Here is a 69,400-nt window from a genome sequence, read left to right as displayed (position 1 = left end):
CAGTTTGTTGAATGAGGAGTTGAGAAGAAAGAGTTCAGCAACATCTCAGAATGATTCACAGTCACTTATCTCAGAGAACAGAGGAAGGTCAAAGTCCAGAAGCAGTTCACGTATGGGTAGGAGCAAGTCAAGATCAAGAAAAGATATTGTTTGCTATAACTGTGGTGAGAAAGGACATTACAAGAACCAATGTAAGCAACCTAAGAAGAACAAGAAAAAGGGAAAAGAAGTGGAGTCTACAGAATCAAAGGATAATACTACAGCTACAGTGCAGGGTGGTGATTATTTGATTTTGTCTCCTTCTGATGATATTTTTTCTTGTGTGTGTCAGGATCTTGAGTGGGTAATTGACACAGGTGCTTCTTATCATGCTACACCTCGGAGGGAGTTTTTTGCTACATACAGATCTGGAAACTTTGGTGTTGTCAAGATGGGCAACTATGGCACAGCAGACATCATTGGCATGGGTGATATCCATTTAAAGACCAACCTTGGCTGCAAGTTGGTACTTAAGGATGTGAGACATGTGGTTGACTTGAGGCTGAATTTAATTTCAGTTGGAAGACTAGATGATGAAGACTATGAAAGCAGATTTCACAGAGGGCAATGGAAACTCAGTAAGGGTTCTCTTGTTATAGCTAATGGAAAGAAATGTCATACTTTGTACAGGTTGCAGGTTAAAGCTTATGGTGAGCAGTTAAATGCTACAGAGAAAGACTTCAGTATGGAGTTGTGGCATAGGCGATTGGGACACATGAGCGAGAAGGGGCTGTAAACTCTTTCCAAGATAGAGGTATTACCAGATCTCAGAGGTATACATCTGAACCCTTGTATTGATTGTTTAGCTGGTAAACAACATAGAGTTTCATTTGCTAGTGCTGCTTTGTCTAGAAAAATGCATGCCTTAGACCGTGTTTATACAGATGTATGTGGTCCTTTGAGGACAAAAACTCCTGGTGGATCTGTTGATGTTCTTGGTATAAGTGGTGCACTTTATTTTGTCACTTTTATAGATGATTTTTCTAGGAAAGTTTGGGCCTATGCTTTGAAGACCAAAGATCAGGTTATTAATGTCTTTAAAGAGTTTCATGCCAGGGTTGAAAGGGAGACAGAAAGGAAATTGAAATGCATAAGATCAGATAATGGTGGTGAGTATACAGGATTGTTTAATGACTATTGCAGGTCACATGGAATCCAACATGAGATGACAGTTCCTGGTATACCTCAGCATAATGCAATTGCAGAGAGGATGAACCGCACCATCATGGAAAAGATCAGATGTATGCTTTCACAGGCCAAGCTACCCAAAAGGTTTTGGGATGAGGCTTTGAGGACTGCAGTTGATGTGATCAACTTATCACCATGTACAGCCCTAGATGGTGATGTTGCAGAGCATGTATGGTCAGGGAAAGATGTTTCCTACAGGCATTTGAAAGTGTTTGGTTGTCGTGCATTTGCACATGTTCCAGATAATGAGAGGTCCAAGCTGGATGGTAAGTCTAAAGAATGTATTTTTCTTGGTTACTCACATGATCAGTTTGGTTACAGGCTTTGGGATCCAGAAAAGCAGAAGGTGTTCAGGAGCAGAGATGTGATCTTCTTTGAGGATCAAACCTTTGAGGATTTGAAGAAGAAGGCACCAGCCAAGACTTCTGCAGAAGGATTAGCAGATTGTGACCCAGTTACTCCTCCAGTATATCAGGGTGATGGGGGAGATATGCAGGAAGATGGTGTAGAACCTGATATTGATCTACCTGTAGGACATGTTGAGCAAGAAGAAGTAGGAGAGCAAGTTCCCGCAGAACCTCAGTTGAGAAGATCTTCTAGACAATGTCAACCTTCCAGAAGATACTCTACAGATGAGTATGTGATGCTTACTGATGCAGGTGAACCAGAGAGTTACCAGGAAGCAGTTGAGAGTGAGCAGAAAGAGAAGTGGTTAGCTGCTATGCAGGAAGAGATGGATGCTCTTCAGAAGAACCACACTTATGATTTGGTGCTGCTACCAAATGGAATGAAGGCCTTGAAGAACAAGTGGGTTTTTAGGTTGAAGACTCAAGAATATTGTTCTCAACCAAAGTACAAAGCTAGATTGGTTGTGAAAGGCTTTGGTCAAAAGAAAGGTATTGACTTTGAAGAGATATTTTCTCCTGTTGTTAAAATGTCTTCTATTCGTGTTGCTCTTGGTATTGCTGCTAGCCAGGACTTGGAGGTTGAGCAGTTAGATGTGAAGACAGCTTTCCTTCATGGTGATTTGGAGGAGGAAATTTATATGGAGCAACCAGAAGGCTTCAAAGTCAAAGGTAAAGATAATTTTGTCTGCAAGTTGAAGAAGAGCTTGTATGGGCTAAAGCAAGCTCCAAGACAGTGGTACAGAAAGTTTGATTCATTTATGACAGAAAATGGATACAAAAGAACGGCTTCAGATCATTGTGTGTACATCAAATGGTTTGGTGAGGATTTTATTATTCTCTTACTTTATGTTGATGACATGCTTATTCTTGGGAAAGATATGTCTAAAATTGACAGGTTGAAGAAGGAAATGAGTGAGTCTTTTGCAATGAAGGACATGGGGCCAGCAAAGCAAATACTAGGCATGCAGATTTCTCGTGACAGGAAAAACAAGAAGATTTGGTTGTCACAGGAGAAATACATCGAGAAGGTATTGGAAAGATTCAGTATGAGCAATGCTAAGCCAGTTGGTTCTCCTCTTGCAGGTCACTTCAAGTTGTGCTCAGAACAGAGTCCGTCAAGTGATGAGGAGAAGGAGAAAATGCAAAAGGTTCCTTATGCTTCAGCAGTTGGAAGTTTAATGTATGCAATGGTATGTACGAGGCCGGACATCGCATATGCAGTGGGTGTTACTAGCAGATTTCTTACTAATCCAGGCAAAGAGCACTGGGCAGCAGTGAAGTGGATTTTTAGATATCTCAGAGGGAGCTCTAAGGTTTGTTTAAGCTTTGGAGGTGGACCACCTGTGTTGACAGGTTACACAAATGCAGATATGGCCAGAGATATAGATACGAGGAAGTCTACTTCAGGTTATGTACTTACTTTTGCAGGGGGAGCTGTGTCATGGCAATCCAGGTTACAAAGGTGTATTGCTCTCTCCACCACAGAAGCAGAATATATTACTGCTATAGAGGTATGCAAAGAAATGTTATGGATGAAAGAATTCTTACAAGAATTGGGGCTGAAACAGGAAAATTATGTGGTGCATTGTGACAGCCAGAGTGCCATCCATTTGTGTAAGAACCCAATGTTTCATTCCAAGTCAAAGCATATAGATGTCAGATACCACTGGATTCGAAATGTATTTGAAGAGAAGCAGTTGCAGCTTCAGAAAATTCATACAGATGACAACGGAGCAGACATGTTGACGAAGACCTTACCAAAAGAAAGACAGGAGATATGCCGACAGTTGGTCGGCATGGCTTCACATTGAGGAGTCATGGGACAGCCTCCCTTATGGGCTGAAGGGGGAGGTTGTTGGGCTGATGGCCCATATTCAGCCCATGTGGGCTTTATCAGCCCATAGCTCATACCCTCTCTTAACCTAACCCTAATTAAGATTAGGGGGGTGTGGTGGCTGCGTTTTAGAGGCAGATTAAGGCTATAAAAAGGCGGCAACAAGGCAGATCTTTGAGGCCACGGGATTCCAAAGAGAAGAAGGAGATCAAGGCAGAAAAGGAAGAGAAAGAAAGGGAAGAAGACAAGGACAACGCAGAGAGACTGTTCACAATCATCTAGTAGTGTTCTCATCTCAGGTTAGATCAAATCTACAGTAGACTCTTGCTGTGATTACTTGGGGAGGTTTTAGATATTGTGGGCAGTGACGTGATCCTTGTATCCCAGTTATTCTCTTGTGGTTGTTGCTAGGGTTTTGGGCAAGAGATTGAGATTTGTATATTCATTATTCTCATAGTGGATTATCTCTAGTTTGCCCCGTGGTTTTTACCCTTCACATTGAAGGGGTTTTCCACGTATATCTTGGTGTTCTGTTTGATTGTGTTTCCATTTTATTCCGCTGCGTATTTTGGTCTTCTAGTATTTGTTCCTATACAAAGGTTATTCCTCTTTTTATCCCCATCAGAGCCGGTCTTCTTGTAGCAAACGCCGCAACAAAGTGAGGTCTCCCGCATAAGCTGCTTACTCTAGTCTCGGATCCATGCTTAGTTACACACACACACACTCTCTCTCTCTCGATTTGGTCACAAACAACTCGAAGTTAGGAAGCCTATATATAGGCTAAAAATCTCTAACGATTCCTCTGGACTTGCATCCCATTAGTCTGTGTTAGTTTGGCAAGTCACATAGTCCCACATCGAGAAAATCAGATTTGTTGTCTTGTTTTGAAACTATAAATAAGGGTCTGGGCTTTGAAGTCAGAAGTACCACAGGAAGCACAAGAGGCACCACAAGAAAACGTGCTTACGGTTTGGATTTTTCTTGTTTAGTAAGCTGAAGGTGTTTTATGGCCTAGGAACATCTTCCTAAGGCATTTGTATGTGTCCCTCTTTTATAGTTGTAATTTGCTCCTCTTTCGTCCGTGGATGTAGGTCAATTGACCGAACCACGTATATCTGGTGTTCTTGTCTCGCTTTTATTCTTTCCGTTTTATTGTCGCAAACGATGACAATAACAAAGATTGTTGTCGAGAAATTCGACAGAAATGTCAACTTCGACATGTGGCAACTCAAGATGGAGGCCATTTTAGTTCAAGACGGAGTTGATTTGGCACTTCAGGGTGCTGAGAACATTCCAGATGGTACGTCAAAGGAAGATCTTGCGGGTATGGATAAGAAGGCCCGATCCAGCATCATTCTAAATCTCTCTGACTAGGTTTTACGGGAGGTAGCTACGGAGACTACGGCTAAGAGCATGTGGGACAAGCTGAAAGCCTTGTACATGAAGAAGACAGTGGAGAATCGTCTCTACTTGAAGTAGAGTCTATATATGCTTCGGATGACTGAAGGTACATCTATACTCTCACATCTTGATAAATTTGGTTCTTTGGTTATGGATTTGGAGAATATAGATGCAAAAATTAATGATGAGGATAAGGCTTTGTTACTCTTGTGTTCTCTTCCCCAATCTTTTAAGCATTTCCGTGATACTTTGATTTATGGAAAAGAAACAGTTTTGTATCAAGAAATTAAATCTGCACTGAAATCTAAGGAGCAGATAGACAGGAATATCACTGGGAAAAGTAGAGAGAATCAGGTTAAGGGTCTAGTTGTTAGGGGGAGAATGGATAAAAGAGAATTTGACAATAGTAGATCTAAATCCAGACATAGAAATTTGGAATGCAGATATTGTCATAAAATGGGACATATTAAATCTGATTGCTTTAAATTGAAAAATAAATTAAAGCAAAAGGGAAAACTTGTTGAGAAAACTATTGAGTCCACTGAAGTTAGTGTAGCAACTGATGAGAATGTTGGAAATATTTTTTCTGCTATTGATGACAGGACGATGTCTAAAAATGAATGGATTTTAGATTCGGGTTGTTCTTATCACATGTGTCCCAATAGGGATTTGTTTTCCATATATGAATCTTGTAATGGTGGAATTGTTTTGATGGACAATAATGCCGCATGTGATGTTGTTGGTAGAGGCACAATCCGAATTAAAATGCATGATGGTATTGTGAGGACGCTCACTAATGTTAGACATATTCCTGATTTAAAAAAGAATCTTATCTCTTTAGACACCCTAGAGGCCCTTGGGTGTAAATACACAGCTGAATGTGGAGTTATGAAAGTTTCTAGAAATGCTCTTGTTGTTATGAAAGCTTGTAGGTCTGGTAGCTTGTATATTCTGTAGGGAACTATTATCACAGGTTCGGTTGCAGTTTCGTCATCATCATTGTCTGATTCTGACATCACCAAATTATGGCATATGCGTTTGGGTCATATGAGCGAAAAAGGTTTGAGCATATTGAGCAAAAGAGGTCTACTTTGCGGACAGAGTACTGGACCACTTGATTTTTGTGAACACTGCACTTTTGGAAAGCAGAAAAGAGTCAGCTTCACTTCTCCGGCAGTTCACAAAACGAAAGTTACTCTTGACTATATTCATTCAGACCTTTGGGGTCCAGCTTATGTTCAGTCTAAGGGTGGTGCTAGGTATATGTTGACTTTCATTGACGATTATTCCAGGAAAGTTTGGGTTTATTTTTTGAAGCATTAAAGTGATGTTTTTCTAACCTTTAAGCAATGGAAGGCTTTAATTGAGAAGCAAACAGGTAAACAGATTAAGCGGCTTCGAACAGATAATGGCATGGAATTTTGTGAAGTGACTTTGAAGAATTCAGCAAAAATGAAGGAATCGTTCGGCATCGCACTATTAGGATGACGCCTCAACAAAATGGTGTAGCCGAACGTATGAACAGAACACTCTTGGAGAGAGCAAGGTGTATGATTTCAAATGCAGGGTTGACAAAAGACTTTTGGGCATAGGCGATTAATATGGCATGTTACGTTGTCAACCGCGCTCCTTCTACAACACTTGACTTTAAAACTCCGGAGGAAGTTTGGCCAGGTACTCCTGCTGATTACTCTGATTTTAAAATTTTTGGGTGTCCAGCATACATGCATTTAAATGAAGGAAAATTAGAGCCTCGAGCTAAAAAATGTATTTTCCTTGGGTATGCTTCTGGGGTGAAAGGATACAGATTATGGTGTTCTGATCCCAAATCCCCAAAATTTGTAATCAGTAGAGATGTTACTTTTGATGAATTGTCTATGTTATCTTCTAAAGAGGATTCTACTAGTTGTACAAATGATAGTGCGCAAAAGCAGGTGGAGCTTAAGATTAGTAGTTCAGATTCCTTTAAGTCGAACTCTTCTACTCAAAGAATGCTAGTAGGTGGTCCCGAGTCTACTGACACAGATGATCCAGAGGAAGAGCAATATTCCATAGCCAAGGATAGACCACGGAGAGATATTCGACCACCACAAAGATATGCAAATTTGGTTGCATATGTTTTGTCTGTTGCAGAAGAGACAAGTGAAGTTGGTGAGCCTACTTCCTACTCATATGCATTTTCTTGTGATAATTCCGCTAAGTGGTTGATTATGATGAATGAAGAAATTGAGTCTCTCCATCGGAATAGAACTTGGGATCTTGTGAAGCCGCCTTCGGATAAGAAAATTATTGGATGCAAATGGGATACTATTGCTGAGGGAAAGGTCCTTGTTCAGAAAATTCATACGAAAGACAATCCAGCTGATATGCTTACGAAGCCTGTTCCAGTTTACAAGTTCAAGCAGTGCTTGGACTTGGTTGGTGTTCATTGTTGGTGATTGCCCGTTGGGGCTTTTATGAAAAAGGTGGAGCAAGTTTTGTTGGGACATGCCAAGGTAGAGATTTGTTAGTTTGGCAAGTCCCATAGTCCCACATCGGGAAAATCAGACTTGTTGTCTCGTTTTGGAACTATAAATAAGGGTCTGGGCTTTGAAGTCAGAAGTACCACAGGCAGCACAAGAGGCACCACAAGAAAACGTGCTTACGGTTTGGGTTTTTCTTGTTTAGTAAGCTGAAGGTGTTTTATGGCCTAGGAACATCTTCCTAAGGCATTTGTAAGTGTCCCTCTTTTATAGTAGTAATTCGCTCCTCTTTCGTCCGTGGATGTAGGTCAATTGACCGAACCACGTATATCTGGTGTTCTGGTGTTCTTGTCTCGTTTTATTCTTTCCGTTTTATTGTCTTGTTGGATTGTCAAAATTACCTTGTGGTAAATTTCCTGGGGCTAGCTCTAACAGTCTGGACTTGGTAGAATACTTTTTCTCAGCTTGCTTTCTCGTTCGCCGAAACTATCGAGAGAATGAAGTGAAGGTGGACAGTCGATGTGCGGTCTTTGTGTTTGAGAATGTTGATGAAACATGATGGACTTATGATATAGCTTTTCCTAACTTTTCTTCACGTAGAAAATGACAGACACGGCCTGTCTACTATCTGATACGATCGATCCATATGACGATGTGTCCCCTAATATCCACCTACAGAAACCCGAGTAAAGGTCAGGACAAAATTAATAAATTATATAAGTCTATCGGATTAAGTAAGATACATTATAGTATTTAATTATAATTATAGATCAATAAAAAGTTTTGATTAGTCCAAAATTTCTTAGGAGATTATTTTGATGAGAGGGATTCTTCTAATTACAATAATTTCTTCCTAAAACCTATCTTCACTTAAAATTTTAATCGGTAAATGAGTGGGAGATGCCACAAACGACGAGGAGCTATCAAGGCAAGCAGATTTAGTGGATGGAAATCATACATATGAAGGGTTAACTAACATTGATTTGATCTGTTGCACAGAACGCTTAGTTCGATTGGAATTCTGCCACTTGTACCATCCAAATATTCACAATAAATGAAAGATTTCGACTGCTAATGTATTGATAAACATTGCTTCAGCGGATCCTTGAAATGGAGACGTCCTGTGTATTGATAAACTAGTTGGAAAGTGATGATGGAGCGAGCCATTTCGGCTTGTCCCAAAGCGTGGATGACTTTTTTTTTCTTTTGAAAAGTAAAGAAGATTATATTAGAATGGTCATGAGCTACGAGTCTCGCTGTTAGGGTTGAAGAAGTTGATAAGCCGGACAGGACACCAAGGTGATGTTAGGTTAACGTGTTCAGCATGCAGTCTCGTAAGCACGGCAGTTGACGTCTGCAAAAACATCCAATTTTTCTCCGAACAATTGCGCACGCTGTTGCTATCCCACTCGCCGTTCGGCTTTCGTCTCCCTCGCTGCGTTTACACCGCATCGATTCCTTGGGATAAGATGTTTAAACGGGACTGCAGTGGCCACTGTGAGCTCGATGACCCAGTCGTCTCTTTGGCGTCTGGTGAGGACAGGCGCGACAAGAAGAAACCTCGCCTCCCGAACCAGGAGGAACTGCTCCAACCACATGCTTACATGTATATGTGTTCTTGCGTCGAGTTATCTGCAAGCACATCTGGAGACTAATTGAGCATGGATCCGAGACTAGAGGAAGCAGCTTATGCGAGAGACCTCACTTTGCTGCGGCGTTTGTAGAAAATTCAATTGTTCAATTGTTGACCAGCAAACTTGGAAATCAAATTTCTTCTCAATGAACATTATCATTAAATGAGGATTACAAAAATTGCAAGTCAACGTCAATCCTAACATACTTTTTTTTTGTTTTGCAAAAAGGAAAAAAAAAATTTATTAGATAGCATAGGGTACAAAAATCACCTAAAAATAGTAATTAGATGCACTCTAGCGTAGTTCGCTAGTCAGTTGGCTCCTCTATTATATTTATGATATACATTTGTGATCAAGAAAGAGTGAAAATATCTTAACAATAGCATAATCTCATTAGTTCTATCAAAGTCGAGATGTACCACTTAGTATGTCGACGAGGCACTTAGAATCAATTTCGACATGAATACAATTAATATTATCTGATAAGACTTTAGAGAGGCTATGATGAATAGTTGTTACTTCTAACAATTAAAACTCCGGATGAAGTTTGGTCAGGTACTCCTGCTGATTACTCTGATTTTAAAATTTTTGGGTGTCCAGCATACATGCATGTAAATGAAGGAAAATTAAAGCATCGAGCTAAAAAATGTATTTTCCTTGGGTATGCTTCTGGGGTGAAAGGATACAAATTATGGTGTTCTGATCCCAAATCCCCAAAATTTGTAATCAGTAGAGATGTTACTTTTGATGAATTGTTTATGTTATCTTCTAAAGAGGATTCTACTAGTTGTACAAATGATAGTGCGCAGAAGCAGGTGGAGCTTGAGATTAGTAGTTCAGATTCCTTTAAGTCGAACTCTTCTACTCAAAGAATGCTAGTAGGTGGTCCCGAGTCTACTGACACAGATGATCCAGAGGAAGAGCAATATTCCATAGCCAAGGATAAACCATGAAGAGATATTCGACCACCACAAAGATATGCAAATTTGGTTGCATATGTTTTGTCTGTTACAAATTTGGTGAGTCTACTTCCTACTCAGATGCAGTTTCTTGTGATAATTCCGCTAAGTGGTTGATTGCTCACTACTTGTTGCTTCTGCCTAATCTACGATTTACTACAAATTGCTTACTAACACAAAAGTTAATGTCCACAAATCTAAAATTTTCTTCCCTAAGCACACCTCTCCTACTACTACTCGAAGGACAATTTGCAATCGATTTCAAATCTAGAAGAATAAATTTTCCTTCAAATACTTTGGCAACTTGATTGCTCCCCGTCATATTTCGATTTCGAGCATAATAGTGTCACTAAACCTATCACCAACAAGTTGGGTCCTGATAGCACAGGTTTTCCATCCACTAAATCTAATTGTCGTTTTCCATCCGGTTGGGATTGATGGTCTCGTTTATGGCATCTCCCACTTATTTACTGAATCAAATTTTTTTAAACAAAAATTATTGCACCGTCGCCTTTCAACCTCGGACAGACTTGTCGCACTTGATATCTCTAACTCTAATTTGTACTATCTTTGTCTTATTACGGATGAGACTTTTCTCTGTCTCTTCTTCTATAATTGTTTTTCTTTGGAAAGATATCAAAACCAAACTTTTCCTAGCTCTATGAAGATTCAAATCTTGACTTTAAAGCCTCCACTCTAAGAGCCTTGATTCTAGTGGATTTGGAGGGCCAGGAATGATTTGGATCTTTAAGTAACTCAAAACTCCTTTCAATAATCTATCTTAGAATGATTTCTTTTATTTTTTATTATGAGGAGGCTAATTCTCTTGAAGTCTCTATGAAAAGATCTCGCTTAGAGATTTTTTAGATTAGGCCTCAATCTAAATGGCTAAAATTAAACTGCGATAGCTCTTTCAATCAATACTAGTGGTGTCTCTTTTGCTAGTTGTAGATATTGGAGGAGATGGAGCATTCTCTTATTAGAAACAATGACTATTCATCATAGCCTCTCTAAAGTCTTATCGGATGATATTAATTGTATTCATGTCGAAATTGATTCTAAGTGCCTTGTCGACATCCTAAGTGGTACATCTCGACTTTGATAGAACTAATGAGATTTTGCTATTCTTAAGATGTTTTTCACTCTTTCTTGATCACACATGTATATCATGAATATAATAGAGGAGCCAACTGACTAGCGAACTACTACGTTAGAGTGCATTTAATTACTATTTTTAGGTGAGGAGAGTGGCTCTCAGAACTTTTCTTTTCCTGATTATTATCTCAAATCTTTAAGGTGACTTTTGTACCCTATGCTATCTAATAAATAATTTTTTTCCTTCTTGCAAAACAAAAAAAGTATGTCAGGATTGACGTTGACTTGCAATTTTTGTAATCCTCATTTAATGATAATGTTCATTGAGAAGAAATTTGATTTCCAAGTTTGCTGGTCAACAATTGAACAATTGAATTTTATACAAACGCCGCAGCAAAGTGAGGTCTCTCGCATAAGCTGCTTCCTCTAGTCTCGGATCCATGCTCAATTAGTCTCCAGATGTGCTTGCAGATAACTCGACGCAATAACACATATACATGTAAGCATGTGGTTGGAGCAGTTCCTCCTGGTTCGGGAGGCGAGGTTTCTTCTTGTCGAGCCTGTCCTCACCAGACGCCAAAGAGACGACTGGGTCATCGAGCTCACAGTGGCCACTGCAGTCCCGTTTAAACATCTTATCCCAAGGAATCGATGCGGTGTAAACGCAGCGAGGGAGACGAAAGCCGGACGGCGAGTGGGATAGCAACAGCGTGCGCAATTGTTCGGAGAAAAATTGGATGTTTTTGCAGAAGGCAACATTTCATCAGATTGGATGCCGTGCTTACGAGGCTGCATGCTGAACGCGTTAACCTAACATCACCTTGGTGTCCTGTCCGGTAGGACTCCGTCCGGCCGATCAACTTCTTCAACCCAAACAGCGAGACCAATGGCTATCATCTCTTGAATCCAGCGAACACTAGTGCTAATTTCAAACGTGTATTTTAGACTTTTGTAGCTCCCTAATCCGGATCTCATTAATAGTTCTAGGATGTAACTTCACCTTTTTCAGTAGTTTCAATGAAAGAAAGAAAGGAGAAGGAATTGGCGTTGACTTGGATTTATATTTCTTGTAATCCTCATTTAATGATGATGTTACTTGGGAAGAAAACTTGATTTCCAAGTTTTCTAGGTCAACAAGCAAATGACTCCAATTGGGCCAACACCGTGACCCCCGAGTTCGATATATCATATCCCATAGCTCATCGATAGTCGGACGATACACAGAATCATATTTAGCATTCATAGTGATATCAATCTAATAATTGTCTTATTCCATCATAAAAAGGTCCTCTATGTGCATTCTTAGAGAATTTTTGACTAAATATACTTGACTAAACCATCCAAACTTGACTAAGTTCATACCAGAGGAACCTTGTCGAGTATGTCCCAACGTAATATTTTATAATACCTTGGATTCAATCCCCCGGCTTTCCAACACTTGAACTTGGGATGAACTTAAAAATGGATTACGATTAGATTCGAATCTCATTCACACGTCAGACAATCAAACTCCGACTTAAATATATCCAACCAACATGCATCGTTCTTTCTTGTCCAGCTGAAAAAATCATTCGATTGCCCACTTCAGGAAATTAACATTGTTTGACTCTTACCAATGGTCACACGATCGATATGCACAGAGGTTCATAATACCCCTTAAAAGAGCCATTCGGTTTGAAAAGGCATATTGCTCGATCGATTAAGTGTATTGTAGTGGTGCAACTCTTTGAGTACATAAGCCACTAAAAAGCTTCCGTTCTTTTAAGTTGCATATTTATTTGTGTTACGTGAACGTTTAATTCCAAATACGAACAAATCCTCAAAGGAAATTGCAGTGCTGTTATACACTCAGTCAGCAGAAAGATTTTTCTCTAAATGTGTGCTTTCTAATTTTTTTTTGTTTTGTGTTAAGTCCTTTCCTAATAGTTTGTGTGGTCATCAATTAAATTTTTGAAGATGGTGCGAGAGTAGACTATGAGTTTGAATCATATATTTATATATTTTTTTAATATTTAATTAAAAATTATTCGTACAATCACTATTTTTCATTTATGTTTGTATTCATACATATGGGACATACATATATTCGTATTTCATTCATACATCAAAATTAAATCGTTTTGCTTATGAGAGGAGATATTTAAAGTATATATTGTGTTTTTTTTCTTCTAACTATGTAAATTCTTAAGATCTTTGATCATCCAATTCAGTGTTTAAGAATATTATATCGGTATATTGTGTAGTATTTCAAATTTAATCTGAGGTTCTAATTATAAATGTAAAGATTACCGGAATTAAAATATAAAAAGTAAAAAAAAAAAAAACAAAGGCTAAGTGGGAGCTGTGGGAGATAAAGAAAGAACACAGAGGTAAGGAAGAAAAGAAGAAAAAGAGAAGGGTGAAGAAGAAAGAAATAGGAGAAAGAAAGATGGAAACGGAAACAGAGAAGAACAAAAGAAGAAGAGAGGAAGAAAATAAGAGGAGGGAGAAGGAAAGAGAAAGAGAGGGAGGATCCTGTTTAAGGAGAGAGAGAGAGAGAGGCCATAGATCAAAGCTAAGAAAAAGGCTCCTTCTACCCATCCACGTTGAAATAGATTTTTTCTTATTTGATTGGTAGAATTTATCTTTTTCATTCCACGTTGAAATATAATTTTTCTTATTTGATTGGTAGAGCACGAATTCATAGATTATAGAAATACACAACCATTTCTATTTACGATGAGAATTTACGTATAATATAGGAAAAAGCATCAAAGAAAAACTGATGAGTTCTTTTTGAGAGAGGATAGGGAGGCATCAGCTATGAGAACCTAAACGAGAGAATGAAAGAAAGAAAAGAAGAAGAACAACAACAAAAGGGAAGGAAGGAAAAAAAATAAAATTTAAAAAAAATCAAGGACTCAGTTTGATATCAGATGAGTTCAGATGACTACAGAAAATATTATATTAAGTATGATTTTGAAATCTCTTATATTCTTATTAATTATATTTGTGTATTGAATTATAGATCGATACATCCTGATGTACTACGTTAACTAAATATTTATGTTGTGAAGGAAATAAAAGGAGAAAAATTATTATATTAAAAAAAAAGGAGAAAAAAAGGGAAATTTGAGAGCTATATGTTTGTATAAGAACATGGCTATCAAAGTGAGTATCTGATGATTCCGTCTAGTTTGTTTTGAAAAGTGTTAATGCATTTGTTTGAAATTGATAAAACACATATGATTTACCAGATTTATAAATCTTTATTATTTAAAAGTATAAAAAAAAATTAGATGTTTACAATTTGGAAAAGTATATGGTTTGAATATTTATTTATTATTTTATAAGCATTTTAAAGTTATCTTATCAGAATTTATACAAAAATATATGTTTAACATTATATTTAAAAATGATTAAAGTATATATAATTATTATCGGTTTCAAATGATATATAATTATATCAGTCTTGAAATGAGATACAAAAAGAGACATGTCGAAACCCATAATTTGGTAAACAGTAATTGATATATTATTTTCTTATATGATCAGTATGAGTATGATATGAAACCTATCAATCCGGGTTATATATTAGAATATATTTCAAAGACTAGATTCTTTTGCATCTTGATACAAGGAGATATGCGTTACCTACACATTAAGTGTTAAACATGATTCACGGTTTTATCACAGTAATATAATGTTATCATAGCCATTGATATTATTACGATTTGTATTTTAACATTTACATTCTAACTATATTTATATTTATGAACCCCTAGTTATATTTATATGAATGGTAATTATAATGTCTTATGTTATTGTATGTGACACTAGTTATATTTATGCTTTTATTTTGAAAATATTATTGGCAAGCCATGAATTTAAAATGAATATAAACTGATGTTTTGTAAATTTTGTATAAATACCAAGGAAGACTTGGTATTTATGTATATTTCAAAAGCATATATCGAAAGCATAAAGAATTTATGTATTTCTCAATTTTTAGAGGTGTAATTTATTATATGATTATTTCTTAATTTTTCAGAGTTACGCAAAAGAAGGATGATGGATTGAATTATGTGATTAAATTATTAAATAGTTATAAAATGTCCTATGGATAGATTAGCTATGAATTAAATTATATAATAAATATCCCATGGGTGATTAATTATGAACTAGATTATGCAATAATTATACTCTAAAAGTTTGCATTCCTGCAGACAAACCTTTAATCTTCTCCGGCCACTTTAATGCATGAGTTAGTATTTGGTTTTAGACAGGAAGAGTAATTCAATGTTGCTCTCTTGTTCTTCCTTTCATCTTCTTCTCTCCATACAATTACAATTACTTTATTCATGTACATCATGCATCTCTAATTTATTTATATATAGGAGTCAGATGATAGTCCTAAATCTATTTCCTTGTGAACACCTTGTGAAAAGAAGAAGACATTTAAATCTATTTCCTCTAAATGGGATCAGGAATACCTACCTAGAGGTGTTTTCTGGCCACAGCAAGGTGCAGGATGGTGTTGCCCTTCGCATCTCCAAAGTTGAGTAGCTCATCGTTCTCATCCGTTCTGTTCAGCAAGAACTGCACTGTCTAGAAGCTGTTTGATTTCACAGCAAGATGAAGGATGGAGTCACCTTGCGATGTCACAGCTCGATCGGACTCCGGGCACGCATCCGGTAACACTGTCAACACATCAAGCCTGCCTTGTAAGGCTTGCAGTGTGGGCGGGCATGAAGCCGTCGTTGTCGGTTCTCCAAGCAGAGATTGGCAGCGTCTTGCGTACTGCAGCAACTCTTTAACCACGGATTCATCAATCCATGCTAATTAAATGATTACTCTATGAATCCGGGAGAAATAGAGAAGAAAAAAATAAACTAAAATCATGATGCATATAAATAAACCATATTAAATTATGTGTTCCATATTATATATATAATATGTAAATATTCCTACATTCTAAACCTAAAACTGTGATGATTGATGGCTAGGAAATGAGTACTGTCGATAACGGTGCGGTCCTATTTGCGACTCAACCATGCATCACGATTCCGATTCCAAACTTACACTTGTATTGCGGTACGACCATGGCATGACGTCGTCCAGGAAAAGGGGTGAGTTAGGTATGATGTTGCTGCACTCGTCCTCTCACCACGTCATGATATCGTACGTACGTGATGATACATGGATAGCATCATGTATTGCGCCATTGCCATTTTGCCGATGAAGCCGGTACACACGTCTTTTGGACTCATGTGGAATCTTCATGATGAGTGTTGACCCGATTGATTCTGATAGATGGTGACACTGGGAGTATATAAAGTTTTGATTTTTTCTTTTATTTCTCAATCTTAATATCCATGAACCTTCGATTTAATATCAAAATGATGAGATTGATTATTGATTATATCAAAGTGGATAAGGTGGAGTGTTTGATTCGATTCATAAAATTATGTGCAACATAAGTATAGGCACATAGTTGTTAATAATTGATAATTCTATACATTAAATCCTTGTTATCTTTTATGCACCATTTAATATTATGTCGGTTCTAATTGATTCTGTTAGTTTGGCAAGTCCTATAGTCCAACATCGGAAAAATCAGACTTATTGTCTCGTCTTGGAACTATAAATAAGGGCCTGAGCTTTGAAGTCAGATGTACCACAGGCAGCACAAGAGGCACCACAAAAAAACCTGTTTACGGTTTGAGTTTTTCTTGTTTAGTAAGCTGAAGGTATTTTATGGCCTAGAAACATCTTCCTAAGGCATTTGTAAGTGTTCCTCTTAGTAATTTGCTCTCTTTCATCCGTGGATATAGGTCAATTGATCGAACCACGTATATCTGAAAATTATCTTGTGGTAAATTTCCTGAGGTTAGCTCTTACATATTCAAGTCTGGATAATGATTCAGATATTTAAGATTTTATAAATATATTAGTGCATCATTGTACTATTGATAAGTTTTAGATCTGCTGAATCTAGTGTTTTTAAATAAATACATCATTAATATGTAAGAGATATAATGTTCCACAAAACTCTCATAAATCATCTGTAACAACAAAACCAAAGTTAATAATGATTAAAGCAAATTACATTCTGAAAATAAGATAAAGTAACTTTAAAAGATGATAAAGGATAAACCATATAAGAATAATGATAGGTCATATTATTCTATTATTGACCTATTTACTATATAAATAAACACTAAATAATTTACAAAAGAAAATACTCCTGAAAGAATTATTATCAACACGCCCACCACAATCTTCGTGCGGATGGCAACGGCCCTTGTGGGGCCTCCGTGGCTTTCTCCTTCTCCATCTTTCTTCTTCCAGCATCCACCTTTGCGCAACAAGAACCTGATCGCTCGAAAGCACACCCAAACCATGAAGAGACTGAGGATTCCGAACCAACTCATGAGAAGGATGACAGTGGAGAGCTGATAGGAAAACATTCGCACAATGGCGATCGAGAATGCTACTGCCGTCGAGAACACCGCCAGCCATAGAATCCACTTTAGGATTCCCGTCACAATTTTCTGCTGTCTTGGCACACAACAAATCAACAAAAGAATGATGCTCAAGGACGCAAACAACCCGAACATGTCGAACAGTAGGAATAACTTGACTGCCTCCCTTTCACTTGAACTCCCATCATCTTTCTGCTTAACCCCATCAGGGGGGTTCAGCCCAGCTTCGAATGTGATGGTGGCGATCAACGTCGCCACCACCATTAGTGTTGCTGGTTTGTTGTTGTACCTTTCTTTAGATTCAGACCATACTTTTCGGGGGCTTCAGTCATCCTTAGAAGGTCGAGCCTGGCGTCGGAAGGGGTGCCAACGATTTGGTCGGCTTCTGTGTGACGCGACAGTGGCAGAGGCTCTGGCATCGCTCGGTGACGATTTCGGCTGAGTCTTCCCTTCTTCTGCGGCGGTTCTTCCACCTGCTGCCCGAATCAGTTCTCCCAACAATAGATCTCCATGTTGGCAGGGTGAATCCAATAGCATATCAAGGACGGTGTCGCCTCTCATGTTTGTGGCGTTAACTTCGATACCTCGCCTTCCCAGAAGCAACTTCACGGTCTGCATTCAATCGTATTACCAGAGTTATGAACAGGAAGTTCATCGGTATTACCACTTGCCTTTTTTTTGAATGAAATGCAAAGAGTATTTATCTTTTGTTGTGGGAAAGCTCTCATATCAGGAGGTGCAGAAATGAATAAAGACCTGGTGAAAAGAAGAAGACAAATTCATTTCCTCTAATTGGGATCAGGAATACCTACCTGGAGCTGTTTCCTGGCCACAGCAAGGTGCAGGACGGTGTTGCCTTTCGCATCTCCGGAGTTGAGCAGCTCATCGTTTTCACCAGTTCTGTTCAGCAAGAACTGCACGGTCTCGAAGCTGTTTGATTTCACAGTAAGATGAAGGATGGAATCACCCTGCGATGTCACAGCTCGCGCGGACTCCGGGCACGCATCCAGTAACACAGTCAACACATCAAGCCTGCCTCGTAAGGCTGCAGTGTGGGCGGGCATGAAGCCATCGTTGTCTGTCACCAAGTAGAGTCTGGCAGCGGCTGCGTACTGCAGCAGCTCTTTCACCACAGGTAAGTGGCCTTGGGCAGCGGCCAGGTGCAAGGCGGAATGGCCTTCGCGGTTGCGGCCATGCGCGAGCTCCGGGTTTACGGTGAGGATCTCCCGGACCAGGTCGGAGTGGCCGAGCGATGCAGCGATGTGGAGGGGGCTGTCCGACAGGTGAGCCGCGGCGATGGCTTGCCTGTGGAGCAGGAGCCGGTCTTCTTGTAGCAAACGCCGCAACAAAGTGAGGTCTCCCGCATAAGCTGCTTCCTCTAGTCTCGGATCCATGCTGCGTTACTCTCGTTCTCTCTCTCTCTCTCTCGATTTGGTCACAAACAACTCGACGTTAGGACGCCTATATATAGGCTAAAAATCTCTAACGATTCCTCCCGCTCGGTCTTCTTGGTCCTGTCTCCATCAAGACGCCGGCCTTGTTGACCAAGTCGTCTCCAAAACGTAAGCTGCTTCTTCTCGTCTTGCATCCCATTGGTCTGGACTTCGCAGAATACTTTTGCACAGCTTGCTTTCTCGTTCGCCGAAACTACCTAGAGAATGAAGCGAGACTGGGACAGTCGATGTGCGGTATTTGTGTTTGAGAATGTTGACGAAACATGATGGACTTATGATATAGCTTTTCCTAACTTTTCTTCTAATTACAATAATATCTTCCTAAAACCTATCTTCACTTAAATTTTTAATTAGTTTCAGCGAAACAGACCTCATCAACACCCTATATTTCCATCTGGCTGATGATACATCAGGAGGGAGGGAGGGAGGGATGGATGAATGAAAACAAGCTTGCAGACAAATCGATATGGAGGCTTGTGATTGGAGCAGTTCCTCCTTCTTGTACAGCCTGTCCTCACCAGACGCCAAAGAGACGACTTGGTCATCGAGCTCACAGTGGCCACTGCAGTCCCGTTTAAATAACTTATCCCAAGGAATCGATGCGTTGCAAACGCAGCGAGGGAGACGAAAGCCGAACGGCGAGTGGGATAGCAACAGCGTGCGCAATTGTTCGGATAAAAATTGGATGGATGTTTTTGCCGAAGTCATCATTTCATCGGATTGGATTGCGGTGCTCACGGGACTGCATGCTGAACGCTTTAACGTAACATCACCTTGGTGTCCTGTCCGGCTGATCAACTTCTTCAACCCTAACAGCGAGACTCGTGGGTCTCCACACCATTATCCCGGTCGTCGGTTTCCTTCAAGTTGTCCGGTTTAAATATTTTGATCGCTTTCTCGATCTTGTCGCTTACGAGCATGCTAATTTTTTTTGGATAAATAATCACCTTTTTTTGTTCTCGTCTTCGTTGGACGACTTTGACCTCTTCGGATTTTGCAGCTTTAGCTGATCTAATATAATCTTCTTTACTTTTCAAAAGAAGAAAAAAAAATCATCCACGCTTCGGGACAAGCCGACATGGCTCCATCATCCCTTTCCAAGTAGTTTCAGCGAAAGAAAGATGGGAGCGGAACAAAAAATCTACACAGGACGTCTCCATTTCAATGATCCGCTGAAGAAATGTTTATCGATATATTAGCAGTCGAAATCTTTCATTTATTGTGAATATTTGGATTGTCCCTTGTCACATTTCGATTTCTAGTATAAATAGTATCATTCAACCGATTACCAGCAAGTTTGGTAAATGGCAAGGCTCCCTTCTATCACAAGCTGGTTGTGTCACCTTGATTAATTTGTACTTAAACTCCATCCCTATACACTCCTTAAGTGTCTCCTTCTACTGTTATTAATAAAATCTCTTCATTAACCCACATATTCCTTTGGTCCAACTATGACAACTCTATAAAGGTCTCTTTACTTGCTTTCTTGGGACACCATCACTTTGCCTAAGTTCATCAGTGGCTTGGGCATTAAGGACATGCAACATAACCAAATATGCATTGCATGTCAAAAGAATTTTTTTATCTTCCTAATAGTGCTGATATCGTTTGGGCCAAGGTTGCTTATGGTAAGTATGGCACTATCGAATCTTAGAGTGCCTCTTCCCCTTTCAACTCCAGTTGGTGTTGGAAGCTATTGGGAAGAAACCTGTTAATGCGGAATAATTCTTTCCCTCTTTGTGTATCAAAATAGGTTCCTCATCTAAATACCAACTTGATATCCAAATGAAAATATCAATCAGCACAGCATAAACAATAGAGCAATAAATCAATCACACAGTGAGACCAAATCTTTTTAACGTGGAAAACCCAATGTGGGAAAAACCACGGGACCGTAGTCCACCTCAAACTTCCACTATCAATAATGATGATAACAGGTTTACAGTAGGTCTTCTCTAGAATAACTAGAGGATCAGAATAACATCAAGAACATAGAATCTTGGCTCAAGAATACCATATCTTCATCACATAGGTGAATCTCCTCCAAAGAGAATTCTAGGTCTCACAGAGTGGATATCGCAGGAAAATACCTTAGAGAGGGTAAACCGCAGATCAACACCGTTAGGATTGTAGAGTTTGCTGCAAGGATTCTCCACATAAAATTTGGGTCGAAACTGACAACGTTTGGCCACCGATCGTCAAGCAGAAAACTCAGAAACCTTACTTTCTCTCTCTATTTCTCTCTCCACGTCGTCGTTGTTCACTGTGCACGTACGCTGCACCCTGCACGCTGCACGCTGCACGCTGCACGCTGCACGCTGCACCCTGCTCTGCATTTTCTCTGCATGCCCTAATTTGCCTTACTTCACCTTAATTAGTGATTTGGGCTCAATAGGCCCAATTTGTCCAAGCCCACATATGGGCTGGACCCAACAATTCTCCCCCTCCAGCTCATATGGTGGGCTGTACCAAGCCCGCTCTTCGCCTACATGCTTCAAGCTTCTCCTTAGGCAAAGACTTTGTCAACATATCTGAACCATTCTCACTGGTATGTACTTTTTCCAACTGTAATTCTTTCATCTCAAGCACATCACGAACCCAGTGATATCTCACATCAATATGCTTGGATCTAGAATGGTATGTTGAATTCTTGGAGAGGTGAATGGCGCTCTGACTATCACAGTAAACAGTATATACTTCCTGTTTCAAGCCCAATTCCTGTAGAAACTTTTTCATCCATAAAGTTTCCTTACAGGCTTCAGTAACTGCTATGTATTCTGCTTCTGTGGTTGATAGAGCAACACACTTCTGTAACTTAGACTGCCAAGAGACTGCTCCTCCTGCAAATGTCATCAAGAATCCCGAAGTGGACTTCCTGGAATCAGTATCACCTGCCATGTCTGCATCTGTGTACCCTTCTAACACAGGTTCATCACTGCCAAAACATAAACACAACCTGGAAGTACCTCTTAGATATCTTAATATCCATTTCACTGCTGCCCAATGTTCCTTTCCAGGATTTGAGAGAAATCGGCTAACAACTCCAACTGCATGAGCTATATCTGGCCTAGTACAAACCATAGCATACATCAAACTGCCTACTGCAGATGAGTAAGGCACTCTGGATATTTCTTCTTTTTCTTTCTCACTTGTAGGACATTGTTTTGAACTCAGCTTGAAATGACCTGCAAGTGGAGAACAAACTGCTTTGGCTTTACTCATGTTGAATCTTTCAAGAACCTTTTCAATGTAAGTCTCCTGAGATAGCCAAATCTTCCTTTTCTTCCTATCACGAAGAATCTTCATGCCAAGTATTTGTCTCACCGATCCCAAGTCTTTCATCGCAAAAGACTTACTTAGCTCTCTTTTCAGCTTTTCAATTTTTCCAACATCATGGCCAACAATCAACATATAGCAGTAAAATAATAAAATCATCATCTGAAAATTTCTTCATAAACACACAATGATCAGATGTGGTTCTATCATACCCTTGGCTCATCATAAAGGAATCAAACTTCTTGTACCACTGTCTAGGTGCCTGTTTGAGTCCATATAAGCTTTTCCTAAGCTTACATACCAGATTTTCTTTTCCCTTGACTTTGAAACCTTCTGGTTGCTCCATGTAAATTTCTTCTTCTAAGTCACCATGAAGAAATGCTGTTTTTACATCAAGTTGCTCAACTTCTAAATTCAAGCGGGCAGCCAAACCAAGAACAACTCGGATAGAGGACATTTTCACAACCGGAGAAAATATTTCTTCAAAGTCAATACCTTTCTTCTGACTGAAACCTTTCACAACTAGTTGTACCTTGTATCTCTGTTGTGAGCTATTGCTTTCAGTCTTCAATTTGTAAACCCACTTATTCTTGAGAGCTTTCTTCTCTTTAGGCAACTTTACCAAGTCATAGGTGTGGTTCTCAAGCAAGGATATCATCTCTTCTTGCATGGCATTAACCCACTCATTCTTATTCTCATGTAGAATAGCTTCTTGGTAAGTTTCTGGCTCTCCCCCGTCAGTAAGCATAACATACTCATGTGGAGGATATCTGGTAGAGGGTTGTCGCTCTCTAGTGGATCTTCTTAATGGAATCTCAACTGGTGGTGGAGGTGCCTGTTCAGTTGGTTCAGCATCATCAACTGTAGGTGTATCATCACTGGTATTCTCACCACTATCTTCCTGTTCATCTCCCCCATGATCATCATGAACTACAGGTGAAGGAACTGGACCCAAACTCCAAGGAATATAAACAGAGGTTTCTGGCTTCTCAACATTATCACCATCATCAAACAATTGGTCTTCAAGAAACACAACATCTCTGCTTCTAATAATCTTCTTGTTCACTGGATCCCATAATCTGTACCCAAACTCTTCATGACCATATCCCAAGAAGATACATGCTTTTGCCTTATTATCAAGCTTGGACCTCTCATCTTTGGGAATATGAACAAATGCTTTACACCCAAAGACTCTCAAATGATTATAAGATATATCTTTTCCTCTCCATACTCTCTCTGGAACATCACCTAGCAGAGGAACTGATGGAGAAAGATTTATCAGATCAACTGTAGTTCTCATAGCCTCCCCCCAAAATGACTTTGGTAACTTGGCATGGGAAAGCATACACCTAATCCTTTCTTCAATGGTTCTGTTCATCCTTTCTGCCACACCGTTCTGCTGAGGAGTTTTAGGAACTGTTTTCTCAAGCCTGATACCATGGAACCTGCAATAATTCTCAAAAGGACCCCTGTACTCGCCACCATTATCTGATCGAACACACTTTAGCTTTCTGCCAGTTTCCCTTTCAACATTGACATGAAACTCCTTGAAAACATCGAGTACCTGGTCTTTAGATTTTAAAGCAAAAGCCCAAACTTTTCTAGAATGGTCATCAATAAAAGTAACAAAATAAAGAGCACCTCCAAGAGTTCTAGTTTGCATAGTACAAACATCAGTATGAACTAAATCAATAACATCAGATCTTCTAGATGATGGATATGTCTGAAATGCAACTCTATGTGTTTTTCCAGCTAAGCAATGATCACAAGATTTAAGAGATGTACCTTGCAACTCTGGTAAGAACTGCTTTCTAGCAAGAGTTTGAAGTCCCTTCTCGCTGATATGTCCAAGCCTCTTATGCCAAAGATCTATACTTTCACCTTTTCGAATTGCATTAATCTCTCATTTGTGTAGCTTAGCTTTCATGACATAAAAAGAGTTAATCTTCTTTCCTTTTGCCACAATTAGAGAACCTTTAGTGAGTTTCCATTTACTTTCACCAAAATAATGTGCAAAGCCCTCATCATCAAGTCTACCTGTAGATATCAAGTTAAGACGAATATCTGGAACATGCCTTACATCTTTGAGTATCAATTTGCTCCCAATACTGGTCTCCAAGCAAATATCTCCAATACCCACAATCTTAGATGTACCATTGTTTCCCATTCTGACATTACCAAAATCACCAACAGTGTAAGATCTAAAGAAATCACCATGAGAAGTAACATGAAATGAAGCACCAGAGTCAATTACCCAATTACTATCCTGAGCTACAAGGCTAACACAACCTTCATCACAGACAATAGTGATATTACCTTCAGCAGCAACTGTATTGGTCTCTTTCTCATTTTTCTTCATTTCATTCTGTTCTCGCTTCCAAAACCTACACTCTTTCTTCATGTGACCTGGTCTGTTACAGTGAAAACATTTGATATCTCTTCTAGACTTGGATCTTCCTCTATAACCATATGGATTTCTACTATGACTTCTTCCACGTCTTTCTTGTTTTTCAGTAACAAATGCACCATAAGAAGATTCACCCTGTTCTTTCCTTCTTGCATCTTCATTTAGCAAACTGTCTTTAACCATATCTATGGTTAGAGTCCCCTCTGGCGTGGAGTTACAAATAGTCACCACATACGTTTCCCAACTTTCTGGTAAAGAGCTGAGAAGTAATAATCCCTGCATCTCATCATCTATATTCATTTTCATAGCAACCAACTTGTTTGCAAGACTCTGAAATAGGCTTATGTGCTCAATAATGTTACCACCATCTTTATACTTCAAATTTACAAGCCTTCTGAGGAGAGAAATTCTATTTCCCACTGTCTTTTTCGCAAAAAGATTTTCTAACCTTTGCCAAACAACATCAGCTCTGGTTTCATCTGAAATATGCTCATGCAAGTTTATATCCATCCATCTTCTAATATAGGCAATAGCTTTTCTATGTTGAACTTCCCATTCTTCATCGTCCATAATAGAAGGTTTATCTTTAACCTTGATAGGCTTATACAAATCTTTGCAATAGAGCAAATCTTCCATTAGACGCCTCCAAGTGGAATAATTTGATGAGTTCAATTTAATCATACCATCTGACTGCTCCATTTCAATCACACAAGAAAACTAGCACCAAACAACCTGATGCTCTGATATCACTTGTTGGGAAGAAACCTGTTAATGCGGAATAATTCTTTCCCTCTTTGTGTATCAAAATAGGTTCCTCATCTAAATACCAACTTGATATCCAAATGAAAATATCAATCAGCACAGCATAAACAATAGAGCAATAAATCAATCACACAGTGAGACCAAATCTTTTTAACGTGGAAAACCCAATGTGGGAAAAACCACGGGACCGTAGTCCACCTCAAACTTCCACTATCAATAATGATGATAACAGGTTTACAGTAGGTCTTCTCTAGAATAACTAGAGGATCAGAATAACATCAAGAACATAGATCTTGGCTCAAGAATACCATATCTTCATCACATACGTGAATCTCCTCCAAAGAGAATTCTAGGTCTCACAGAGTGGATATCGCAGGAAAATACCTTAGAGAGGGTAAACCGCAGATCAACACCGTTAGGATTGTAGAGTTTGCTGCAAGGATTCTCCACATAAAATTTGGGTCGAAACTGACAACGTTTGGCCACTGATCGTTAAGCAGAAAACTCAGAAACCTTACTTTCTCTCTGCACGTCGTCGTTGTTCACTGTGCACGTACGCTGCACCCTGCACGCTGCACGCTGCACGCTGCACCCTGCTCTGCATTTTCTCTGCATGCCCTAATTTGTCTTACTTCACCTTAATTAGTGATTTGGGCTCAATAGGCCCAATTTGTCCAAGCCCACATATGGGCTGGACCCAACAGAAGCTATTTGTGCTCGCTATGGATTTCTTGAAATTTGAGTTTTGCAAATTTATGGGAGATGGCTATTCTATCAATATGCTCCGTGATTGCTTTCAAACCAGTATTTCAAAAAAATAGATGTATTTGTTCCTAATGTGAAGGATTCTTTTCTCTTAATTAATGGATGTTGGAATTCGAATTTATTCTACTCTTGGTTTAGTACCTCTCTTGTTGACATCTTCTAGTCTTATAAAGATGATTTTTTATTTCTAATAGCACAAGTTTTTCATCCACTAAATCTATTTATCTTTTGATTCTCAACACAGACTTACTCTTCTCCGGTGGGGATTGGTGGTGTCATTTGTGATATCTCCTAGTGATTCACTGAATCAAAACTTTTTCCTGAAAATTGTTGCTTCACCACTTTCCCACAGAAAGACTTGTCACACTTGGTTTCTCTACCTCCAATTTGTATATTTTCTGCCTTGCTAACAATAAGACTTTTGTCTATCTTTTTTTCTCTTGTCTTATAGTTGTTTTTCTTTGGAAAGCTATCAAAATCAAACTTCTCTTCCTCTTTTCCTCCTTCAAATTGGATCTTTTAGCAACTCAAAGCTTCTTCTAATACTATCTTTGTTAGGATAATTTATTATTATTATTATAGGATCATTCTAAAGTTTCTATGAAACGATCTCTTGAACTAGGCCTCAATCTTGGTGGCTAAAATTGAACTGTGGTAACTCTTTCAATCAATATGTTAAGGAGGGTACTAGTTTTTGGCATTTTAATACTAGTGGTGTCCTTTTTGCTAGTTGCATATATTCATCGTAGCCTCTCTAAAATCTTATTCGATGTTTCAGTAGTATTCATATTGAAATTGATTTGAAGTGCTTTGTGGACATCCTAAGTGGCACATCCCAATTTCCTTTAAGCATCCTCCCTTTATCGTTAAGACGTTTTAACTCTTTCTTGATATCATAAATGTAACAGAGTTGCCAATTGGCTAGCAAACTATGCTAAAGTGCATCTAACTACTATTTTAAGGAGAGGAGTACCGAAGAAACGAGAGAACGAAGAAAAACACATTTCAATTAGTATCATATGAAGTCTATTTATACATGGTGAAAGATAAGATTTCTTTAACTGAGCAGAGAGATTGCCTCATACAGTTGAGGAAATCTTATCTGCTATGCAGTTGAGGAAATCTTTCTATTATCAGAGGAAATCTCTCTGTTATCATGCCCCCGCAAGATCGAGCTCCTGTCAAGGATACTTGGTTGATCAGCCATATGGACATGAGAGACACAAAGTTGATGTCTGACAACTTGATCTCGCACGAAGTAAAAGTCAATGACAATGTGTTTCATGCGTGAGTGGAACACTGGATTGACACATAAGTAGGTAGCTCCAACATTGTCACAATATATTGTAGGAGTATGGGTAGAACTAACTTTGAGTTTCTTAAGGAGATTTTTGACCCAATTGAGTTCAGCAGCAGAGGTAGCAATAGCACGATATTCAGCTTCAGTTGTAGACTGGGTTATTATCTTTTGCTTCTTAGAACTCCAACTGATTGGATTAGATCCAAGAAAAATCACATATCCTGACGTGGAGGTTCTATCATCAAAGTTTCCCGCCCAATCAGCATCAGCAAAGGCGTGAAGATGAAGTTGAGTGGTTTTGTGGGGAAAGAGACCATGATTAAGGGTCCTTTTAAGATACCGTAAAATTTGTTTAACCGCAGACCAATGCATAGCAGAAGGCTGGTGCATGTATTGAGATAATTTATTGACTGCAAATGAGATATCTGGACGGGTGAGAGCCAAGTACTGTAAGGAGCCAAGTACTTGTCGGTATCGAGTTGAGTCCGTGGTAGGATTGCCATCACATAATTTGAGTGATTCACTAGTAGAGAGAGGAGTAGCAACTTCTTTCGCATCCTACATATTTGTCTTTGATAATAAGTCTTGATTATACTTTCTCTGTGAAAGGAGGAGACCTGAGGATGTAAATATTACTTCCATTCCCAGAAAGTAGCTCAAGAGTCCTAAATCTTTGAGGGAGAATCGATCAGCCAATTGCTTTAAAAATGTCTGAATCTCCAAGGGATCATTGTTTGTAACAATAATATCATCTACATATACTAGAAGATATATTGTATTTCCATGTTGTTGTCGTAGGAATAAAGAGGTATCAGCTTGGAGTTAATGAAGCCAATTGATATCAGAAATGATCCAAGTTCAGTATACCAAGCTCGTGGAGCTTGACGGAGTCCATAAATGACTTTTTGTAATTTGTAGACATGTCTTGGATACTGGTGATAAACAAAACCAGGGGGTTGCTGCATAAAGACATCTTCAGTTAAAGTCCCCTGTAAAAAGGCTATTAATCTATCTATAAACATAAATTATTTATCACTAGTTATCACCTTCAGTTATTATTATTATTATTATTATTATTATTATTATTATTATTATTATTATTATAATATAATCTAATTATTTATAATTTATTGATAATACAAGGCTATTAATCTATCTATAAACATAAATTTTATTTTTTAAATTTCTTCCTATATAAATAGAGAAAAATAAATGAATAAACATTATGATAATCTAGTTAATGATCAAATCTAATTATACAATCAACACTATTTCTGATATGAGAGGCATGACATGTAGGCAATCACCTATACATCACTCCCATCAAGCCAATACTCTACTCCCATTTGGTTGATATGTCTTGAGGGATTTGACCTTATTAGGTTAGTAGCCTGACAAGATTTTTTATATGTGTGGGCTTGAACCATATAATCGATATATCGATTCGGTCCCATAAGATCAGTTATATAGCATTGATCGAAAGGCTGATTCAATGAATTATTACTTCATGCTCTTGAGTTCGATGCATGTTACCATAACTTATTAATAGATGATACGTATGACTGTTCTAGGTAATCATTATGATCTAATTCCTTGGTTATCTATCACATTATAAAAAGACCCTCTAGTCTATACATGGGGGCTTATGGCTCAAGATAATTGATTACTTTTATTAACCCTAAGTATCAAAGGAGTCTTACTGGGGACTTCCTGACTTAATCTTCTGTAAGGTCTTGATCTCAATTAGAATGGACTTAAAAGTGATCTTTATTAGCTTTGGATCCCATCCACGTATTAGCCAATCGATCGAACATGTGTCATCCTTTATGTGATCAAGATGCAAAAATTGTTGGCTAAGGGTTCAAACAAATATTTCTTCCTAATTTTTTTTATTATATATATGTCAGTTTTTCCTTCACCGAAATAAATTTCCTAATAAGTCACTAATATGTGTGAGATGTAGCGTTCCACAAAATTTGTATAAATCATCTGTGAGAACAAAACAAAAGTTAATAAAGACTAAAGTTACATATTTACTATATACTGTGTAAAAAAATGGAAAACACACTAAAATGAACTTCCATTAATTTTTATATAGATGATGACGTACAGGAACAAGTTTACAGAAAAGCAAATTACATTCTGAAAATAAGATAAAGTAACTTTAAAAGATGATAAAGGATAAACCATATAAGAATAATGATAGATCATATTATTCTATTATTTGACCTATTTGCTACATAAACAAACACTAAATAATTTACAATAAGAACTACTCCAAAAATAATTATTATCAACACGCCCACCACAATCTTCGCGCCGATGGCAACGGCCCTTCTGGGGCCTCCGTGGCTTCCTCCTTCTCCATCTTTCTTCTTCCAGCATCCACCTTTGCGCAACAACCACCTGATCGCTCTAATGCACACCCAAACCATGAAGAGACTGAGGATTCCCAACCAACTCATGAGAAGGATGACAGTGTCGAGCTGATAGGGAAGTATTCGCATAATGGCGGTCGAGAATGCTAATGGCGTCGAGAACACCGCCAGCCATAGAAACCACTTTAGGGTTCCCGTCACCATTTTAGTCTGTGTGGGCACACAACATATCAACAAGAGGTTGATGCTCAAGGATGCAAACAACGCGAACAAGTCGAACAGCAGGAATAACTTGAGACCATCTTTTAGAACTGCCTCCCCTTCACTTGAACTCCCATCAAAATTGACTTCTGCATTCGGGGGAGTCGGCCCACCATCATCTTTCTGCTTAGACCCACCAGGGGGGGTCAGCCCAGCTTGGAATGTGATGGTGGCGATCAACGTCGCCACCAACATTAGTGTTTCTGGTTTGTTGTTGTACCTTTCTTTAGGTTCAGACCATACTTTTCGGGGGCTGCGGTCATCCTTAGAAGGTCGAGCCTGGCGTCGGAAGGGGTTCCAACGATTTGGTCGGCTTCTGTGTGACGCGACAGTGGCAGAGGCTCTGGCATCACTCGGTGACGATTTCGGCTGAGTCTTCCCTTCTTCTGCGGCGGTTCTTCCACCTGCTGCCCGAATCAGTTCTCCCAACAATAGATCTCCATGTTGGCAGGGTGAATCCAGTAGCATATCGAGGACGGTGTCGCCTCTCATGTTTGTGGCGTTAACTTCGATACCTCGCCTTCCCAGAAGCAACTTCACGGTCTGCATTCATTCGAGCTATGTGTCAGAATTAACGTGGCACACATGACTTTTGATTCTTATGATATTAAATGATCGTATCTATTAACGATAAAAGATGTAATTCTCGGATAGACGTGTCTTCCTAATGAATAGATATTAATTTCAAATTAATATTTTGACGAAAGACATCTTTTGTCCCTGTAAATTTGGAACATGATCCTCTCTCCATCCTTAGATCATATTTTCATCGATAGCATATGTCAAAACAATGGAAACTAGAATTATGTCAAGGTATTTTTTTTTCAATTAAAGTTGATTAAAAAAAACACTAAATCTAAAAATCATGAGATTTATGTCGTGCACAATGATGTTTTAATTGTGCAAGAATTAAACTCTTTAGATATGGTATCAGAGTCATGATTTAATATTTATAACTTTTATTTTTGAATTTGTTTATCTTATTATCGTATCAAATTATGTTTTTATTATTTAATATTTATAATCTAAGAGGTATAGATTTTATTCCCAGAATTGTAAAATAAGTGAGAGTGGTGAATCACGAAATATAATTATTTAAAAAATTCAAATAGAGGTAGCTTTACTAGTAACTTCAATGTTGTTGTTCCCCAAACTGTTAAACAATTCGATAATGTTCAAGAGCAATAAATAAATAAATGATCAATCATTCCAATAAATATCAATCAATCTATAATTAGTGAATCACAAAAAATAACATTAAGAATATCTCAAAGATAAAGGAGATCTATTATTTCTAATAATTATGACTTAGTGATATTTGATGGTCCAGTTTTATTTTCATAGGCCATTGAAACTATAATTTCTATAAAGATAGGTTAATGCAAAAATTAAAATATATGAATGAAAATCAAGTTTGAGACCTTTGATGAATTACCTTAAGGATGTAAAAAAGGTCGATTATTAATAGGCCTTTAATATCAAATATTACTTGAATGATAATATCAATAGACACATGATCATGGTCAGATTTGGTGCTAAAGGTTTCACTCAAAGAGAGAGCATTGATTATAAAAGATTTTTTATTTATTCTTCAGAAAAGATTTTTTCAGAATTTTTACGATCTTAGTAGCTCGTTATAACTTAGAGTTATACAAAATAGATATGAAAAACACATGATATATAAACTTAAGAAATCAATATATAAATTTATACAAACTTCTCGATAGTGATATCTTAAGTTTAATGATACATAAAATCCTTTACATTTATGCAAATACTGTTGATCTATGTACATATATGAAGGTTGGCAGGAGCAAGTTTATATTTTGGATTGTAAATGTTGATGATATTTTGCTTGCTACTAATAATCTTAGTTTATTATATGAAATAAAAAATATCTTTCTAAAAACTTTGAATTAAAAAAATATGAGAGAGGCAACCCATGTATGTGATAGGAATTAAAATATTTTAAGATCAATCATAAGGATTGTTAGGATTATCTCATAAAAAATATATTAATAAAATTTTTAAAAAGTAAAAAAAAATTATTTAGGAGGTATTATTCCAATTTGGAAAGGGGGTAAATTTATCTTATGCAATGTTCAAAGAATGAATTGGAACAAATGAAAAGAATTCCTTATGTATCTATCGTGGAAAGTTAAATGCATGCCTAAATTTGTATTAGGTCATACATTAGTTTTGCTATTGAAATATTGGGCAGATATCAAAGTAATTCTAGATTTGACTATTAAAAAGCTATAAAGAAAGTTATAAGATATTTATGAGGAATGAAGGATTATATACTCGCCCATAGGAGATCAAATAATCTCGAAGTAATTGGATGTTTAGATTCAGATTTTGCTAGATGTGTTGATATAAAAAAATAACACTTGACCATTTGTTCCTTTTAGTTGAGGAGCAATTTTGTGGATGAGGGCAAAGCAGTCCATCATTGCTACATTCATCATAGAAGTTTAGTTTGTGACATGTTTTAAGGCTACAATTCAAAAGCTCAAATCTCGTTTTCATGATTTACTCTTTAAAAAAATTTAGAACTTTATTATGATAATTTTGTAATAGTATTCTTCTTTAAAAGTGAGTGCTATAAAGGTGATAAATATATGAAAATGGAATATTTAGCGGTGAAAAAAGAAAGTTTAGAAATAAATAATATTAATTGAATATATTAGCATTGTCCTTATGATTAGAGATCCATTAACAAAAGGATTATCACCCAAGATATTTATTGAACATGTTAAAAGAATAAGCACTATTAGACATCATTATTAATATTATGTCATATTCATAAATAATTATTTAATATGATATTTTCATCGAGAACTTATTTCAAATAAAGGGGGTAATGGAGAAAAACCAGAATTCTGTTTATCTAAGTTATTTTTTAGGAGATTTAAATTTCTAAAATTATTAAATCTAAATATTATGAGATTTATGTTGTACTATGATGATGTTTTATTTGTGTCTGAATTTAATTTGAACATGTAGCTCCTTACTATTTCCATTTGCTTTTCGTGAATGAAATGCAAAATACTTGTATCTTTTTGCTATGACAAGGCTGTGTCTCAAGATGTACGGGACGCATAAAAACCTTGTGAAGAAGAAGAAGACATTTAAATCTATTTCCTCTAATCGGGATCAGGAATACCTACCTGGAGCTGTTTTCTGGCCACAGCAAGGTGCAGGACGGTGTTGCCTTTCGCATCTCCAGAGTTGAGTAGCTCATCGTTCTCATCCGTTCTGTTCAGCAACAACTGCACGGTCTCGAAGCTGTTTGATTTCACAGTAAGATGAAGGATGGAGTCACCTTGCGATGTCACAGCTCGCGCGGACTCCGGGCACGCATCCAGTAACACAGTCAATACATCAAGCCTGCCTCGTAAGGCTGCATTGTGGGCCGGCATTAAGCCATCGTTGTCGGTCGCCAAGCAGAGATTGGCAGCGGCTGCGTACTGCAGCAGCTCGTTCACCACGGATAAGTGGCCTTGGGCAGCGGCCAGGTGCAAGGCGGAAAGGCCTTCGCTGTTGCGGCCATGCGCGAGCTCCGGGTTTACGGCGCACCAGGTCGGAGTGGCCGAGCGATGCAGCGATGTGGAGGGGGCTGTCCGACAGGTGAGCCGCGGCGATGGCTTGCCTGTGGAGCAGGAGCCGGTCTTCTTGTAGCAAACGCCGCAACAAAGTGAGGTCTCCCGCATAAGCTGCTTCCTCTAGTCTCGGATCCATGCTTAGTTACACACACTCTCTCTCTCTCTCTCTCGATTTGGTCACAAACAACTCGAAGTTAGGACGCCTATATATAGGCTAAAAATCTCTAACGATTCCTCCCGTTCGGTCTTCTTGTTCCTGTCTACATCAAGACGCCGGCCTTGTTGAAGAAGTCGTCTCCAAAACGTAAGTTGCTTCCTCTGGACTTGCACCCCATTAGTCTGGACTTGGTAGAATACTTTTTCTCAGCTTGCTTTCTCGTTCGCCGAAACTATCTAGAGAATGAAGTGAAGGTGGGACAGTCGATGTGCGGTATTTGTGTTTGAGAATGTTGATGAAACATGATGGACTTATGATATAGCTTTTCCTAACTTTTCTTTACGTAGAAAATGACAGACACGACCTGTCTGCTATCTGATACATATGAATGGTTAACTAACATTGATTTGATCTCTTACACAGAATGCTTAATTCCATTGGAATTCTGCCACTTGTACCATCCAAATAAATATTCACAATAAATGAAAGATTTCGACTGCTAATATATTGATAAACATTGCTTCAGCGGATCCTTGAAATGGAGACGTCCTGTGCAGATTTTTTGTTCCCACTCCCATTTTTCTTTCGCTGAAACTAGTTGGAAAGTGATGATGGAGCGAGCCATGTCGGCTTGTCCCAAAGCGTGGATGATTTTTTTTTGTTCTTTTGAAAAGTAAAGAAGATTATATTAGATCAGCTAAAGCTGCAAAATCGGAAGAGGTCAAAGTCGTCCAACGAAGACGAGAAAAAAAAAAAAGGTGATTATTCATCCAAAAAAAATTAGCATCGTCATGAGCTACGAGATCGAGAAAGCGATCAAAATATCGCACGCTGTTGCTATCCCACTCGCCGTTCGGCTTTCGTCTCCCTCGCTGCGTTTGCACCGCATCGATTTCATGGGATAAGATGCTTCAAAGGGACTGCAGTGGCCACTGTGAGCTCGATGACCCAGTCGTCTCTTTGGCGTCTGGTGGAGAGGCTCAACAAGAAGGAGGAACTGCTCCAATCACAAGCCTAAAATGGACTGCAGTGGCCACTGTGAGCTCGATGACCCAGTCGTCTCTTTGGCGTCTGGTGGAGAGGCTCAACAAGAAGGAGGAACTGCTCCAATCACAAGCCTAAAATGGACTGCAGTGGCCTCGGATCCATGCTTAGTTACACACACACACACACTCTCTCTCTCTCTCTCTCGATTTGGTCACAAACAACTCGAAGTTAGGACGCCTATATATAGGCTAAAAATCTCTAACGATTCCTCCCGCTCGGTCTTCTTGGTCCTGTCTCCATCAAGACACCAGCTTAGTTTGGCAAGTCCCATAGTACATCGGAAAAATCAGATTTTTTGAAACAATAAATAAGGATCTGGGCTTTGAAGTCAAAAGTACCACAGGCAACATAAGAGGCACCACAAGAAGACGCTTCACTAATGCAGCAAAGCTCACCTTTGGGTTCAACTTCTCCATCGGTAACAAAGAAGATAGAAGGAAACGAAAGCAAGAAAAAGAAATCTTTGGGGGGATAACTTATGGTGGGGGCAAGCAACGCAGAGGACGGACGACTCTGCATTCATGGGACGGACAAACCTGCTTGCTTTCTTGTCACCAGCTTATTCTCGGGCCAAACAACGGAAACGTAAAGCATGTTGTTGATGCGTATGGCTCGCAAGCGATCGATTCAGGTACAGAAAGGTAGGTTTATTTTAGGCGCTGTGCTTTGAGAGCCACTGTAGCGGATTCTTCCATTCGTTCTTTTAAGGCACCACGACCTTTTATCTTATTGGGCTTTGCCAGATGGGCTGAGACATAACTGTCACGTTTCATGGACTTCACCAGTGGAGTGGGTTCCACGTGTATATATATATATATATATATATATATATATATATATATATATATATGAGGTGTCATGTTATTTATATAAATATATGATTGATGTGATACTATGTGATAAAAAGTATCGACCCAATGGTCATAATCAGCAAACACATTAGTGCAAACATGGAGCCTATGGTACTTCACGTCGACATGGCACCTCCGAGTCGGGTGGGCGATCACCCCTTCCCGCACCATCCAAAGTTGTACAAGACAACATCGCATAATACAAAGTGACTTCGAAAAGTTCGAAATGACGTCGCGCGACGTAGATCTATACGGGTCGATCGGTACTCGTACAAAAGTATAGGCCGATCGCTTGAGGAGTCGGCTACCATAATCAGATCACTATGACCCTCGCTTGTAAGTATAAAAGCTAACCTCTTAATCGACGTTAGAAGAAGAAAGAATTCCCAAAACTCCATTCAATACTTGACTTCAGAGGAGTCAAGTTGGGAAAAACCCCTCTCGACTTCGATTTATGTGTAGGAACCCGATGAAACACATTGCCATCGACTTCCACTTCGTGCGAGATTAAGTTGTCAGACATCAACTTTGTGTTTCTCACGTACATACAACTGATCAACATGCAGACTCACTCACAAAGTCTTTTACCCTCAAACTATTTTCATCTCATCGGTCCAAGATCGACATCCTTGATGAAAGCTTAATCTTGCAGGGGGCTTTGAGGAAATCTCTAAGCAGTTGAGAAAAACCTTTCTGACTTAGCGTGTGGGGGTTCTCCCCTTGCCGACCCGGCTATAATGCGACGTGGCATCAATTGTGACATATCTTGGACCCAAAATATATCTTATTATTATGTAAATATTCCTACATTCTAAACCTAAAACTGTGATGATTGATGGCTAGGAAATGAGTAATGTTGATAACGATGCGGTCCAATTTGTGACTCAACCATGCATCACGATTCCGATTCCGAACTTACACTTGTATTGAGGTCCAATTTGTTAGGTATGATGTTGCTGCACTCGTCCTCTCACCACGTCATGATATTGTACGTATGTGATGATACATGGACAGCATCATGTATTGCGCCTTTGCCATATTGCCGATGACGCGTCTTTTGGACTCATGTGGAATCTTATGATGAGTGTTGACCCGATTTATTCCGACACGTAACGTATATATATATATATATATATATATATATATATATATAAGTATTGTGTAAAAATATTTCATAAAATAAAAATTACTGTATTTTTACAAAAGTATAGTGCCTTTTTAACCCTCTCGAATCGAAATGGCAAAAAAAAATTTCAACCAAAAGGGTTCAAATTAGTTTCTTGTAATTTAAAAAAAAATATCTTTTATAACAAATACTTATACTCGTGTGGAATTATTCATTTTAAGAGAATTCCTACAATTTGATGACCAAAAGGTATTCTAAAGATAGATGGTGACACTAGTAGCTTATAAGGTATTGATTTATCTATTTTCTTAATTGATGTAAGGCTAAATGTATTTATCAATATCCATGAACCATCAATTTAATATTAAAATGATGGGATTGATTATGGATGATGTTTCAATTAGTTTGACGCGGTGTTAGGCCACCTGTGTAAGGAGTTCAAAGATAACTAAAAGGATGACTCTAATGCTTGTTTGCTCATTTGATGGTCAATGTATAAAAAGGATAAAGTGGAACGTCTCGTCTAATCCCTTTGATGTTTAAATTAAGATTGAAATAAAAAATAAAATCATGAGTAAACAGTAATTGATATTGATAATAGTAAATTGAAGAATCTTTATATTAAACTTTTTTGTGTGGGACTTAGGTGTCTATTATATGACATAGGTCTGCTCTTTGTGCCAAGCTAATAGTCATGTGATCTATGATTGAGGTGAGTTCTTCCTACTCATTTCAATTGAAATTGATGATAACTTGTAATTTTATTATGAAATCATAAATTCATATATTGAATTTTGATTTTTGGGGAAGTTAACCATATTACTATACATATAACATATATAAAAATAATAAATACTTATTTTTATAAAAAAAAAAAAAAACATATGACAAGTCTATAGTTGTAAATCCATCTTCATTATAGAACAAATTTTAAAAGCTTGATGAAAAAGAAAAAGAAAATGTAATCGAACAATAAATTGTGACACTAGACTTTAAGAGAAAAAAATAATAATAAGCGAAAGAGTGGATGACAATAAAAACATGTAGCAGAGGGGTTGCATAATGCATATTTGAAGAATACATTCATTATTTTTCCAAATAAAATAAATATCCTAAAAGATTAAAATTAAAACTAATAATATTATTAAAAAATATTATAGTTGATACAGAAAAAAAATCCAAATTAGACATAAAAGATATTCTAAATTCCTTTCATATAATAAAAAAAGTATTTATGAAGGATTAATTACGTTTTTTTTTTAAGTGCAACATAAGTACAGGCACACGCCCTACCTTATATCACACAGTTGTTAATAAGTGATAATTCTATACATTAGATTATTGTTATCTTTTATGCACCATTTAATATTATGTCGGTTCTAATTGATTCAAGTCTGGATAATGATTCAGATATTTAAGATTTTATGAATATATTAGTGCATCATTGAACTATTGATAAGTTTTAGATCTGCTGAATCCAGTGTTTTTAAATAAATACATCATTAATATGTAAGAGATATAATGTTCCACAAAACTCTCATAAATCATCTGTAACAACAAAACCAAAGTTAATAATGATTAAAGTTACAGATTTACTAACTATATACCGTGGAACAAAATACATAAAAGCAAATTACATTCTGAAAATAAGATAAAGTAACTTTAAAAGATGATGAAGGATAAACCATATAAGAATAATGATAGGTCATATTATTCTATTATTGACCTATTTACTGTATAAAAAAAAACACTAATAAATTTACAATAAGAAATCCGCCTAAAAGAATTATTATCAACACCCCCACCACAATCTTCGTGCAGATGGCAACAGCCCTTGTGGGGCCTCCGTGGCTTTCTCCTTCTCCATCTTTCTTCTTCCAGCATCCACCTTTGCGCAACAACCACCTGATCGCTCTAAAGCACACCCAAACCATGAAGAGACTGATGATTCCGAACCAGCTCAGGAGAAGGATGGTAGTGTAGGGTGGATAGAAAAATATTCGCCTAATGGCGATCAAGAATGCTAACGCCGTCGAGAACACCGCCAGCCATAGAATCCACTTTAGGATTCCCATTACCATTTTCTTCCGTCTTGGCACACAACATATCAATAAAAGAATGATGCTCAAGGATGCAAACAACCCGAACATGTCGAACAGTAGGAATAACTTGAGACTAGAAGTGAAGGGGTCCTTCAACTCATCTGGGGGGTTCAACCCAGCTTCGAATGTGATGGTGGCGATCAACGTCGCCACCACCATTAGTGCTGCTGGTTTGTTGTTATACCTTTCTTCAGGCTCACGCCATACTTTTCGGGCGCTGTGGTCATCCTTAGAAGGTCGAGCCTGGCGTCGGAAGGGGTGCCAACGATTTGGTCGGCTTCCGCGTGAGGCGACAGAGGCTCTGGCGTCGCTCGGTGACGATTTCGGCCGAGTCTTCTCTTCTTCTGCGGTGGTTCTTCCACCTGCTGCCCGAATCAGTTCTCCCAACAATAGATCTCCATGTTGGCAGGGTGAATCCAGTAGCATATCAAGGACGGTGTCGCCTCTCATGTTGGTGGCGTTAGCTTCGATACCTCGCCGTCCCAGAAGCAACTTCACGATCTGCATTCAATGGTATTACCAGAGCTATGAACAGGAAGTTCCTTGGTATTTCCATTTGCTTTTTTTGAATGAAATGCAAAGAGTATTCAACTTTTGTTGTGGGAAAGCTCTCGTCTCAGGAGGTACAGAGATGCATAAACACCTTGTGAAGAAGAAGACATTTAAATCTATTTCCTCTAATCGGGATCAGGAATACCTGCCTGCAGATGTTTTCTGGCCACAGCAAGGTGCAGGACGGTGTTGCCTTTCGCATCTCCAGAGTTGAGTAGCTCATCGTTCTCATCCGTTCTGTCCAGCAAGAACTGCACGGTCTCGAAGCTGTTTGATTTCACAGTAAGATGAAGGATGGAGTCACCTTGAGATGTCACAGCTCGCGAGGACTCCGGGCACGCATCCAGTAACACTGTCAACACATCAAGCCTGCCTTGTAAGGCTGCAGCGTGGGCGGGCATGAAGCCATCGTTGTCGGTCGCCAAGCAGAGATTGGCAGCGGCTGCGTACTGCAGCAGCTCGGTCACCACGGATAAGTGGCCTTGGGCAGCGGCCAGGTGCAAGGCGGAAAGGCCTTCGCGGTTGCGGCCATGCGCGAGCTCCGGGTTTACGGCGAGGATCTCCCGGACCAGGTCGGAGTGGCCGAGCGATGCAGCGATGTGGAGGGGGCTGTCCGACAGGTGAGCCGCGGCGATGCTTTGCCTGTGGAGCAGGAGCCGGTCTTCTTGTAGCAAACGCCGCAACAAAGTGAGGTATCCCGCATAAGCTGCTTCCTCTAGTCTCGGATCCATGCAGAGTTACTCTCTCTCTCTCTCTCTCGATTTGGTCACAAACAACTCGAAGTTAGGACGCCTATATATATACTAAAAATGTCGAACGATTCCTCCCGGTCGGTCTTCTTGGTCCTGTCTCCATCAAGACGCCGGCCTTGTTAAAGAAGTCGTTCCCAAAGCGTAAGTTGCTTCCTCTAGTCTTGCATCCCATTGGTCTGGACTCCATCGAATACGTTTTCTCAGCTTGCTTTCTCGTTCGCCGAAACTACCAAGAGAATGAAGTGAAGCTGGGACAGTCGATGTGCGGTGTTTGTGTTTGAGAATGTTGATGAAACATGCATGACTTTTCTTCACCTAGAAAATGACAGACACGACCGATCCATATGATGATAGTGTCCCTTAATATCCCCACTAACAGAAACCCGAGTAAAGGGCAAAGTTAATAGATTGTGGTGTGAAATCGTTGCAATCACCTAAGTTAATAGAAACTTAGGTCAAAATTCATAAACTATATAATTTTATCTCATTAAGTAAGATATATCATAGATTTAATTAGATTTTAATTATAATTATTGATGAATAAAAAAGTTTGATTATTCTAAAATCTCTTAAGAGACTCTTTTGATGTGAAGGATTCTTATAATTATAATAATATCTTCTTGCGAAGAAACATAATATTATTTTTTATGCTTACAAACATAATATGATTTCATATCTTCACTTAAATTATTAAGTAGTTTCAGCGAAACAGACCTCATTCAACACCCTACTTCACTCTGACTGATACGTTAGGAGGGATGGATGAATGAAAGCAAGCTGAGCAAAAATATTCTACAAAGTCCAGAGCAATGGCTATCATCTCTTGAATCCATCGAATACTAGTACTAATTTCAAGCGTGTATTTAGACTTTTGTAGCTCCCTAATCCAGATGTCATCAATAGTTCTAGGATGTAACTTCACTGTTTTTAGTAGTTTCAATGAAAGAAAGAAAGAGAAGGAATTCTACAAGTCCATATATCTTGAATTGGGCTAGCAGAGCTTACTAATTCGAATGTACAATAGGGTTGTCGTTGACTTGGATTTATTTTTCTTGTAATCCTCATTTAATGATGATGTTACTTGGGAAGGAAACTTGATTTCCAAGTTTGCTGGGTCAACAAGCAAAGGACTCTAATTGGGCGAACACCCTGGCTGATACGTCACCAAGGATCTGATTTTTCTATGTTACTAAAGTGACATCGACAAGGATATATTGACTCAAAGTCATTTAGTTAATATGTAATGTTAATTAGATGATTGACTCGACTTATTGTTATATCATGACCCCCCGAGTTCGACATGGGATCCCATAATCTGAGGTTCTAATTATAAATGTAAAGATTACGGGAATTAAAATATAAAAAGTAAAAAAAACAAAGGCTAAGTGGGAGCTGTGGGAGATAAAGAAAGAACACAGAGGCAAGGAAGAGAAGAAGAAAAAGAAAAGGGTGAAGAAGAAAGAAATAGGAGAAAGAAAGATGGAAACGGAAACAGAGAAGAACAAAAGAAGAAGAGGTGGGAGAAGGAAAGAGAAAGAGAGGGAGGATCCTGTTTAAAGAGAGAGAGAGAGAGAGAGAGAGAGAGAGGCCATCAAGCTAAGAAAAAGGCTCCTTCTACCATCCACGTTGAAATATAATTTTTCTTATCTGATTGGTAGAATTTATCTTTTTCATTCCACGTTGAAATATAATTTTGCTTATCTGATTGGTAGAATTTATCTTATTCATTCCACGTTGAAATATAATTTTTCTTATTTGATTGGTAGAGCACGAATTCATAGATTATAGAAAGAGGACAATTACAAATGCCTATGTTCCTAGGTCATAAAACACTGAAAATACTAACAAGAAAAATCCAAACTATAAGCCCAAACTATTTAACTAAGTGTGGACTTAAACCCAAAGCAAACACTTAGGTTTTCTTGTGGTGTATCTGACTATAATGCACAGGCCTTTATTTATAGTTTAAACAGGAGATATCAAACTTGATTTTCTTAATGTGGGACTATATGAGACTTGCTAAATTAATAATATAGGCTATGAGAACTGAAAAGAGAGAATGAAAGAAAAAGATGAAGAAGAATAAGAGAACAATGGAAGGAAGGAAAAAAAAAAAATCAAGTACTCAGTTTGATTGATATCAGATGAATTCAGATAACTACAGAAAATATTATAGTAAGTATGATTTTGAAATCTCTTATATTCTTATTAATTATATTTGTGTTTTGAATTATAGATTGATACATCCTGATGTACTTAGTTAATTAAATATTTATGTTGTGAGGAAATAAAACGAGAAAAATTATTATATTAAAAAAATAAGAGAAAAAAGGGAAAGATGAGAGCTATATGTTTGTATAAGGACATGCTATCAAAGTGAGTATCTGATTATTCCATCTAGTTTGTTTTGAAAAGTATTAATGCATTTGTTTGAAATTGATAAAAACATATGATTTACAAGGTTTATAAATCTTTCTTATTTAAAAGTATAAAAAAATTTTAGATGTTTACAATTTGGAAAAGTATATGGTTTGAATATTTATTTATTATTTTATAAGCATTTTAAAGTTATCTTATCAGAATTTATACAAAAATATATGTTTAACATTATATTTAAAAATAATTAAAGTATATATAATTATTATCGGTTTCAAATGATATATAATTATATCAGTTTTGAAATGAGATACAACAAGAGACATGTCGAAACCCTTAGTTTGGTAAACAGTAATTGATATATTATTTTCTTATATGGTCAGTATGAGTATGATATGAAACTTATCAATCGGGGTTATATATTAGAATATATTTCAAACACTAGATTCTTTTGCATCTTGACACAAGGAGATATGCATTACCTACCCCATAAGTGCTAAACATGATTCACGATTTTATCACGGTAATATAATGTTATCATGGCCATTGATACTATTACGATTTGTATTTTAACATGTACATTCTAACTATATTTATATTTATGAACCCCTAGTTATATTTATATGAATGGTAATTATAATGTCTTATGTTATTGTATGTGACACTAGTTATATTTATGCTTTTATTTTAAAAATATTATTGGCAAGCCATGAATTTAAAATGAATATAAACTGATGTTTTGTAAATTTTGTATAAATATGAAGGAAGACTTGGTATTTATGTATATTTCAAAAGCATATATCGAAAGCATAAAGAATTTATGTATTTCTCAATTTTTAGAGATGTAATTTGTTATATGATTATTTCTTAATTCTTCAGAGTTACGCAAAAGAAGGATGATGGATTGAATTATGTAATTAAATTATTAAATAGTTATAAAATGTCCTATGGATAGATTAGCTATGAATTAAATTATATAATAAATATCCCATGGGTGATTAATTATGAACTAGATTATGTAATAATTATACTGTAAAAGTTTGCATTCCTGCAGACAAACCTGTAATCTTCTCCGGCCACTTTAATGCATGAGTTAGTATTTGGTTTTAGACAGGAAGAGTAATTCAATGTTGCTCTCTTGTTCTTCCTTTCATCTTCTTCTCTCCATACAATTACAATTACTTTATTCATGTACATCATGCATCTCTAATTTATTTATATATAGGAGTCAGATGAAAGTCCTAAACCAGATACATCGAATAGCTTATACAATTGCCTCTCTTCTCAAGGTTGGAGTGATATATTTCAATATTTGAATTTTTCAAAAATTTAAAATCATAGCCACAAAGCTAGAGATAAAATTATAGATCATACTCGATGTTGTTTTGATCTGAAAGAAAGATTATGTTAAGATTTGTACCATCTAGAATAAAACATAATAAACAACAGAAAGCTACCGTCACAACACCATAATCTCATAAGTTTCTTTATTGGAATCTAATGCCAAAATCTAAACAAATAACTTCCATATAATATTTATTGTATATTTTAATCCACTAAAAAGACATTCATAACCTATCTTAAACATGGGTTAAAATTAACATCTTTTCATATGCTGTGATAAATCTATATATTATTCCCGCTATGGTATCGCTCATTCATCCACGTCTAGACTCATTTATTTAGTCAAACCGTAATTTGATTGGCTCAATCATTTTTTAATTTTTAACTAATTTAGATTAAAATTTACCATTTATCTCTAGGTTAACATATATTAGGTTAGAAATGAATTCTGATAACAACAGATTTCCTCGACTGTAAAGCAGATGAGATTTCCTCAAGTGCATGAGCAAATCTCTCTGCTCAGATAAATATTCTCTTTCACCATATATAAATAAACTTCATATGATACTAATTGAAATGTGTTTTTTTTTTACCTTTATAATTTCATTCTTCATTCTCTCATTTTATCATGGTATTAGAGCTGCTTGCCTATAGCAAGCTCTCTTCTCGCTGCTGACTTATCACTGTTGCTTCTCCACATCTGGAGGCAAAATAAAAAGCTATCTACCACTGCTTTTCCATCGTCAAGCCATCGGTGTGACAAATCTTTCCTCCTTAGCGGCGGCAACTATCTTCTCCACTACCACTTTGTGCCAACGTCCATTCCCTTCCGCTGCGGTGTCTCTAGTGTTTTGCTCACTAACACTACCCCACCTTTCTTCCTCGTTGTTTGTCAGCACCTCCCCTCCTCACTAGTGCAGAACTTTTTGTCAACAGATCTCGAATGAGATCTATTGTTGCTTCTTTTCCTCTAGCGGTTGCGATTCTCTAGTCGCAGGCCACTCTCTACTGCCCAAATTCCTAACTGCAGAACTACTACACAGAGACCTACAACTTTACATAATTCACAGGTCTTTCCCTTCAACGAAGATCTCATTTGCCAACAACCCACCTCATGTGACATTGATATGCACCAACACCTCTTTCTCCCTGATCATTGTCATTGCTGTAGACTTCTAGTTGCTCCCACATTTTGGTACATATCTTCCATATGTCCTCATCATCTATCTCTGATGCTTCAATTATTGTTCCCGTAGGGAACCACAATACTTTCCCACATACAGGCCTTAACTCCATAAATGCAGTAACTCTTATCCCCTTCAAATTATCCAAAGGTGGCAACTATACATCATGGCGTGCTCAATTCTCTAATATACTATTTGGCTATGATCTTCTAGGCTATGTCGATGGCTCTCTTCATTGTCCACTAGCGATACTCAACATCCCAGGTGCACCCAGTCTAGTTCTCCAATACTAGTCTCCATTTGAAAAATTATTCTCCAAATCCCCAAACCATAAAAAAATCAGAATATTTGGTTGTTTATGTTATTCGTAGCTACGTCCCTATGCCCTACACAAGATAGTGTTATGATCTAAACCTTACAACTTCATAGGATATTCTCTTAAACATAATGTCTTTCGGTGCTACGAACCAAAAACTCAAAAAGTCTTTATTTCATGTCATGTTATTTTTGTGGAGCCTGCCTTTCAATTTCAAAATAATGAGTCTTCTACCATGCAAGCCACTCCAACAAATATACATCACTGAAGTATACCATCGATCCCCTCAGACGAACCTCTTCCCACACCATCCAGTCCTTTTCTTAAAGATCCACACTCTTTTGTTCTCCCAGTTCAACAGCTTTCCACTCCCTCTATTCCTTCTCATCTTTTTTCTTCACAAGCCTCCCCTACTACTGACATAATATTCTCAGAATCACAATAACTTTCTTTACCTAGTACCATTAATGTATCTCAACATATCCCTCGATGCCTCTCCACCACCCATACCAATAACACAACTTCTAGTTCCTAGACATCCAATGACAACACACTCAAAAAGTGGTATCTTTAAACCATGTCAGGTTCTCGACATGCATGCTATCACCAAATCCTCTCCCGAGACCAGTGAACGCACCATAATTACTCAAGCCCAAAAATCTCCTCACTGGCATAAAGACATATGTGAAGAATATAATGCTCTTCTCCATAACTCCACATGGACTATTGTACCTTTTCATCCTACACAAAACATCATCGGGTGTAAATGGGTCTTCCGAATTAAGCGAAACCCCGACGGGTCCGTTGCTCGATATAACACATGATTAGTAGCCAAAGGGTTTCATTAATGACCTGGAGTTGACTTCATAAAGACTTTTAGTCCTATAGTTAAACCCACAACAATTCAGCTTATTCTAAGTTTAGCCATCTCCAGAGGCTGACACTTATGATCACTGGACGTTAACAATGTCTTTTTACAGGGGTACTCTAACTGAAGATGTCTTTATGCAGCAACCCCTTGGCTTTGTTCATCACCAGTATCCGAGATATGTCTGCAAATTACAAAAAGTCATTTATGGACTCCGTCAAGCTCCAAGAGCTTGGTATACTGAACTTGGATCGTTTCTGATATCAATTGGCTTCATCAACTCCAAGTATGATACCTCTTTATTCATACGACAACAATATGGAAATACAATATATCTTCTAGTATATGTAGATGATATTATTGTTATAGGCAATGATCCCTTGGAGATTCAAACATTTTTAAAGCAATTGACTGATCGATTCTCCCTCAAATATTTAGGACCCTTGAGCTATTTTTTGAGAATGGAAGCAATATTTACATCCTCAGGTTTCCTTCTCTCATAGAGAAAGTATATTCAAGACTTATTATCAAAGACAAATATGCAAGATGCGAAAGAAGTTGCTACTTCTCTCTCTACTAGTGAATTACTCAAATTATGTGATGACAGCCCTACCACGGACTCAACTCAATACCGACAAGTACTTGACTCCTTACAGTACTTGGCTCTCACGAGTCTATATATCTCATTTGTAGTCAATAAATTATCTCAATACATGCACTAGCCTTCTGCTATGCATTGGTCTACGATTAAATGAATTTTACGGTATTTTAAAGGGACCCTTAATCATGGTCTCTTTCTTTGCAAAACCACTCAACTTCATCTCCATGCATTTGCTGATGTTGATTGGGCGAAAAACTTTGATAATAAAACCTCAATATCAGGGTATGTCATTTTTCTTGGGTTTAATCCAATCATTTAGAGTTTTAAGAAGTAGAAGAGAGTGGCTCGGTCTTCGACTGTAGTTGAATATTATGCTATTGCAACCGTTGCTACTAAACTAAATTGGGTCACAAATCTCCTCAAGGAACTCAAAGTCAACTATACACATACTCCTATAATATATTGTGACAATGTTGGAGCTACCTACTTATGTGTCAATCTAGTGTTCCACTCACGCATAAAACATATTGTCATCGACTTTCACTTCGTGCGAGATCAAGTTGTCAGACATCAACTTCATGTCTCTCATGTCCATACGACTGATCAATTAGCAGACTCACTCACGAAGCCTCTAGTCTGCAAACTATTTCTTACGAGGGTATGATAACAGAGAGATTTCCTCAACTACGCATGAGGAAATTTCTCTGATCAATTAAAGAAATATTCTCTTTCACCATGTATAAATAAACTTCATGTGATACTAATTGAAGTGTTTTTTTTTTTTTTACCTTTACAATTTCATTCTTGATTCTCTCATTTTATCAAATTCAACACAAAAAAACTTAATGCTTCTAAGTTATGAGCCACCTATTTCAATCCTTAACCATACGAGACTATCCTCTCACCTCATCTCTTGCATTGAATATTTCGAACATAAAACCCGGTGAAGAAGAAGATCATAAATCCATTTCCTCTAATTGTGATCAGGAATACCTGGAGCTGTTTTCTGGCCACGGCAAGCTGCAGGATGGTGTTACCCTTCGCATCTCCATAGTTGAGTAGCTCATCGTTCTCATCCGTTCTGTTCAGCAAGAACTGCACTGTCTAGAAGTTGTTTGATTTCACAGCAAGATGAAGGATGGAGTCACCTTGCGATGTCACAGCTCGATCGGACTCCGGGCACGCATCCGGTAACACTGTCAACACATCAATCCTGCCTTGTAAGGCTGCAGTGTGGGCGGGCATGAAGCCATCGTTGTCGGTTCTCCAAGCAGTGATTGGCAGCGTCTGCGTACTGCAGCAACTCTTTAACCACGGATTCATCAATCCGTGCTAATTAAATGATTACTCTATGAATCCGAGAGAAATAGAGAAGAAAAAAAGAAACTAAAATCATGATGCATATAAATAAACCATCTTAAATTATGTGTTCCATATTATATATATATTATGTAAATATTCCTACATTCTAAACCTAAAACTGTGATGATTGATGGATAGGAAATGAGTACTGTCGATAACGATGCGGTCCTATTTGCGACTCAACCATGCATCACGATTCCGATTCCAAACTTACACTTGTATTGAGGTACGACCACGGCATGACGTCCAGGAAAAGGGGGTGAGTTAGGTATGATGTTGCTGCACTCGTCCTCTCACCACGTCATGATATCGTACGTACGTGATGATACATGGATAGCTATTGCGCCATTGCCATTTTGCCGATGAAGCTGGTACATGTCTTTTGGACTCATGTGGAATCTTCATGATGAGTGTTGACCCGATTTATTCTGATAGATGGTGACACTGGGAGTATACAAAGTTTTGATTTTTTCTTTTATTTCTCAATCTTAATACCCATGAACCCTCAATTTAATATCAAAATGATGAGATTGATTATTGATTATATCAAAGTGGATAAGGTGGAGTGTTTGATTCGATACATAAAATTATGTGCAACATAAGTATAGGCACATAGTTGTTAATAATTGATAATTCTATACATTAAATCCTTGTTATCTTTTATGCACCATTTAATATTATGTCGGTTCTAATTGATTCAAGTCTGGATAATGATTCAGATATTTAAGATTTTCTAAATATATTAGTGCATCAATACATCATTAATATGTAAGAGATCTAATGTTCCACAAAACTCTCATAAATCATCTGTAACAACAAAACCAAAGTTAATAATGATTAAAGCAAATTACATTCTGAAAATAAGATAAAGTAACTTTAAAAGATGATAAAGGATAAACCATACAAGAATAATGATAGGTCATATTATTCTATTATTGACCTATTTACTATATAAATAAACACTAAATAATTTACAAAAGAAAATACTCCTGAAAGAATTATTATCAACACGCCCACCACAATCTTCGTGCGGATGGCAACGGCCCTTGTGGGGCCTCCCTGGCTTTCTCCTTCTCCATCTTTCTTCTTCCAGCATCCACCTTTGCGCAACAAGCACCTGATCGCTCTAAAGCACACCCAAACCATGAAGAGACTGAGGATTCCGAACCAACTCATGAGAAGGATGACAGTGGAGAGCTGATAGGAAAACATTCGCACAATGGCGATCGAGAATGCTAATGCCGTCGAGAACACCGCCAGCCATAGAATCCACTTTAGGATTCCCGTCACAATTTTCTGCTGTCTTGGCACACAACAAATCAACAAAAGAATGATGCTCAAGGATGCAAACAACCCGAACATGTCGAACAGTAGGAATAACTTGACTGCCTCCCTTTCACTTGAACTCCCATCATCTTTCTGCTTTAACCCATCAGGGGGGTTCAGCCCAGCTTCGAATGTGATGGTGGCGATCAACGTCGCCACCACCATTAGTGTTGCTGGTTTGTTGTTGTACCTTTCTTTAGATTCAGACCATACTTTTAGGGGGCTGCAGTCATCCTTAGAAGGTCGAGCCTGGCGTCGGAAGGGGTGCCAACGATTTGGTCGGCTTCTGTGTGACGCGACAGTGGCAGAGGCTCTGGCATCGCTCGGTGACGATTTCGGCTGAGTCTTCCCTTCTTCTGCGGCGGTTCTTCCACCTGCTGCCCGAATCAGTTCTCCCAACAATAGATCTCCATGTTTGCAGGGTGAATCCAATAGCATATCAAGGACGGTGTCGCCTCTCATGTTTGTGGCGTTAACTTCGATACCTCGCCTTCCCAGAAGCAACTTCACGGTCTGCATTCAATCGTATTACCAGAGCTATGAACAGGAAGTTCCTCGGTATTTCCATTTGATTTTATATGAATGAAATGCAAATAGTATTTATCTTTTGTTGTGAGAAAGCTCTCGTATCAGGAGGTGCAGAGATGCATAAAGACCTGGTGAAAAGAAGAAGACAAATTCATTTCCTCTAATTGGGATCAGGAATACCTACCTGGAGCTGTTTTCTGGCCACAGCAAGGTGCAGGACGGTGTTGCCTTTCGCATCTCCGGAGTTGAGCAGCTCATCGTTTTCACCAGCTCTGTTCAGCAAGAACTGCACGGTCTCGAAGCTGTTTGATTTCACAGTAAGATGAAGGATGGAGTCACCTTGCGATGTCACAGCTCGCGCGGACTCCGGGCACGCATCCAGTAACACTGTCAAAACATCAAGCCTGCCTCGTAAGGCTGCAGTGTGGGCGGGCATGAAGCCATCGTTGTCGGTGGCCAAGCAGAGATTGGCAGCGGCTGCGTACTGCAGCAGTTCGTTCACCACGGATAAGTGGCCTTGGGCAGCGGCCAGGTGCAAGGCGGAAAGGCCTTCGCGGTTGCGGCCATGCGCGAGCTCCGGGTTTACGGCGAGGATCTCCCGGACCAGGTCGGAGTGTCCGAGCGATGCAGCGATGTGGAGGGGGCTGTCCGACAGGTGAGCCGCGGCGATGGCTTGCCTGTGGAGCAGGAGCCGGTCTTCTCGTAGCAAACGCCGTAACAAAGTGAGGTCTCCCGCATAAGCTGCTTCCTCTAGTCTCGGATCCATGCTTAGTTACTCTGTCTCTCTCTCTCTCTCTCTCTCGATTTGGTCACAAACATCTCGAAGTTAAGACGCCTATATATAGGCTAAAAATCTCTAACGATTCCTCCCGGTCGGTCTTCTTGGTCCTGTCTCCATCAAGACGCTGGCCTTGTTGACGCAGTCGTCTCCAAAACGTAAGTTGCTTCCTCTCGTCTTGCATCCCATTGGTCTGGACTTCGCAGAATACTTTTCCTCGGCTTGCTTTCTCGTTCGCCGAAACTACCTAGAGAATGAAGCGAGACTGGGACAGTCGACGTGCGGTATTTGTGTTCGAGAACGTTGATGAAACAAGATGGACTTGCGATATAGCTTTTCCTAACTTTTCTTCTAATTACAATAATATCTTCCTAAAACCTATCTTCACTTAAATTTTTAATTAGTTTCAGCGAAACAGACCTCATCAACACCCTATATTTCCATCTGGCTGATGATACATCAGGAGGGAGGGAGGGAGGGATGGATGAATGAAAACAAGCTTGCAGATAAATCGATATGGAGGCTTGTGATTGGAGCAGTTCCTCCTTCTTGTACAGCCTGTCCTCACCAGACGCCAAAGAGACGACTTGGTCATCGAGCTCACAGTGGCCACTGCAGTCCCGTTTAAATAACTTATCCCAAGGAATCGATGCGTTGGAAACGCAGCGAGGGAGACGAAAGCCGAACGGCGAGTGGGATAGCAACAGCGTGCGCAATTGTTCGGAGAAAAATTGGATGGATGTTTTTGCCGAAGTCATCATTTCATCGGATTGGATGCGGTGCTCACGGGACTGCATGCTGAACGCTTTAACGTAACATCACCTCGGTGTCCTGTCCGGCTGATCAACTTCTTCAAACCTAACAGCGCGACTCGTGGGTCTCCACACCATTATCCCGGTCGTCGGTTTCCTTCAAGTTGTCCGGTTTAAATATTTTGATCGCTTTCTCGATCTTGTAGCTCGTGACCATGCTAATTTTTTTTGGATGAATGATCACCTTTTTTTTTTTGTCGTCTTCGTTGGACGACTTTGACCTCTTCGGATTTTGCAGCTTTAGCTGATCTAATATAATCTTCTTTACTTTTCAAAAGAACAAAAAAAAATCATCCACGCTTCGGGACAAGCCGACATGGCTCCATCATCACTTTCCAAGTAGTTTCAGCGAAAGAAAGATGGGAGCGGAACAAAAAATCTACACAGGGCGTCTCCATTTCAATGATCCGCTGAAGAAATGTTTATCAATATATTAGCAGTCGAAATCTTTCATTTATTGTGAATATTTGGATTGTCCCTTCTCACATTTCGATTTCTAGTATAAATAGTATCATTCAACCGATTACCAGCAAGTTTGGTAAATGGCAAGGCTCCCTTCTATCACAAGCTGGTTGTGTCACCTTGATTAATTTGTACTTAAACTCCATCCCTATACACTCCTTAAGTGTCTCCTTCTACTGTTATTAATAAAATCTCTTCATTAACCCACATATTCCTTTGGTCCAACCATGACAACTCTAAAGGTCTCTTTACTTGCTTTCTTGGGACACCATCACTTTGCCTAAGTTCATTAGTGGCTTGGGCATCAAGGACATGCACATAACCAAATATGCATTGCATGTCAAAAGAATTTTTTTATCTTCCTAATAGTGCTGATATCGTTTGGGTCAAGGTTGCTTATGCTAAGTATGGCACTATCCAATCTTAGAGTGCCCCTTCCCCTTTCAACTCTAGTTAGTGTTGGAAGCTATTTGTGCTTGCTATGGATTTCTTGAAATTTGAGTTTTGCAAATTTGTGGGAGATGGCTATTCTATCAATATGCTCCGTGATCGCTTTCAAACCAGTGTTTTTAAAAAAATAGATGTATTTGTTCCTAATGTGAAGGATTCTTTTCTCTTAATTAATGGATGTTGGAATTCGAATTTATTCTACTCTTGGTTTAGTACCTCTCTTGTTGACATCTTCTAGTCTTATAAAGATGATTTTTTATTTCTAATAGCACAAGTTTTTCATCCACTAAATCTATTTATCTTTTGATTCTCAACACAGACTTACTCTTCTCCGGTGGGGACTGGTGGTGTCATTTGTGATATCTCCTAGTGAATGGGATTGGTGGTGTCATTTGTGATATCTCCTAGTGATTCACTGAATCAAAACTTTTTCCAGGAAAATTGTTGCATCACCACTTTCCCACAGAAAGACTTGTCACACTTGGTTTCTCTACCTCCAATTTGTATATTTTCTGCCTTGCTAACAAAAGACTTTTGTCTATCTTTTTTTCTCTTGTCTTATAGTTATTTTTCTTTGGAAAGCTATCAAAATCACACTTCTCTTCCTCTTTTCCTCCTTCAAATTGGATCTTTTAGCAACTCAAAGCTTCTTCTAATACTATCTTTGTTAGGATAATTTTTTTTTTATTATTATAGGATCATTCTAAAGTTTCTATGAAACGATCTCTTGAACTAGGTCTTAATTTAGGTGGCTAAAATTAAACTGTGATAGCTCTTTCAATCAATATGACAAGGAGGGTACCAGTTTTTTCATCTTAATACTAGTGGTGTTCTTTTTTCTAGTTGCATATATTGGAGGAGATGGAGCATTCTCTTCTAATCGTCATTTTAAGTGCTGATGAACCAGCAACTATTCATCATACACTCTCTAAAATCTTATTCGATGGTTTTAATCGTATTGATATTGAAACTGATTTTAAGTGCTTTGTGGACATCCTAAGTGGCACATCTCAATTTTCTTAGAGCATCTTGATGAGATTTTGCTATTGTTAAGATGTTTCACTCTTTCTTGATCACACATGTATAACATGAATATAATAGAGGAGCCAACTATTAGAGCTAGCCCTAGAAAATTTACCACAAGGTAATTTTGACAACACAACAAAGAAAATAAAGCAAAAAGATAAAAGCGACAAGAACATCAGATTTACGTAGTACGGTGCCTTAGGAAGATGTTCCTAGGCCATAAAACACCCAAAAATACTAAACAAGAAAAACCTCATCAATAAGCCCAAACTATTTAACTGAGTGTGGACTTAAAACCAAAGCAAATACTTAGGTTTTCTTATGATGCCACTTGTGGTGCATTTGACTTCAAAGCCTAGGCCCTTATTTATAGTTTAAACAGGAGATATCAAACTTGATTTTGTCGATGTGGGACTATGGGGCTTGCCGAGTGCATCTAATTACTATTTTTAGGTGAGGAGAGTGACTCTCAGAACTTTTCTTTTTTTGATTATTATCTCATATCTTTAAGGTGACTTTTGTACCCATGCTATCTAATAAATAATTTTTTTCCTTTCTTGCAAAACAAAAAAAAGTATGTCAGGATTGACGTTGATGACGTACAGGAACAAGTTTACAGAAAAGCAAATGGAAAACACACTAAAATGAACTTCCATTAATTTTTATATAGAAGATGACGTACAGGAACAAGTTTACATAAAAGCAATTTACATTCTGAAAATAAGATAAAGTAACTTTAAAACATGATAAAGGATAAACCATATAAGAATAATAATAGGTCATATTATTCTATTATTTGACCTTGTCGCTATATAAACAAACAGTAAATAATTTACAATAGAAAATACTCCTAAAAGAATTATTATCAACACGCCCACCACAGTCTTCGTGCAGATGGCAACGGCCCTTCTGGGGCCTCCGTGGCTTTCTCCTTCTCCATCTTTCTTCTTCCAGCATCCGCCTTCGCGCAACAAGCACCTGATCGCTCTAAAGCACACCCAAACCATGAAGAGACTGAGGATTCCGAACCAGCTCAGGAGAAGGATGCCAGTGTAGGGCGGATTAGAAAATATTCGCACAATGGCGGTCGAGAATGCTAATGCCGTCGAGAACACCGCCAGCCATAAAATCCACTTTAGGATTCCCGTCACCATTTTAGTCTGTCTGGGCACACAACATATCAACAAGAGGATGATGCTCAAGGATGCAAACAACCCGAACATGTCGAACAGAAGGAATAACTTGAGACCATGTTTTAGAACTGCCTCCCCTTCACTTGAAATCCCATCAAGATCAACGTCGCCACCACCATTAGTGTTGCTGGTTTGTTGTTGTACCTTTCTTTTAAGTTCAGACCATACTTTTCGGGGGCTGCGGTCATCCTTAGAAGGTCTAGCCTGGCGTCGGAAGGGGTGCCAACGATTTGATCGGCTTCTAATTGATTCTAATTGATTCAAGTCTGGATAATGATTCAGATATTTAAGATTTTATAAATATATTAGTGCATCATTGTACTAATCAAGTTTTAGATTTGAATCCAGTGTTTTTAAATGCATCATTAATATGTAAGAGATATAATGTTCCACAAAATTCTCATAAATCATCTGTAACAACAAAGCAAAAGTTAATAATGATTAAAGTTACAGATTTACTAACTATATACCGTGGAAAAAAAAACAGAAAAGCAAATTACATTCTGAAAATAAGATAAAGTAACTTTAAAAGATGATAAAGGATAAACCATATAAGAATAATGATGTCATATTATTCTATTATTGATCCTTTTCTTATGTACATAAACACTAATAAATTTATAAAAAAATATTCTTAAAAGAATTATAATCAACATGCTCACCACAATCTTCGTGCAGATGGCAACACCCGTTCTGGGGCCTCCATGGTTTTCTCCTTCTCTATCTTTCTTCTTCCGGCATCCACCTTTGCGCAACAAGCACCTGATCGCTCAAAAGCACACCTGTTATGAAAAAAAGTGTTGTCGCTGATGAGTCAGCACGACCCGGTCCACGGGTCGATGTCAGGAGTCTTCTATCGACTGAGCTGGATGCCGAGGTCGACCGGGCCCTCACGACGGAGTGTTGATCATCGTTCCTTGGTGTGCTGATTCGGGCGTTGTGTATGTCGAGCCGCGTCTCTCTTTCTCCGGAGTGGTTGGCAGCTCGTCTTCGTGAGGTGGCGGCGCCCTCGGGAAGGGGTGCTGGTTGGCGTTAGTCGAGATCCGGGCTGGTTGGCTGCTCTCCTTCGTGCACTGGACGACGATTCTCGAGTGGTTGGCAGTTCGTCTTCTTGAGGTGGCCACCTTTTCCTACAAAAATGGCCCTCGTCGGGATCACCCGACGAGGCCCCTCCAACGAGCAAGTCAGTCGAGTGACCGATTGATTTGTTTTTTACCTCCTCCCCACCTAGCTAGAGGTCTTTATATTACTGTATGTGGGTCGATCGTACGCAAGTTGGCGTGGTGGACGTGCCAAGCAGTGCCTTAGCATAGATTCTGACCTGACGTGTCTTGGGAGCGACGTCGTCTCGGGGTTCCCAAGGCCGAGCATTGCATTAGTACAGATTCTGACCTGGCGTGTCTTGGGGGCCAAATTATATCGTATCACTTCTCCCCCCCTCTAAGGCGTGTCGTAGGGTCCTTAAAGGGTTGGGCGGCATGCTTGGGTCGGAGTGAGGCTAATGGCTCATGAGGGGAAGTTGGATTAACTCATCGTGGGGCAATTTAGAGGGACAACGCCTCGTGCTTTGGGCAGGATTGACTCTGCTGATCGGGCGGCAGGAGCCTGATGAGGCAAAACCGATGAGGCGAAACTGACGTGTCGTAGGTCGGATAACGGGTTTGGCACGGCCCAGAGTTACGGCTGCCGAGTTTGCAAGTTGGCGAGCGAGCTAGAGTGACTCGGTTTGAGATTTGACGAGTAGTGAGTTGGGGATTGACATGGGGCAACTCGGATAATGGACTAGTCTGGCAAGGCATGGCTTGGGAGTTAGATTGGCTGAGATGCGACTGAGGCATGGCTTAGGTGTTGGATTGGCCGAGGTGTACTGAGGCATGGCTCGGGCGTTGGATTGGCCGAGGTGCGATTAAGGCATGGCTTGGCCGTTGGATTGGCCGAGGTGTGTGGCTCGGACGTTGGATTTGGATGAGATGCGACTCGGGCGTTGGATCGGCCGAGATGCATGGCTCGGGCATTGGATGGCCAAGGTGTGTGGCTCGGATGCTAGATTTGGCCGAGAGTAGACTCGGGTGTTGGATTGGTCGAGATGCATGGCTCAGATGCTGGATTTGGCCAAGATGTGACTCGGGCGTTGGGTTGGCCGAGATGCGACTCGAGCGTTGGATTGGCCGAGATGTGACTTAGGCGTTGGGTTGACCGAGATACGACTCGGGCGTTGGATTGGCCGAGATGCAACTCGGCATTGGATCCATGGGATCAGAGCTGTCATCGTATGTCTCCAATGTCGGTAGGCTGAAGTTGAGAGGTACCGGCTTACCCTATATTTCCTAAGTGAAAGGGGACTCGCCCGAGTCACCTTCGCTGGACTCGCCTTGCGATTTTCGAAACTCACGCTGGAACACGTCCAGACGTTGGTTGACCCAGGACAATTGGGCCCTAAGCGAGTCGTCCGTCGAGTCAGATGATACAGTGTCAGGCTCGAAGTGGGGTAGTGTGACTCGGCAATGTGTGGGTATGCTCTGCTCGGGCGGACCTCTCGGGTCCATCATTTGGTCTTGGGCTTCTCCTGTCCCGACCTGGTCTCGGGCGCCAGCAATGATCTAGCGTCGAGACCGGGATCCCCCCCATCTCGAAGGATGGGGAGGGGCTGATCTCCGGGCCCGACAAAAGGGTGACCGGCCAGTGGTTCTCCCTCGGGGATAGCTCCCGCGGGATGCTCATGCGACATGCCCTCCTTCTAGCACCAAAATGTTAGTGAACAAATGTGTCGTGACTAGTGAGTCAGCACAGCCTGGTTCACTGGTCGATGTCGGGAGTCTTCTGTTGGCTGAGCTGGATGTCGAGGTCGACCAGGCCCTCGTGACGATGTGTGGATCAGCGTTCCTTGGTGTGCCGATCCGGGCACTGTGTATGCCGAGCTACGTCTCTCCCTCTCCAGGGTGGCTGGCAGCTCGTCTTCGTGAGGTGACCACGTTTTCCTACAAAAATGGCTCTCGTCAGGATCACCTGATGAGGCCCCTCTGATGAGCAAGTCAGTGGAGTGATCCATTGATTTTTTCCTTCCCCTGCCAGATACTGGCTAGAGGTCTTTATATTACTGTACGTGGGTCAGTCGTACGTAGGTTGGCGTGGTGGACGTGTCTAGCAGTGCCTTAGTATGGATTCTGACTTGGCGTGTCTCGGGGGCGGCGTCGTCTTGGGGTTTCCGAGGTCGAGTAGTGCTACGGATTCTGACTTAGCGTGTCTTGGACGCCAAAATATGTCGTATCACCAACGATTTGGTCGGCTTCTGTGTGAGGCGACGGGTGAATCCAGTAGCATATCAAGGACGGTGTCGCCTTGGGGTTTCCGAGGTCGAGTAGTGCCTTAGTACGGATTCTGACTTAGCATGTCTTGGGCGCCAAAATATGCCGTATCACCAACGATTTGGTCGGCTTCTGGCATCGCTCGGTGACGATTTCGGCTGAGTCTTCCCTTCTTCTTTTGCGGCGGTTCTTCCACCTGCTGCCCGAATCAGTTCTCCCAACAATAGATCTCCATGTTTGCAGGGTGAATCCAGTAGCATATCATGTTTGTGGCGTTAGCTTCGATACCTCGCCGTCCCAGAAGCAACTTCACGTTCTACATTCAATAGTATTACCAGAGTTATGAACAGGAAGTTCCTTAGTATTTCCACTAGCTTTTTTTGAATGAAACGCAAAGAGTATTTATCTTTTGCTATGAGAAAGTTCTCGTCTCAGAAGGTACAGAGATGCATAAACTGTTGGGCTGACGGGCTGACAACCCATCAGATTCAGCTGATAGTGAGTTTTAATAGCCTACAGTCTTACCCTTTTAAGTGAAACCCTAAATCAAATTAGGAGGTATAATTGCTTCTTTTGAGAAAGAAAAACTACACCAACGTAGAGAAAAATTATAAGAATATCTTAATTCCAAAAAAAAAAGGAGAAAAAGACAGAAAAAAGATTACTCTCCTTCGTTTTGGAAGAAGCTTTGGCGCATGAGTACATCATATGACATAGGTCCCATGACTTGCAAAAATGAGCAAGTCAAAAAGCAGCTACCATTAATTGAAATCAATGAAGAGGCATCTAACTTTAGGAAATGGAATTATTAATCATAAGTAAAAGAATCCATGGAAACCACAAGATAGAAAGTTGTTCAGTGGTCCAACTTCCTATTCTAGATGTTCCTCCTCATGTCCTTGCATGATATAGACAATGACCAATAGCTTGTGGTGCCAAATTGGTCTTGTAAGTCCTCACTGTGGCTTTCTACCTAACATCACAAAGTTCTAATCTTTTCTTTCCCAGAAGTTGATGCATAGTTTTCCATTAAGATGGCAACGAAAATGAAAGATGAATTCTTTATGATTTCATAATTTTCTTTGTTTACCAATCATCAACTTTCTTGTTCGGAGTCAATAGGCTAAGAACAAAAAACATTGTCATGTTACTATGGATTGTAACGTAAAACATTCATCCAATCATCTAGAATTCGAGCTATCAATTTATTTTTGCTTCTTTCTCTTATCTTAGATATTTAAAGATGTATGTTAAGTATTGAAGGACTCTATTAAATATATTTTCAACATTAGTCTTTGGAGAATATGAAATCTAAATTAGTTATGAAGTTTTCATAGCCCCATAGTCTCTCGATGTTAGTCTTCGCTTGTATTGCATAAGAAGGTTTCAAAGTTATAAGAAGAATATAAAGTTTGACTCGAAGAAGAAATATTTTTAAGTGAATCGAATGATGAAGCTCGAAGAATGTATTATTGCATTATTAGGTTAGATTTCAGAGTTTCAAGGAGTATATAAAGTTTGGATAAAGAAGAAATATTTTTAAGCGACTGAAAAGATGAAGCTCAAAGGATGTATTATTGCATTATTAGCTTATAAAACACCTTAATTCGATCTAATTAGTTGGGTATGGAGACCAAATATCTAATTTACGTATGAGTCATTATCCAACTAGACTCGAGTCTTACGACCTATGTCACCATGATTCGGTGGCTCTTTACGTCAACCAAATCTTTTATCGTAGATGCATGTCTCATTCCCTCGTTGCTCAAATCTTTTATTGTAGATGCATGTCTCATTCCCTCGTTGCTCTATCATCCATTCAAGTTCATGCATGATGAGTCAGAGCACTTCACATGAGGCCAACAATTAACAATGACTTGTACGAAGTCTATTTGAAGACTTTGACCATAAGAGGTATTGATTCAAGGTTGCATGAGAGGCAAAAAGATTGTCCTAATATTTGATTTGGATTAGTTTCTAACCTAACTAAAATAATGTATTATCTTATGATTGCAAAGAAAGATACAAAACAATGCATATGCTTGTGGTTTGATCACTTTAATATCTTAATTACCTTAGCTTAGTGACTTTTAGTGGACTTGTCGTTAGGATTCCTAACATGGAACTATTAGGGGTGCCACTTTTAACTGCTAAATATTATTCTACGTCAAGTGCGATCGGACCATAGGCATCATCTTTCGTAAAGGAGGATATATTTATGGGAAAAAACTCAAGCTTATACTTTTTATATTTTCATTTTTTCCTCCATTCTATTTTTTACAATAGTATTTTTTAAAAATATTATGGCATTAAAATACATGAGTTGATTGTGAATATATAATCTTCCGATTAAGAGTCAAAATCTTTATAAATCAAGTTATCTGAGTCATTTAATAAAATATATTAAAATATAATATAGGAATAAAGATATGATCGATACTTTAGCATCATGTGGATTATACCTTCATATCACATGATTGACACAATTCATCAATGTCACATAATTAACACCTATTTGACACTTAGGGTTAAAACGGTTGACATATTTAAAAAACCTTTGTGTCATATGGATGATTCTTCGACTTCGAATGGATGGGTCGGTGGAACTGTTATCGTATCTCGGATTAAGCATAGTAAAATTGTGATCATGCTTGAGAGAAAAAGACAACTAAAAGGATGACTCTAATGCTTGTTTGCTTATTCGATGATCAATGTAAAAAAAGATAAAGTTGGGCGTCTCATCTAATCCCATCTATACTCAAATTAAGATTGAAATAAAAAGTGAAATCATGAGTAAACAGTAATTGATATTGATAATAGTAAATTGAAGAATCTTTATAACAAGCCTTTTTTTGTGGGACTTAGGTGTCTATCATATGACATAGGTTTGTTCTTTATGCTGAGCTAATAGTCATGTGATATATGATTGAGGTGGGTTCTCCCTACTAATTTCACTTGAAATTGATGATAACTTGTAATTTTATTATGAAATTATAAATTTGTATATTGAATTTTGATTTTTGGGGAATTTAACCATATTACTATACATATAACATATATAAGAGTAATTAATACTTATTTTTATAATAAAAATAAAAAAAACTTATGACAAGTCTATAGTTGTAAATCCATCTTCATCGTAGAACAAATTTTAAAAGCTTGATGAAAAGGAAAAAAATAAATGTAATTGAACAATAAATTGTGACATCAGCCTTTAAAAGAATAATAATAATAATAATAATAATAACCACCGAAAGAGTTGATGACAATAAAAACATGTAGCAGAGGGGTTGCATAATACATATTTGAAGAATACATTCATTATTTTTCCAAATAAAATGAATATCCTAAAAAATTAAATAAAAATAGTAATAATATAAAAATATTATAGTTGATACAGAAAAAAATCCAAATTAGACATAAAAGATATTCTAAATTCCTTTCATATAATAAAAAAAAAGTATTTATGAAGGATTAATTATGTTTTTTTTGAAGTGCAACATAAGTATAGGCACACAGTTGTTAATAATTGATAATTCTATACATTAAATCCTTGTTATCTTTTATGCACCATTTAATATTATGTCGGTTCTAAATTATTCAAGTATGGATAATGATTCAGATATTTAAGATTTTATAAATATATTAGTGCATCATTGTACTATTGATTAGTTTTAGATTTGCTGAATCCAGTGTTTTTAAATAAATACATCATTAATATGTAAGAGATATAATGTTCCACAAAACTCTAATAAATCATCTGTAACAACAAAACCAAAGTTAATAATGATTAAAGCAAATTACATTCTGAAAATAAGATAAAGTAACTTTAAAGGATGATAAAGGATAAACCATATAAGAATAATGATAGATCATATTATTCTATTATTTGGCATATTTAATATATAAACAAACACTAAATAATTTACAATAAGAACTACTCCAAAGATAATTATCATCAACGCGCCCACCACAATCTTCGTGCGGATGGCAACGGCCCTTGTGGGGACTCCCTGGCTTTCTCCTTCTCCATCTTTCTTCTTCCAGCATCCACCTTTGCGCAACAAGCCTCTGATCGCTCTAAAGCACACCCAAATCATGAAGAGACTGAGAATTCCGAACCAACTCATGAGAAGGATGACAGTGTAGAGCTGATAGGAAAATATTCGCACAATGGCGGTCGAGAATGCTAATGCCGTCGAGAACACCGCCAGCCATAGAATCCACTTTAGGATTCCCATCACCATTTTAGTCTGTCTGGGCACACAACATATCAACAAGAGGATGATGCTCAAGGATGCAAACAACCCGAACATGTCGAACAGTAGGAATAACTCGAGATCATCTTTTAGAACTGCCTCCCCTTCACTTGAACTCTCATCAAAATTGACTTCTGCAATGGGGGGAGTCGACCCACCATCATCTTTCTGCTTAAACCCACCAGGGGGGTTCAGCCCAGCTGCGAATGTGATGGTGGCGATCAACGTCGCCACCAACATTAGTGTTGCTGGTTTGTTGTTGTACTTTTCTTTAGGTTCAGAACGATTTGGTCGGCTTCTGTGTGACGCGACAGTGGCAGAGGCTCTGGCATCACCCGGTGACGATTTCGGCCGAGTCTTCCCTTCTTCTGCTGTGGTTCTTCCACCTGCTGCTCGAATCAGTTCTCCCAACAACAGATCTCCAAGCTGGCAGGGTGAATCCAGTAGCATATCAAGGACGGTGTCGCCTCTCATGTTTGTGGCGTTAACTTCGATACCTCTCCTTCCCAGAAGCAACTTCACGGTCTGCATTCAATCGTATTACCAGAGCTATGAACAGGAAGTTCCTCGGTATTTCCATTTGCCTTTTTTTGATTGAAATGCAAAGAGTATTTATCTTTTGTTGTGGGAAAGTTCTCGTATCAGAAGGTGCAGAGATGCATAAACACCTGGTGAAAAGAAGAAGACAAATTCATTTCCTCTAATTGGGATAAGGAATACCTACCTGGAGCTGTTTTCTGGCCACAGCAAGGTGCAGGACGGTGTTGCCTTTCGCATCTCCGGAGTTGAGCAGCTCATCGTTTTCATCTGTTCTGTTCAGCAAGAACTGCACGGTCTCGAAGCTGTTCGATTTCACAGTAAGATGAAGGATGGAGTCACCTTGCGATGTCACAGCTCGCAAGGACTCCGGGCACGCATCCAGTAACACTGTCAATACATCAAGCCTGCCTCGTAAGGCTGCAGTGTGGGCGGGCATGAAGCTATCGTTGTCGGTCGCCAAGCAGAGATTGGCAGCGGCTGCGTACTGCAGCAGCTCGTTCACCACGGACAAGTGGCCTTGGGCAGCGGCCAGGTGCAAGGCGGAAAGGCCTTCGCGGTTGCGGCCATGCGCGAGCTCCGGGTTTACGGCGAGGATCTCCCGGACCAGGTCGGAGTGGCCGAGCGATGCAGCGATGTGGAGGGGGCTGTCCGACAGGTGAGCCGCGGCGATGGCTTGCCTGTGGAGCAGGAGCCGGTCTTCTCGTAGCAAACGCCGTAACAAAGTGAGGTCTCCCGCATAAGCTGCTTCCTCTAGTCTCGGATCCATGCTTAGTTACTCTGTCTCTCTCTCTCTCTCTCTCTCGATTTGGTCACAAACATCTCGAAGTTAAGACGCCTATATATAGGCTAAAAATCTCTAACGATTCCTCCCGGTCGGTCTTCTTGGTCCTGTCTCCATCAAGACGCTGGCCTTGTTGACGCAGTCGTCTCCAAAACGTAAGTTGCTTCCTCTCGTCTTGCATCCCATTGGTCTGGACTTCGCAGAATACTTTTCCTCGGCTTGCTTTCTCGTTCGCCGAAACTACCTAGAGAATGAAGCGAGACTGGGACAGTCGACGTGCGGTATTTGTGTTCGAGAACGTTGATGAAACAAGATGGACTTGCGATATAGCTTTTCCTAACTTTTCTTCTAATTACAATAATATCTTCCTAAAACCTATCTTCACTTAAATTTTTAATTAGTTTCAGCGAAACAGACCTCATCAACACCCTATATTTCCATCTGGCTGATGATACATCAGGAGGGAGGGAGGGAGGGATGGATGAATGAAAACAAGCTTGCAGATAAATCGATATGGAGGCTTGTGATTGGAGCAGTTCCTCCTTCTTGTACAGCCTGTCCTCACCAGACGCCAAAGAGACGACTTGGTCATCGAGCTCACAGTGGCCACTGCAGTCCCGTTTAAATAACTTATCCCAAGGAATCGATGCGTTGGAAACGCAGCGAGGGAGACGAAAGCCGAACGGCGAGTGGGATAGCAACAGCGTGCGCAATTGTTCGGAGAAAAATTGGATGGATGTTTTTGCCGAAGTCATCATTTCATCGGATTGGATGCGGTGCTCACGGGACTGCATGCTGAACGCTTTAACGTAACATCACCTCGGTGTCCTGTCCGGCTGATCAACTTCTTCAAACCTAACAGCGCGACTCGTGGGTCTCCACACCATTATCCCGGTCGTCGGTTTCCTTCAAGTTGTCCGGTTTAAATATTTTGATCGCTTTCTCGATCTTGTAGCTCGTGACCATGCTAATTTTTTTTGGATGAATGATCACCTTTTTTTTTTTGTCGTCTTCGTTGGACGACTTTGACCTCTTCGGATTTTGCAGCTTTAGCTGATCTAATATAATCTTCTTTACTTTTCAAAAGAACAAAAAAAAATCATCCACGCTTCGGGACAAGCCGACATGGCTCCATCATCACTTTCCAAGTAGTTTCAGCGAAAGAAAGATGGGAGCGGAACAAAAAATCTACACAGGGCGTCTCCATTTCAATGATCCGCTGAAGAAATGTTTATCAATATATTAGCAGTCGAAATCTTTCATTTATTGTGAATATTTGGATTGTCCCTTCTCACATTTCGATTTCTAGTATAAATAGTATCATTCAACCGATTACCAGCAAGTTTGGTAAATGGCAAGGCTCCCTTCTATCACAAGCTGGTTGTGTCACCTTGATTAATTTGTACTTAAACTCCATCCCTATACACTCCTTAAGTGTCTCCTTCTACTGTTATTAATAAAATCTCTTCATTAACCCACATATTCCTTTGGTCCAACCATGACAACTCTAAAGGTCTCTTTACTTGCTTTCTTGGGACACCATCACTTTGCCTAAGTTCATTAGTGGCTTGGGCATCAAGGACATGCACATAACCAAATATGCATTGCATGTCAAAAGAATTTTTTTATCTTCCTAATAGTGCTGATATCGTTTGGGTCAAGGTTGCTTATGCTAAGTATGGCACTATCCAATCTTAGAGTGCCCCTTCCCCTTTCAACTCTAGTTAGTGTTGGAAGCTATTTGTGCTTGCTATGGATTTCTTGAAATTTGAGTTTTGCAAATTTGTGGGAGATGGCTATTCTATCAATATGCTCCGTGATCGCTTTCAAACCAGTGTTTTTAAAAAAATAGATGTATTTGTTCCTAATGTGAAGGATTCTTTTCTCTTAATTAATGGATGTTGGAATTCGAATTTATTCTACTCTTGGTTTAGTACCTCTCTTGTTGACATCTTCTAGTCTTATAAAGATGATTTTTTATTTCTAATAGCACAAGTTTTTCATCCACTAAATCTATTTATCTTTTGATTCTCAACACAGACTTACTCTTCTCCGGTGGGGATTGGTGGTGTCATTTGTGATATCTCCTAGTGAATGGGATTGGTGGTGTCATTTGTGATATCTCCTAGTGATTCACTGAATCAAAACTTTTTCCAGGAAAATTGTTGCATCACCACTTTCCCACAGAAAGACTTGTCACACTTGGTTTCTCTACCTCCAATTTGTATATTTTCTGCCTTGCTAACAAAAGACTTTTGTCTATCTTTTTTTCTCTTGTCTTATAGTTATTTTTCTTTGGAAAGCTATCAAAATCACACTTCTCTTCCTCTTTTCCTCCTTCAAATTGGATCTTTTAGCAACTCAAAGCTTCTTCTAATACTATCTTTGTTAGGATAATTTTTTTTTTATTATTATAGGATCATTCTAAAGTTTCTATGAAACGATCTCTTGAACTAGGTCTTAATTTAGGTGGCTAAAATTAAACTGTGATAGCTCTTTCAATCAATATGACAAGGAGGGTACCAGTTTTTTCATCTTAATACTAGTGGTGTTCTTTTTTCTAGTTGCATATATTGGAGGAGATGGAGCATTCTCTTCTAATCGTCATTTTAAGTGCTGATGAACCAGCAACTATTCATCATACACTCTCTAAAATCTTATTCGATGGTTTTAATCGTATTGATATTGAAACTGATTTTAAGTGCTTTGTGGACATCCTAAGTGGCACATCTCAATTTTCTTAGAGCATCTTGATGAGATTTTGCTATTGTTAAGATGTTTCACTCTTTCTTGATCACACATGTATAACATGAATATAATAGAGGAGCCAACTATTAGAGCTAGCCCTAGAAAATTTACCACAAGGTAATTTTGACAACACAACAAAGAAAATAAAGCAAAAAGATAAAAGCGACAAGAACATCAGATTTACGTAGTACGGTGCCTTAGGAAGATGTTCCTAGGCCATAAAACACCCAAAAATACTAAACAAGAAAAACCTTGGACTTAAAACCAAAGCAAATACTTAGGTTTTCTTATGATGCCACTTGTGGTGCATTTGACTTCAAAGCCTAGGCCCTTATTTATAGTTTAAACAGGAGATATCAAACTTGATTTTCTCGATGTGGGACTATGGGGCTTGCCGAGTGCATCTAATTACTATTTTTAGGTGAGGAGAGTGACTCTCAGAACTTTTCTTTTTTTGATTATTATCTCATATCTTTAAGGTGACTTTTGTACCCATGCTATCTAATAAATAATTTTTTTCCTTTCTTGCAAAACAAAAAAAAGTATGTCAGGATTGACGTTGATGACGTACAGGAACAAGTTTACAGAAAAGCAAATGGAAAACACACTAAAATGAACTTCCATTAATTTTTATATAGAAGATGACGTACAGGAACAAGTTTACATAAAAGCAATTTACATTCTGAAAATAAGATAAAGTAACTTTAAAACATGATAAAGGATAAACCATATAAGAATAATAATAGGTCATATTATTCTATTATTTGACCTTGTCGCTATATAAACAAACAGTAAATAATTTACAATAGAAAATACTCCTAAAAGAATTATTATCAACACGCCCACCACAGTCTTCGTGCAGATGGCAACGGCCCTTCTGGGGCCTCCGTGGCTTTCTCCTTCTCCATCTTTCTTCTTCCAGCATCCGCCTTCGCGCAACAAGCACCTGATCGCTCTAAAGCACACCCAAACCATGAAGAGACTGAGGATTCCGAACCAGCTCAGGAGAAGGATGCCAGTGTAGGGCGGATTAGAAAATATTCGCACAATGGCGGTCGAGAATGCTAATGCCGTCGAGAACACCGCCAGCCATAAAATCCACTTTAGGATTCCCGTCACCATTTTAGTCTGTCTGGGCACACAACATATCAACAAGAGGATGATGCTCAAGGATGCAAACAACCCGAACATGTCGAACAGAAGGAATAACTTGAGACCATGTTTTAGAACTGCCTCCCCTTCACTTGAAATCCCATCAAGATCAACGTCGCCACCACCATTAGTGTTGCTGGTTTGTTGTTGTACCTTTCTTTTAAGTTCAGACCATACTTTTCGGGGGCTGCGGTCATCCTTAGAAGGTCTAGCCTGGCGTCGGAAGGGGTGCCAACGATTTGATCGGCTTCTAATTGATTCTAATTGATTCAAGTCTGGATAATGATTCAGATATTTAAGATTTTATAAATATATTAGTGCATCATTGTACTAATCAAGTTTTAGATTTGAATCCAGTGTTTTTAAATGCATCATTAATATGTAAGAGATATAATGTTCCACAAAATTCTCATAAATCATCTGTAACAACAAAGCAAAAGTTAATAATGATTAAAGTTACAGATTTACTAACTATATACCGTGGAAAAAAAAACAGAAAAGCAAATTACATTCTGAAAATAAGATAAAGTAACTTTAAAAGATGATAAAGGATAAACCATATAAGAATAATGATGTCATATTATTCTATTATTGATCCTTTTCTTATGTACATAAACACTAATAAATTTATAAAAAAATATTCTTAAAAGAATTATAATCAACATGCTCACCACAATCTTCGTGCAGATGGCAACACCCGTTCTGGGGCCTCCATGGTTTTCTCCTTCTCTATCTTTCTTCTTCCGGCATCCACCTTTGCGCAACAAGCACCTGATCGCTCAAAAGCACACCTGTTATGAAAAAAAGTGTTGTCGCTGATGAGTCAGCACGACCCGGTCCACGGGTCGATGTCAGGAGTCTTCTATCGACTGAGCTGGATGCCGAGGTCGACCGGGCCCTCACGACGGAGTGTTGATCATCGTTCCTTGGTGTGCTGATTCGGGCGTTGTGTATGTCGAGCCGCGTCTCTCTTTCTCCGGAGTGGTTGGCAGCTCGTCTTCGTGAGGTGGCGGCGCCCTCGGGAAGGGGTGCTGGTTGGCGTTAGTCGAGATCCGGGCTGGTTGGCTGCTCTCCTTCGTGCACTGGACGACGATTCTCGAGTGGTTGGCAGTTCGTCTTCTTGAGGTGGCCACCTTTTCCTACAAAAATGGCCCTCGTCGGGATCACCCGACGAGGCCCCTCCAACGAGCAAGTCAGTCGAGTGACCGATTGATTTGTTTTTTACCTCCTCCCCACCTAGCTAGAGGTCTTTATATTACTGTATGTGGGTCGATCGTACGCAAGTTGGCGTGGTGGACGTGCCAAGCAGTGCCTTAGCATAGATTCTGACCTGACGTGTCTTGGGAGCGACGTCGTCTCGGGGTTCCCAAGGCCGAGCATTGCATTAGTACAGATTCTGACCTGGCGTGTCTTGGGGGCCAAATTATATCGTATCACTTCTCCCCCCCTCTAAGGCGTGTCGTAGGGTCCTTAAAGGGTTGGGCGGCATGCTTGGGTCGGAGTGAGGCTAATGGCTCATGAGGGGAAGTTGGATTAACTCATCGTGGGGCAATTTAGAGGGACAACGCCTCGTGCTTTGGGCAGGATTGACTCTGCTGATCGGGCGGCAGGAGCCTGATGAGGCAAAACCGATGAGGCGAAACTGACGTGTCGTAGGTCGGATAACGGGTTTGGCACGGCCCAGAGTTACGGCTGCCGAGTTTGCAAGTTG

At 39.0% G+C, this 69,400-nt stretch overlaps 6 protein-coding genes across 6 annotated transcripts; all 6 read right to left on the bottom strand.

Moving 5' to 3' along the window:
- Positions 1–17,057: 17,057 nt before the first annotated feature.
- On the bottom strand, positions 17,058–18,934 carry LOC103970370 (ankyrin repeat-containing protein BDA1-like). The gene is made up of 2 exons (XM_009384124.3): positions 18,296–18,934; positions 17,058–18,095 (listed from the first exon to the last, which is right to left on the bottom strand). Exons 1-2 carry the CDS (start codon positions 18,875–18,877, stop codon positions 17,808–17,810), a joined length of 870 nt encoding a protein of 289 aa, XP_009382399.2. The 5' UTR covers positions 18,878–18,934; the 3' UTR covers positions 17,058–17,807.
- A 9,354-nt stretch (positions 18,935–28,288) lies between these two features.
- LOC135652304 (ankyrin repeat-containing protein At5g02620-like) lies at positions 28,289–30,635 on the bottom strand. Its single transcript, XM_065173143.1, has 2 exons — positions 29,746–30,635; positions 28,289–28,406 (listed from the first exon to the last, which is right to left on the bottom strand). The coding sequence occupies exons 1-2, from the start codon at positions 30,633–30,635 to the stop codon at positions 28,289–28,291; spliced, it is 1,008 nt and encodes a 335-aa protein (XP_065029215.1).
- Positions 30,636–33,232: 2,597 nt separating this feature from the next.
- Positions 33,233–33,799, bottom strand: LOC135652303 (ankyrin repeat-containing protein BDA1-like). The gene has a single exon (XM_065173142.1). The coding sequence runs from the start codon at positions 33,797–33,799 to the stop codon at positions 33,233–33,235; it is 567 nt and encodes a 188-aa protein (XP_065029214.1).
- Positions 33,800–38,412: 4,613 nt separating this feature from the next.
- On the bottom strand, positions 38,413–40,267 carry LOC135652598 (ankyrin repeat-containing protein BDA1-like). The gene has a single exon (XM_065173645.1). The coding sequence runs from the start codon at positions 40,255–40,257 to the stop codon at positions 39,652–39,654; it is 606 nt and encodes a 201-aa protein (XP_065029717.1). The 5' UTR covers positions 40,258–40,267; the 3' UTR covers positions 38,413–39,651.
- An 8,868-nt stretch (positions 40,268–49,135) lies between these two features.
- On the bottom strand, positions 49,136–51,310 carry LOC135652699 (ankyrin repeat-containing protein BDA1-like). The gene is made up of 2 exons (XM_065173863.1): positions 50,368–51,310; positions 49,136–50,168 (listed from the first exon to the last, which is right to left on the bottom strand). Exons 1-2 carry the CDS (start codon positions 50,947–50,949, stop codon positions 49,254–49,256), a joined length of 1,497 nt encoding a protein of 498 aa, XP_065029935.1. The 5' UTR covers positions 50,950–51,310; the 3' UTR covers positions 49,136–49,253.
- Positions 51,311–61,970: 10,660 nt separating this feature from the next.
- Positions 61,971–64,138, bottom strand: LOC135652618 (ankyrin repeat-containing protein At5g02620-like). Its single transcript, XM_065173693.1, has 2 exons — positions 63,193–64,138; positions 61,971–62,993 (listed from the first exon to the last, which is right to left on the bottom strand). The coding sequence occupies exons 1-2, from the start codon at positions 63,772–63,774 to the stop codon at positions 62,082–62,084; spliced, it is 1,494 nt and encodes a 497-aa protein (XP_065029765.1). The 5' UTR covers positions 63,775–64,138; the 3' UTR covers positions 61,971–62,081.
- Positions 64,139–69,400: the final 5,262 nt, after the last annotated feature.

Source organism: Musa acuminata, chromosome BXJ3-11 (assembly GCF_036884655.1).
Source record: "Musa acuminata AAA Group cultivar baxijiao chromosome BXJ3-11, Cavendish_Baxijiao_AAA, whole genome shotgun sequence".
NCBI classification, from domain to species: domain Eukaryota; kingdom Viridiplantae; phylum Streptophyta; class Magnoliopsida; order Zingiberales; family Musaceae; genus Musa; species Musa acuminata.
Note: the sequence above shows the minus strand (reverse complement) of the source record. Positions and strands in the feature narration are given on the sequence as shown.

Bases quoted from the DNA above. Each gene is read 5' to 3' on its own strand.
- LOC103970370 (XM_009384124.3), bottom strand. From the start codon at position 18,877: ATGGATCCGAGACTAGAGGAAGCAGCTTATGCGGGAGACCTCACTTTG. The intron at 18,096-18,295 runs GTAGGTATTCCT...GATTGAATGCAG, and splicing joins TGGCCAGGAAACAGCTCCAG to ACCGTGAAGTTGCTTCTGGG.
- LOC135652304 (XM_065173143.1), bottom strand. From the start codon at position 30,635: ATGCAGACCGTGAAGTTGCTTCTGGGAAGGCGAGGTATCGAAGTTAAC. The intron at 28,407-29,745 runs GTTGATAATAAT...GTCTTTATGCAG, and splicing joins GCGAAGATTGTGGTGGGCGT to CAACCCCCTGGTTTTGTTTA.
- LOC135652303 (XM_065173142.1), bottom strand. From the start codon at position 33,799: ATGCGGGAGACCTCACTTTGTTGCGGCGTTTGCTACAAGAAGACCGGC.
- LOC135652598 (XM_065173645.1), bottom strand. From the start codon at position 40,257: ATGGATCCGAGACTAGAGGAAGCAGCTTATGCGGGATACCTCACTTTG.
- LOC135652699 (XM_065173863.1), bottom strand. From the start codon at position 50,949: ATGGATCCGAGACTAGAGGAAGCAGCTTATGCGGGAGACCTCACTTTG. The intron at 50,169-50,367 runs GTAGGTATTCCT...GATTGAATGCAG, and splicing joins TGGCCAGAAAACAGCTCCAG to ACCGTGAAGTTGCTTCTGGG.
- LOC135652618 (XM_065173693.1), bottom strand. From the start codon at position 63,774: ATGGATCCGAGACTAGAGGAAGCAGCTTATGCGGGAGACCTCACTTTG. The intron at 62,994-63,192 runs GTAGGTATTCCT...GATTGAATGCAG, and splicing joins TGGCCAGAAAACAGCTCCAG to ACCGTGAAGTTGCTTCTGGG.